This window comes from Cervus canadensis, chromosome 32 (genome assembly GCF_019320065.1).
Source record: "Cervus canadensis isolate Bull #8, Minnesota chromosome 32, ASM1932006v1, whole genome shotgun sequence".
In the NCBI taxonomy this organism is placed as follows: domain Eukaryota; kingdom Metazoa; phylum Chordata; class Mammalia; order Artiodactyla; family Cervidae; genus Cervus; species Cervus canadensis.
Window position 1 is genome coordinate 7,402,598 of NC_057417.1, and position 72,089 is coordinate 7,474,686.

At 42.7% G+C, this 72,089-nt stretch overlaps 1 long non-coding RNA gene across 1 annotated transcript; it reads left to right on the plus strand.

Annotated features, from left to right (window-relative positions):
- The first annotated feature begins 8,681 nt into the window (after positions 1-8,681).
- Positions 8,682-32,389, plus strand: LOC122432855. Its single transcript, XR_006266978.1, has 3 exons — positions 8,682-8,838; positions 29,659-29,919; positions 32,197-32,389. It is a non-coding gene; the product is annotated as an uncharacterized LOC122432855 (long non-coding RNA).
- Positions 32,390-72,089: the final 39,700 nt, after the last annotated feature.

Sequence of the window (72,089 nt, forward strand, 5' to 3'; positions counted from 1 at the left end):
AAAAAGCAGAAACATCACTTTGCCAACAAGGGTTCACATAGTCAAAGCCATGGTTTTTCTAGTGAGAGTTAGACCATTGGACCATCAACCTGAAGAATTGATGCTTTCAAACTGTGGTGCTGGAGAAGACTCTTGAGAGTCTCTTGGACAGCAAGGAGATCAAACCAGTCAATCAGAAAGGAAATCAACCCTGAATATTCACTGGAAGGACTGATGTTGAAGCTGGAGCTTCAATACTTTGGCCATCTGATAGGAAGAGCAGACTCATTGGAAAAGACCCTGATGCTGGGAAAGACTGACGGCCGGAGGAGAAGAGGGTGACAGAGGAGGAGATAGTTGGATGGCATCACCGACTCAATCGAGATGAGTTTGAGAAAACTCCAGGAGATGGAGTTTGCCTGGCGGGCTAAGTTCCTAGGGTCACAAAGAGTTGGGCATGACTAAAGCAACTTAGCACATATGCATGCAAAGTGCTTCCTCAATCAACTTCTTTAAACAAGTTTTCCTCTACCCTTGAACTAGAATTATATTTTGGCTAGATTGTAAACTATTTTAATCATTGTCCTTTTTTGTCTTGTTTGGAGTCTGTTTTTTTCCATCAGAAATGTGAAAAAATTATTTTTGTCTTTACGATGTGGATATTTCACTACTATTGATGAGAAGTCTATAAATCTGGGTATCCTATCTGAGATGATGTCAGTCCTTTTGCTCTGACAGTTCATGGTTTTCTTTGGTTCCCTTAGCTTTCTTCTTGTATTTATGATTTGTTTCTCCTTGGTCTGAGGTGTTTTTTCTTTTTTTTTAATTCTTTAATCCAAATGTTAGCACATTAAGACTTTTGGATCTGTCTCCAAGTCTCTTAATTTTTAAATTTAAATTTAAAGCCAGCTAGCCAAGTAAGTGCAGCTATTATGAGTGTAAAGTTAAGATCAAGAAACAGAATATACCCAATACCCAAAAGCAAGCTTCATTCTCCCTGTCACTAACTCCCATTCTTTTTCCTACCACCAGCACGATGGCCAATATTTTGATTTCTAATGGCATAGGTTAGTTTTGTCTATGTTTGTGTTTTACGTAAATAAAAAGAATGGGTGTCCTATTTTATGTCTGGCTTCTTCCATTCACATTATTTATACAGTTGCTGATCACTTTTTCTCATTGTTGTTTATTATTCCATTGCATGAATATGCTACAATTTATTTACTCACCTACTTTGATAAGCATGTGGATAATTTCTCATTTTATCTTAGAATTCTGAAGACTGCTTCATTTTCTTCTGGTCTGCATTGAGGTGGATTATACATTTGGTTTCTCCATATAGTACTACTTGGACATAGCTCCCTTTTCTTTGTAGGGATTTAACATTTTTCTCTGAATATCTGCTATTTTGATTTTTCACTATAGTGTCTCAGTATGTATTTACTTGCATTGATCCTATTCACTCAGACACTTTTATCAATAACCATGGATGTTATTGACATCATCTGCTCTTCCTTACAGGTAATCATGCTTCATAATTACCTCATTTACTTCTCACAGCATTCCTGCAAGGAAGGGATCGTTGTACACAATTTACAGGTGAGCAGACTCTAGCTCAAAATACAAAACACCTCTGCCCCAATTTGGAAAGAATCCCAATTCCAATAACTGCCATATCCTAATCATGATTTAATGCATTCTAGAGACAATACATTCTTATAGGCTACCTGCTTCTACATGTTAATATGGCATTCTGATTGTGTAGTGTACCATAAAGACCAGTAAAAAGCTAAACATGCAACACCAATACAAGCAAAAAATATAAATAAAACCAAGAGTTTCCTAACAAAATACTTTAAGGAAATATTAGACTAAACAAAGTTTACTTATTTTAACTACAAGACTTAAAGCCTTTAATATGTTTCTGAGCTCTAAGTGCCCCCAAGGGAAAATGTGAGGAATAAACAGCATTCAGCATTTCCTAAATACAGAACCCTTTTTAAGATTACAACCAGTTTATTTTTACCCAACATTTTATCATGAAAATTTGCAAAAAAATGGAAAAGTTGAAACAATTGTATAGTGAATACCCATGTGCTCATCTCTCAGCTTCAACAGTTAAGACTTTGATGTATTTATTTTATTATTTATCCATCCATCTACTTATCCATCCATTTGTCCCTTAATCCACTCATTTATCTATCTATCTGTCTATCTATTGATCCATCCATCCATCCATCCATCCATCCATCCATCTATCCATTCATTCATCTATCCATCTATTTATTCTTTTATCCATTCATCAACCCATCTTATATTTGGAGGAATTTCAAAGTAAATTGCAGCACATCAGTACTCTACAAATACTTCAGTGTGCATATTATTAACTAGCCTTCAATATATTTTATGACTATTTGTTACTCTAGTAGAAGTTAGATAAGGCAAAAGAAGACATTTCAAGACTTGTTAAATTTAGAATTTAAATTAAAATTTTTAACATGAATTTTTAAAGAATTTTGACAAATGCAAAGATCTGTATGACCCAAGTTCATTACCCCAGAAAGTTTCCGGACTCCCCTTTCCAGTAATCCCTACTCCCACCCACTCAAACAGAGGAAATGATTTTTCTGGTGTTTTCCCACTACCGTCCCAGCAACAGTCACTATTTGCTTATTTGCTCACCACACATCAGTTTTGCTGTTGGAAAACAAATCTGCAGTTTCTCCCATTCTGTTGCTTTGAGATTCATCTATGTCATTACATGTACCTATAGTTAGCATAGAAGCTTTTTCCTTTTTTTCTGTAGCATCTTGCTGAAGGAATACGGTACGAAAAACACTTTAGGGGATACTGGGCTACACAATTTGTGGAAGAGCAGAGAATGGATCTGAACTGAACTGAACTCAGAGAACTGATCTGATAAGAATATGTGGTCTTCTCTACAGTACAAACAAACAATAAGGCATTCTTAAGTTCAGATTTTTAAAAATATATCTTGCCTCTATTAAAACGTCTAAGATATACAATGTTTGATAACTGGGCTAGGCATGAAAAAGATGTCTATGTTTTTAACTTATGACCTTGATTTAGTTTTAAGGCAATCACTTTAATAATCTTTCTCCAAATTAATGAGTGTAACTTCTCTTAACAGAACACCCAAAAGCTTGCCTTCATCTGAAGGTTGTATAAAAATATAACTAAACAAAGCAAGACAAAATACTCTACAAATGTAAGTACTCTAAATCTTGTCACTATCATTCATGACAATGATTTAAATACTCCTTTTCCCTCCTTTTGGACTCCTAGGAACTTCAAGTTGTAAGAAAATGTAAAGATTCGAGCTCCTCTTCATCAATCACTTCCATTTCTGCGTGAAGAGTGAAGACATTACAGGAAAAACAATGACTAACCAGCAGATAGAGGCAAATATGGGATAAAAATCCCGTTCACTCCAAATGTCATCATTTTATATCCCTGCTGGTCAGTTATATCTTTCTTGAATGAAAGTTAGATTGAAACCTGTGTTGAAAATTCCCCTTAAACATAACTTGGGTTTTTAATCCAAGGGACCTGGAAAAAACTTTCATCTGTATCTGGGACTTCCCAGGTGGCTCAGTGGTAAAGAATCCACCTGCCAAGCAGGAGATGGGATTCAATCCCTGGGTTGGGATGATCCCCTGCAGGAGAAAATGGCAACCCACACCAGTATTCTTACCTGGGAAATCCCACAGAGAAGCCTGGCGGGCTACAGTCTATGGGGTCCCAAAAGAGCTGGATATGACTTACCAGGTAACCAAAAACAACAACAAATTCGGGTAAACAGCCATTCCAATTTGCCTAGGACTGTCTTAATTTCATCACTAAAATGCTATCTATCCTAGGAAACACTTCAGACCTAGAAAATTGTACATCTGGTCATCCCGAATCTTCTCAGGAGTCAGAGCTTCATAGAAGAATCCCTATATTTACATTTCAATCACTCTTTGCAAGGGACCATCAGAAAACCTGTTAAATCTGTTTCCTACTTTTCTACTGGAAGCAGGATTCACACAAGGAAGTCTTCCTACTAAACTAGAGTTACCTTTGGATCCAGCAATCCAATTCCTGGGCATATATTTGGAGAAAACCATCATTCAAAAGGATGCATGCACCCCAGTGTTCATTGCAGCACCCCAAAGTTCACCGTAGCCAGGACATGGAAGCAACCTAAAAGTTCATCAATGACGGAATAAAGAAGATATAGAACAAATATATAATGGAATACTAGCCACAAAAATGAACAAAAGAATGCAGTTCGCAGCAACATGGAGGGACCCCAAGATTGTCATACTGAGTGAATAAGTCAGACACAAATAGACAAACATCATATGGCATCACTTGTAAGTGGAATCCAAAGAAATGGTGCAAATGAACCTATTTACAACACAAAAGCTGAGTCACAGATGTAGAAAACAGACCTGTGGCTACCAGAGAGAAAAGTGTAGGGAAGGATAAATTGGGAGATTGGGATTGGCGTATACACACTACTATTGATAGACTATATAACTAATAAGACCCTACTGAATAGCACAGAGAACTTTATTCAATACTCTGTAATGACTTACAAGGGAATAGAATCTAAACAAGAATGGATATATGTGTCTGTATAACTGACTCACTTTGCTGTAAGCAGAAACTAACACAACATATTCTCCAATGAAAAACTAATTTAAAAAAAAAGTCTCCCTGTACCACTTGACAATTAAACTGCCCTTATTGGGGAGGGGGTGGATTTGATGCAATGATTATAAGTGAAACATTTAGAGTAAAAGCCCTGGATTTAATACTCAGATCGCCTCCCTGCGAGTTACGTGACCTTGAGCAAGTCACTTTACCCCTTACAGCTTCAAATGTCTTGCCTTATAAATGGTGGCGAATAACTACCTATCTTGCAAGTTATTGTGTGGATAAAATGAGATCACACGTGTCAAGGGCTTGGCAGGGTGCCTGGCGGCTGGCTAGTGCCCTGTAAGAAGTAATTCCTTTTATGATTTAATATGCAAGCCCTACAAGAAAGCTTAAAGACCAAGCTGGGAACAGCTTCCACAGGGACTTTATCCATGAACCTGCCTGTGGTTTGATGCACTCAGAAGGTTCACTTCCATTGAATGAAAAGCAGAAGAAACAGCTGAACAGCAGGCATTCACCTCAGCTCTAAGGGTTAAACAAAGAGGCAACTGCTTTTACATCGGAATGTTTTTGTCACCCTCTTTTAATGTGAAACCTTTTCATCTGCGCTAAAGCTTCAGAAGTCAGATTCACCGAACTCACTTTGAGACTTTTGCTAGCGATGGGACTTTAATTACCTTTCAGACACAGGGATGGCTCTTGTCTTGAAAAACAGAAAGAAAGAACTCTTTTTTTCCCCCTCCTCTTTGCTCATTCTTTTTTTTTTTCAGATTGAAATCTTTTGTTCCTGGCACTTTCCATATGCCACACTTTAATATTTAATCAGCCCCCACCTCATCAGAAGACTGCTGGCCTCATTAGATAATTAATGGTTGCTGGCACTGCATTTGCTCCAGTTAATACATCTGCAGCCAGCAATTAGCGCCTGAGTTTATTAGTTGCACTGGCTTCATTGACTGGGGAAGCAATTCGCCTTTGATTGAAGCCGCTGGGATGGGCATATGTGGACACCTTGCCCCCTGTTCTTTGGGATTCTTTTGTTTACAATTTTTTTTTTTGGCTACCGTTTTGCAACACGGCGCATCCTGGCCCTGACACCAACAGTTGGTGGGGAAGATTTCCTTTTTGTAATTTAGAAGATAATTGGGTAATTCTGTGCAGGAGAGAGGCGGCTGCAGGGTGGGGCAAAAGCTGGGAGGGAAATGGCTAAGTAATTTGTTCTTTTGGAAATGTCTATTTTTTAAAACGGCGTAGAGTCAAGGCTGAGGAATTCAGGGGGAATCCAGGCTGAGAGATGCAATCCTACAGGATGGGCTGCTGCCTGGAGTTAATATGTTGCTTCTTAGAGCCCAGGAGGTACAGAGATGGGTCTTCTGCCATCTTTCATTCCTAAACTTGACTTCCTTGCTTTGGCCCAGTTCCTGCCTCCATTTTTGTTACTAAGTGAAATTGCGTCATTTTCATGTACTTTTCAGGCGTGCTTCCCTGATGACTCTGATCACTGCCAGTTTCTTCCTGGTGATTAAAATCTTGGCCTCTCACCAGGATTATCCCCTTGTCAAATCCCGCTTTCATTCCCGTTGCTAGAAACTCGGGGAGATGATCATTAAGAACACCATCATGATGTGAAATATGAAGGAAATGAGGGTGACGGTGTCTAGGTATATCAGAGAAAAGAAGGAAACAAAGAAAATATAGCTCAACCAACTGGGGGAGAAGGGAAGGAAAAAGCAGAAAAGACCAGAAGCAATAAGAGTTTCCAATTTTTGTCTGTCTTTTAGGCCCAAATTCCTAACTCAAGACCCATCTTAAATACATATGCCATAAATGGAAGAAAGTGACGATGATGATGGGAATACTGATGAAGATAACAAATCTTTACTGAGCATTTTTCAAGTATCAGGCATCCTGCTAAAAAGTGTTTTGTCACATAATACTAAGGCATCTCTACCATCTTTCTTCCCATTTTAAGGATGAGAAAAAGGACCTCCACCGATTTTCAACGTTTTCCCCAGATTACACAATTTGTAGCATCTGAGCTGACATTCAATGAGCCTCTAGCCTGCATCAGTCAATTCACATGCATTAATTTATTTCACATAAACAGTGAAAAGTTCAGCAGTTATTTACCTAGGATCATGCAACAAGTACAGAGGCTGTTTAATTCCCAAGCCTCTTTCCACTACTATAAAGACTAATACCATCTAGGGTCCTTAACATTCAAGTTGAAGGAACAGTCTATAAGGACTCCAGTCTACTCAAGACTATGTGCTAAATTTTGGATTGCTCTATCATGATACTCAGGGATTCCCAGGTAGCTCAGTGGTAAAGAATTCACCTGCCAATCCAGGAGATATGGGTTCTATCCCTGGGTTGGGAAGATGCCCCTGGAGGAGGAAATGGTAACCCCTCCAGTATTCTTGCCTGGGAAATCCCGTGGACAGAGGAGCCTGGTGGGCTACAGTCCATGGGGTCACCAAGAGTTGGACACAAATGAGCAGCAGAAGAACCGTGACACTTCAGGCTTTTGGATGATATCCAGGTCAAACATGCCTCTTCAGGTCTAAATTGTAAGACTGATATATTGATTTACCTTTTAACTGTTTTTTGTTCAGGGTCAGTTCAGTTTTCAACCTCAGGTAGAAAGCTGTATCAGATAAACTACATCCCTAGTAAAAATGCACAAGGTAGACACCTGCCCTTATGGTGAAGTACTTCTCAAAATGCTCACACAAATAACATGGAGAGAATGTTACTGGGCAGATCTTGATTAAGAACAATAAAGGAAGCCTGGGATTCTAAATTTCTAACAAGATCCTGGGTTGTATCAGTGCTGGCAAAGCAGTGGTTCTCAAACCAAGAAGCACCTTAGAGTCACCTGGGGTGCTTGTATTTTTCAACACCAATTTCTAGGCACCATTCCATCAATAAAACTAGTGTCTCTGGGGAGGGGGCTGGTGCTTACGATTCCGTATTGTTTAAAAGCATCCCAAGTGTTTCTAATACACAATCAGAACCACTGGCTTAAAAAGAAACATCTCAGTGGGACAAATCAGCTGAGGGTTGCATGATCCACACAAACCGAGAGCAGAGGGACTCAGAGAGAAGACATACCCTTTGACAAGACAAGAATGAAGACCTTCCTGGATGGTACACCATCTGATTCTCCGACGGCTCCTCAGTGATTTACGCAACACTGTTGGAAGAAAGAACGACTTACCATCTCAGGTCCATCTCAAGTTTTCAGGGCGAAACAGACAAGCTGGTAAAGGTCCAAGGTCTGAGTGTCCTCATATACGAAACGGAGCAAATGCGTTACTTGCTGAAGAAACAGGTCATCAACAGGAGGAGTCTGCTGGCTGGCCCACGGAGTGGACCCCGGCAGTCAGCAATCACAGGGTCGTCACCCTTTCCTCTGTCCTTGGAGGATACTTCCTGTCCACTGTTTCTGCAGCAGGAGCGGCTCCAAGGATGTAGCCTTGAGAAAGCGAGGTGTTCCGATCACCCAGACCGGATATGAGCCTAAACCAAGTGCCGGGTCCGTATAAACCAAGATTCCAGCGGGCAGGTGCCGAGATCTCTCTGTCTTATGGCCTCTCAAGACCAGCCTCATAATTCAGTTGCTTCACTTACTAAAATCGCCACCTGCCGGTCCGGAGGGCTTTACCTCACTCTGGGATCTCTCGGGCTCTGTGCTCCGGCGGTTTGCAAAGCAAGGTGTGGCGAGCCATCCTGGAGACCGAAGTAATGGCTCTTAGGAAAGAGACGTTCGCAGAAGGGGAATCCCGGGCTGGCCATCGACCCCTATGTGGGGAGGGGGATCCTGAATGTCAGATGCCTGCAGACCGCAGCTGGCGCACAGGACGCCCCCAACAGGCTGGCTGGTCCGATGTGCGTGTTTGCAGAGCAGCTCAGAGGGCGCTGCAGGCGGAGAAGCATGTCACGGAAGCACCGCCGGCTGACTTCCTCTTGGGGCGGGACTGCTGGCCACTGATGCCCAATTGATGGTGGAAGTTCAAGTTAGAAAGTGGGAAGAACTGGGGTCAGAGGAAGACTGCAGAGTCCCCTGTTCTGTTCACCCCGGGGCCGGCAGACAATCTGGAGGAACTGGACGGTCAACTGGAGACCTCGGAGAGCCCTTTTGCAAAGCGAGGAGGGTGCGAATTGCCCAAGATTAGACTCCAAGAGCTGGTGAGGAAGCCTGATTAAGATGCTAAGGGGTGGGATCCCTAGGAAAGTGATGAGGAGGTCTTGGAGAGGATGAGACCTCCGTCTGACCCCTCGAGCTGAACCGCGGCAGGCCCCAGGCAATTTGAAGTTCCTCTGTCCTTGAAATGTACATTCTGCCCACTGTTTTCATATTGGAAGCTTTGCCCTGATGTATCTTTGAGAGAGTGAAGTGTTGAGCCTGTCTGGACAGGGTATCTGTTAAAACTAAGATTCTGGCAGAGAGATGCCTAGATCTATTCATCTTACAGCTGCCCAAGACAAATTTGTAGGTAAGTTCTTTTTTTTTTTTTTTTTAATGAGTAAAAGATGCTAAGACTTTTAAAAAAGAGAAAGAGATAAACTTTGTAAATTCCCTTGTTTATTAAACCTGCCACCTACTAGTCTGGAGTGGCTGCCTCTTTCTTGGATCTCATCTTGTCCCCCATGTACGGGGTCAGTTTGCAAGCCAACACCTGCCTGAGGGTGAAGGAAAGTGACCCATATGTGGGTTCTCTGGGAAGCCTATAGTGAGCTGCAGCAAAGTAGGGCACAGTTGTTAATAACCCTGTACCCCCGCAGCAGTGCAGGCTTTTCCAAGCTGGAGAAGACTCCAGGGCAATTACTGTAATTATAATTCAGTTCTAAATACCTGTAAGTATGCAGTTTTGCTGAAAGCAAAAACCGTGTTCATCAGATTTTTTTTTAAGTATCATAAATTGTGTGTTTTTTGGTTTTTGTGTTTTTTTTTTTTTTTTTGGCTGCACCAGGTCTTCCACGGGCTTCCCAGGTGGCACAGTGGTAAAGAATCCTCCGGCTAAGACAGGAGAGGAAGAGACATAGGTTCAATCCCTGGGTTGGGAAGATCCCCTGGAATAGGAAATGGCAACCCACTTCGGTATTATTGCCTGGAAAATTCCATGGACAGAGGAGCCTGGCGGGTGACAGTCCATGGGGTTGCGAAGAGTCGGACACGATTAAGCACACCATCCCCATGGGCTTAGTTGCCCCATGGCATATGGGAACTTCCCAGATCAGGCATCAAACCTGGGTCTTTCACACTGGCAGGCTGATTCTTTACCACTGGACTACCAGGGAAGTCCTCAGCATATTTTTGCTTTTCCTACACATTGGGAGAATAAAAAGAGACCTAAGAATATCTTTGAATGTAGTGTTTATCATGTTGTGCCATGTGCTCTTGGTAAATAGGATGATTTTGGGTGGCCCGTGGATACACTTAAAAACGTGCCAATGTAAATACACATGAGAAAAATAGTGGATTTTTGGCGGTGATACAAAATTATGCTTTTGAATGCATTTATTAAAATGAAAAGAGTTATACAGCCTTAAGATCTTGTTACACATTCTTTGTACTGTAACAAGTAATAAGTACAAGTGAAGCGATACATTGATGAGGAAGGAATGTGATCAACTGAACTTGGAAGAACCTCTTTCTGATCCCTCATCACAGAGGGATCCAACCACTCCCATTCTTCTCCGCCTTACTTGCCTGATGTTGATGACAAATGCCCATATTGTCTTTATCAGTTTTATCCTTAAAATTAGCAAGTTCAAGTTCAGGAATTTCCCTGAAGGAAATAACTATGCAAGTTTGCACATCCAAGCACAAAAATGAACATCACCATTGTTCTTACAGGACCTTTTATTAGCTTGGGGCAGGAGCAAATATGTTATTAGATTGACTCATGTGAAACTTTCACATTAGTGGGTCAAAAATGGGTGAATATTAGCAACCAGATATCTGGCAATAATGAAGCGTATTTGGGCATATTCTGTGTAATAATATATTCCTCAGTCATCTGCAATAAAGCTGTGGAATACTACTTAATGACAGAGATGTTGTCAAAATATTGACTGTGTGAACAAAACAAACGAAATAGGTTGACACAGTTATAAATAGTGTTATTTGTTTAGACTGTATTTATGCATAGAAAAAAATAGCACATGGCATAGTTTAAATCAAAGTCTTACAAAAAAAAGTCTTACAAATTTTCTGTTTCTCATTTTCATCCTCTGTGATTGCTTCTAGTTTATTTAGTTAAGATTTTTAAAATTTCATTTTAAATGTGTGACAGGTCATCACGACTAATTCTTAGTTCTCTCTCTCATTTCTGGGTATGAAGTAATACATTGTTCTATTGCTTTCTTTCACTCTATGAAGTTTATTATTCATGTTTCTTTTGTTAAATAGCCTCGTAGTACTTCTCAACACCTAACTCCAGGCAGCCATTTGAATCCATCGGCGTTGTCATGCAAGCCGATGTTAATTTTCCTTCCCTGGTCTGGAAACCCCAACAGTGAGAGGTTTTCCCTTCATCCACAGCCTCACTTCTGCACAAATAGTTCTGTGTCTTTCTCACTCCCTCGTTCTCTCCTCTGAACCTCACTCAGACTTGAACCACTGATCACTGAATTTCTCTATCTCAGCCACTCCTGGTAATTCAGGGTCACTAGTGTAATCAACAGTTCCCAGTTGTTGGAAATTTTCTGGATTTTAAATGGAAAGTCCCATGTCCTAGGAAATCCCTCAGTCCTAGGAAAATCGAGAGGATTGGTTGATCTAGCCCTGATGTGAGTTAGGAGGGATCACTGTGAACCAGACTGTGCGTGACATACCAAAGCTACTTGTTAATAAGAAAGTCAGATAACTGAGCCAAGGTCAAGAGGGATGGTCTCCAGCTTACAGGTCGTGGAAGAGCTTTAAGAAAATTGGGAGACTTTAAGTAGCATCACAGGGCTTCTAGGAGTCCAGTTATAAGAGATCTATGACAAGGCAGGCTCTGATATCTGCCAAAGCATCTCCTGATTTAACTGGAGGAGCTTGACACATCTAACTTGGTGCAGACAATTCTACCCTGAGTGGCTCAGGGCTTCCCTCACTGGCTCCAATGGTAAACAATCTGCCTGCAGTGTGGGAGACCTGAGTTTGACCCCTGGGTCAGGCTGGAGAAGTAATGGCTACCCATTCCAATATTCTTGCCTGGAGAATTCCATGGACAAAGGAGCCTGGTGGGCTACAGTCCAAGGGGTCACAAAGAGTAGGACACCACTGAGCAACTAACACTTTGGTTCGCTTTCTGGCCAGTTTCCTTGACACGTTCTAGGAAGTCATTTGTAGATGGTCTAGGCTTGAGAATGTGATGGGAAGCTGAACTCCTAGCCTCTGGAATGGATCCTCTTAGCTCTCAATCTCTGCAGGTTGATTTCAGCTCTCAGCCAATATCAAGTCACTGGTTCCTTCCATGAATTCAAGGCACCATATTTTCCACAGCCCTAAAAGTGAAAGAAAATTAGTCACTCAGTCATGTCCAACTCTGCAACCCCTAGAATTATAGCCCACCAGGCTCCTCTGTCCATGGGATTCTCCAGGCAAGAAGACTGGAGTGGGCTGTCATTCCTTTCTTCAGGGGACTTCCCGACCCAGGGATTGAACCCAGGTCTCCTGCATCACAGGCGGATTCTTTACCATCTGAGCCACCAGGGAAGCCCTAAATAGGCACCTAAGTGAGTGATGATCATGATCTAAGTTAACGATGCTTCCCTCATATTCCAAATGCAAAAAGTGAAAACTCTCCAATTTCTTCTTCTGAGAGGCCATTAATAGAAATCTTTAAAAAGACAGTTTCCTAGCACTGGAAATATTAAGCTGTTATTATGGCAAATGAGCTTATTTTTACTTTCAAATGAAAATATAAATAAGTAATAAGTAAATATCAGCAATTTTGGTTCCATAATGAATAAGGACAGAATTGGGAGCTGAAAGAGTGTGTGCCCATTAGAGAGAGTGGGAAATTAACATTTGTTGACATTCTCCTGCTTTTAGTTTTAATGTAAACTAGAGGCAATTAAGTTATGTTCAACATTTTTCCCTGTAAATATTTTCTATTTCTCTATATGGTAACCAAGATGTCTTACAACAGGGCCATATTAGCAAGCCCCAAACTAGAGGGGCGGTCTTACCTGTCATCTGCAAATGTAAAAATAGAAAGCCCAAGTCCTTGAATAATTCAGTGTTTCTCGTCTATTTCTTATCCACGTCATGACCGTGCCATTCACCATTCAGGATGCCAACTGTTTTTCTGTTTTCTGGTAGGTTTTTTTTTTCCCCACACTCACAATCTCTAGGTAAATCTATAAATCCCCACTCAGAAGAACATGAATTATCTAATGCTTGAATGAAATGAAGACAAAAACAAGCTTGAATATTTAAACTTACAGCAAGTATCTTCCATGATAGATCCTTTCAGACTCCCACTCATTTTTTTCTTTGATATCTACTACTGCTATAAAGTCCCAGTTTATCATATAGCATTACAATTTATGGTATAACCAGCTTGTGTACTGACTATAAACCCTTCATCAATGCCACTGTAAAGGGTTTATAGTCCATAAATAGAAGAGCAAGCCTATCTCGCTTGCTTGTTTTGCCCGCAACACAGCCCTTCAGACATGTCAGCCTGGTTATTTGTTTTACATGCTGGATGAGTTACTGGAAAATAAGTGGATACATTGTTTTGTCTCTCCAACATCCAGAGACAATTCAGGATCACGGGGGATGAACAATGGGATGTTGGCTAGAAAGATGTAAGAGAGTAAGCCTGTCCTTATCATTAATCTGTAGGTGAGCATTTTTTAAAAATTTTTATTTCAGAGTATAGTTGGTTAGCAACGTCATGTTAGTTACAGGTGTACGGCGATGTGACCCGCTTATACATATATATGTATCTATTCTTCAATTTCTTTTCTCATTTAAGTCTTTAGAGAGTGTTGAGCAGAGCTCCCTGTACTATATAGTAGGTCCTTGAGTGTGTGCATGCTAAGTTGCTTCAGTAGTATCTGACTCTTCACAACCTCATGGACTGTAGCCTGCCAGGTTCCTCTGTCCATAGGATTCTCCAGGCAAGAATACCGGAGTGGGCTGCCATACTCTCCTCCAGGGGATCCTCCTAATTCAGGGATTGAACCTGTGTCCCCTGCGACTCCTGCATTGCAGGTAGATACTTTTCCACTGAGCCACCGGGGAAGCCACTCTAGTAGGTTGGTTATCTATTTTAAATATAGCAGTGTGTGCATGGAAATTTCTTTTTAATCTCAAAATTCAAATAATTAGGAATTAGGAATTCCAGTCTTTGGAAACCAGCCAACCATATAATTTCACATGCATGCATGCTAAGTCGCTTCAGTGGTGTCTGACTTTTTGCGACCCTATGGATTGTAGCCTGCCAGGCTCCTCTGTCCATGGGATTCTCCAGGCAACAATATTGGATGGGTTGCCATGTTTTCCTCCAGGGGATCTTCCTGACCCAGGGATCAAACCCACGTCTCTTAAGTCTCCTGCATTGGTAGGCGGGTTCTTTACCACAAGTGCTACCTGGAAAGTCCATATGATGTCACATCTTAAATTAACAGAAATGTATAATCTGATTGTATATCCTGTTGTCCACCTGTTTCTTAGATTCTTTGCTCTGTATCAACGCACTTTTTGGAAAGAGGGTTGGATTTTAATATATGTAAGAACTGGGTTCAAATGCTAGTGCCAATCCTGAATAATTGTGGTCTTGAGCAAGACAAAGTGGAGATGATAATAATGCCAGTGTAATTTTAATGTCCTCAGTCCTCATTATTCTGCAAGTATTAATACTGATGATGTGGTGATGGTAACGATTGTGATGACTGTGATGAAGGTAATAAGGATGATGGTGATGCTGCTGCTGGTGATGCTGCTGATGGTGATGATGGTGATGGTGATGCTGCTGATGGTGATGACTGATGGTGATGATGTTGCTGACGATGCTGATGGTGATGATGGTGATGGTGATGATGGTGATGATACTGATGGTGATGGTGATGGTGCTGATGCTCGTGATGCTGATGGTGATGCTGATAGTGATACTGATGGTGATGCTGCTGGTGATGCTGCTGCTGGTGATGACTGATGGTGATGATGCTGCTGACAATGCTGATGCTGCTGATGGTGATGCTGCTGATGGTGATGATGGTGATGATACTGATGGTGCTGATACTGATGGTGATGGCGCTGATGGTGATGCTGATGGTGATGCTGATGGTGATGACTGATGGTGATGACTGATGGTGATGCTGATGGTGATGATGCTGACAGTGATGCTGATGGTGATGATGCTGATAGTGATGCTAATGGTGATGATGCTGATAGTGATGACTGATGGTGATGACTGATGGTGATGCTGATGGTGCTGCTGATGGTGCTGCTGATGGTGATGACTGATGGTGACGACTGATGGTGACGACTGATGGTGACGACTGATGGTGACGACTGATGGTGATGCTGATGGTGATGACTGATGGTGATGACTGATGGTGATGCTGATGGTGATGCTGATGGTGACGACTGATGGTGACGACTGATGGTGACGACTGATGGTGACGACTGATGGTGATGACTGATAGTGATGCTGATGGTGATGCTGATGGTGATGCTGATGGTGACGACTGATGGTGACGACTGATGGTGATGCTGATGGTGATGACTGATGGTGATGACTGATGGTGATGCTGATGGTGATGCTGATGGTGACGACTGATGGTGATGACTGATGGTGCTGCTGATGGTGCTGCTGATGGTGCTGCTGATGGTGATGACTGATGGTGATGACTGATAGTGATGCTGATGGTGACGACTGATGGTGATGCTGATGGTGACGACTGATGGTGATGCTGATGGTGATGCTGATGGTGATGACTGATGGTGCTGCTGATGGTGATGACTGATGGTGAAGATGGTAACATCACTGAGGTCATGATGATGATGGGGATTATAATGATGATAATGGATGACTATTTGGTTTCTTTATGGCCAGGTACAGTTATAAATGCATTGCGCATGTTATCTCACTTAATCACAACCACCTCATTTTACATGTGAGAATAATGAGACTTATTTATGGTGGTTAACTAGCTTGCTCATCATCATATAACTTGAGCATTAAGGTAGGTTTTGAACCTAGCACTCTGATTCCGTATCCCTCAGTCTTAATCACACCATCATATCACCTTCCTTTAATGGTGGTTCAGATTAATGGTAATGATTCTTGTTCTGTTTACTCTTCCATGATCCACATAATGAAACTGTCAATCTCTCCAAACTCTTTTTTTCCCCTCTTTTTTTTTTTTAACTGAAGTGGCTCAGGTGGTAAGGAATCCACCTGCAATACAGGAGACCCAGGCTCAGTCACTGGGTTGGAAAGATCTCCTAGAGAAGGAAATGGCAGCCCACTCCAGTATTCTTGCCTGGAAAATTCCATGGACAGAGGAGTCTGGCAAGCTACAGTCCACAGGGTCGCACAGAGTCAGACACGACTGAAGCAATTTGGCATGCATGTGCCCTTCAAGGTAATTCTATTTTTCTCTGTTTTGGTCACAAGGAAGAGGGGGCTTCAGTTCATGGGGTCCCAAAGAGTCACACACGGCTGAGCAACTACCACTTTCACTTTCATAGTTGATTTACAATGTATTCATTTTAGGTGTACAGCAAAATGATTCAGTTATATATATATAAAAGAAGTCATGATGGGAGCCCCAGTCTATGTTCCCTGAATCACACAGAAAATTCCCATTGGCTATCCTATTTTCCATATAGTAAAAGATGTTTCCATGTTACTCTCTCCATACCACCCACCCTCTCCATTTGACATGGTCTCCTAGACCCCAGACCAATTCTGCTTCTGAGTCCCAATCTCCAGTTCCTGTGGCAGCAGTTTCACACTGGAGCCCTTCTCTCCCTGGGCTATAGACACATCCATGGTGACCTCAAGGCCAAGGCTGGCTTTCCATCATGCCCCAAGTTCTCCACCTTCACAGTGGGGAGCAGCAAGGGCAGTGGAGACTGGAGATGCCCAATTCCATCTCCGGCAGGAATTTACAGTGGTGGGGGGTGGGGAGCTTTTAGTAATATTCCAGAAGTAACTGGAAGTAAAGGGGGAAAAAACCCTTCTGGTAAATGGAAAGACCCAGCAGAAAGTGTCCTGCCTACATGGGATGTCAGAGGAGAGAAGGTCCCCACCTTAATTAGGGGTACATTTGAATATCTTCATTCTGAGCAGACACAAAGAGGCTCAGGTGAGCCCAGAGGGATTTGCAGCCAAAAGCTGGCTAATCTCCAGTTAAACAGGCCCATTATCTCTCACTCCCCGGGAGAAAGTCAGGCAGAACTGATTTGATTAACAGTAGATTAACCTCTCTAACACAGCCATCCTGGGTTTTACACCTGTCACTTTAGTATGACAATTTATATTTATTCAAAAAGCCATGAGACAGTAAATTAAACATTGCCCTAATTAGAAAAGTGTCATATGTTACAGCGGGGAAGCCACCTGATCTAATTTTCCAACAGGCCTTGTGCAAAGGATGTGTTGGTGTGGCCTGAGCAGAAGCCCTACAAACACCAACACGCTGGGGAGGAGAAAATTCTGGACTGCGGATGCTATAGTTTAGCTTCTGAGAGGAGAGATGCAGGATTCAATCCTAGGAGCTTCGCTTATGGTCCTCCAAGCTGCCTGGCAGTGCATTCTACGCTGGCACTCAGCTGGGAACCGGAGTGGGACCTCTGCCCGTAGTGACTTCAGAATCCAGGAGGAGAGATGGCCTAGAACTCAGGCAATTTCAATTTATGTTTGGATTAAGAGTGAAATACGTGATGCTGTGAAGGCTCAGAGAAACCCACCTGGTTGATGCAGTCTTGGTGGAAAGGGGACCAACAGATTATCCTGGAAAGGAATGACATCTAAATGGTATCTGAAGATTGTAGACAGTTTTCCAGGCTTTAAGGAGTGAGAAGGAAATAGGATTTGCAAACTCTGGATAGTGAAGCAATATTATGTTTATCAAATTATATTCATTATAATATTTTATATTATATTTATTATATTATATTCAGGGATCCTTTGGTTAGTAGTAATAAGTAGCAAAATATGCATAGGGAAATATGAGCATCCAAGGAGGTAAGAGACAGGTCATGAAAAGCTGTGATGCAACATTAAAAAAAATAAAAAGGACACAAAAAAATTGAGTTGCAACCTACATCTGGCAAAGCATATACATCTAACCATAGAGCTTGAAGAGTTTGGACAGATGGGTACATGGATGTGTTCATGGAAATAACACTCTAATCGACACATGAAAATGTTTCAGTTCTTGATTCTAGCCTCATCCCCATCAATATCTCCCTAAGGTTACCTCTGTGTTCTCTATCACTGAATATTCTGTTTACCTGTCTTTGAATTTCGTATACCTGGGATCATGTGACATACATTTTGGATCGACTTCTTTTATTCAATATTCTTTCAGTGCTTGCGTGCTCAGTCATTCAGTTGTGTCTGACTCTTTGTGACACCTTAGACTGTAGCCCTCTTTGTCCGTGGAATTTTCCAGGCAAGAACACTGGATTGGCCTGCCATTTCCTACTTAATGATGTCTTATTATTGTGTGTGTGTGTTTATTTATTTGGTTGTGCCAGGCCTTAGTTGCAGCACACGGGATCTTTGATCTTTGTTGTGGCATGCAGGATCTTTAGTTGTGGCATTTGAACTTGGAGTTGCTGCTTGTGGGATCTAACTCCCTGACCAGGGATCGAGCCCAGGCCTCTATATTGAGAGTGCAGAGTCTTAGCTGCTGAACCACCACAGAGGTCCCTCTTATTGTGTTTAGTTATATCCTTATTTTTGTGTATCAGCCATGTTTTGAATGCATCACAATGCATGGACCCCTTTCTACTGAGGATGAACATTACAGTTATTAATAGTCTCATATGTTATACATAATGCTGTGATAAACATTCTTGCACATAGTGTCTTTTGGAGGACACTAGTGTTCATTTCTGTTGGATGTTTACCCAGGAGTGAAGTTGTTGTGTTGGTGGTGTGGATTAAGGCTACTATGAAACATCATATGCATTATCTCATTCACTCAACATTTCTAGGATACCTGCAGTGTGCTGGGGGGTACAGCAGCCAACAGCAAGGCACCCTACCCCTCTTGACACTTGCTTTTGGGTATAACCTCAATAGACTGTGTGTATGTGTGTGTGTTAGTAGCTCAGTCGTGTCTGACTCTTTGCGATCCCATGGACTATAGCCCACCAGGCTCCTCTGTCGGTGGAATTCTCCAGGCAGGAATACTGGAGTGGGTTGCCATTTCATACTCCAGGGCATCTTTCCAACTCAGGGATTGAACCAGGGTCTCCTGCATTGCAGGCAGATTCTTTACTGTCGAGCCACCAAGGGAGGCACCAATGAATTCCAGAAGCCCCAAATCATGACTGAAGTAACCCTGCCATCACAGTGCCTCCAAGAGTGGAGAATGATGCTGGAGAGACTGACGTTTACCCTATCAGTCTGCCTGAACTCTTTTTTAAGGAAGGCTGAGATGTGGAAAACTAGTGATCTTTGACTCAGCAACAGCAGAGAAGGATTTTAGGGGGAAAAAATCCTATGGAAATACATTGCCTACCACACTGCCTCTGGGTATGATGTGTGATGACCTTGTTTAGACTCCAGGGAGAGTGTGACATACACAGTCCATGATGGGAGGGACCCAGAGTGATTGGGATGTGACTCTGAATGAGACGTAAGTCCTGGAAACTGGAAGGGAAACCAGAGCATGCAGCAAGGTGTGAGCAAGCCATCTGGTCTTCCCATGATGGTCATGCCCTCAACTTGGGTGCATCAGCTTCTTGTAGCTTTTAGACTTGTTTCCAAGCTGAAATCCTCTTGAGGATGCAGGATGCTGGACCGAGCTTGGTCCTTCTTCCCTGAGGAAGAAGCTGACTTATCCACTTTACCTAGGTCCTCAGCTACATTTTCCTGTATGTTATGTGCATGCTTGCTCAGTCATGTCTGACTCTTTGCAACCCCATGAACTGTAGCGCACCAGTCTCCTCTGTCTATGGAATTCTCCAGGCAAGAATACTGGAGTGGATAGCCATTCACTGCTCCAGGGCATCTTCCTGACTCAGGAATCTAACTCCAACTCTTTTGTCTCCTGTATTGGCAGGCGGACTCTTTACCTCTGTGCCCCCTGGGAAGCCCCCACGTTTTCCTATGAGCACCCACAACAAAACCAAAACAAAGAGCTTTGAACTCTTTGACCAGATTTTGAAGACTATTTCTAGAACTAGGAACTTATCAAAGGACAAAGAAACAAAGAAGGAATAATATTCTTCCCCTTTTAAATGGGAAAACAAACAAAACAGTTGATTTTGCATGATAAAGCAAGCAAGAACTTCCAAGTGGAGTGGTGGGGGGGCAGCATTCACATAAATACCAGGGATTAAGAGAAATTTAAGAAAATGCTACAGTCTGGTTAGTATCTCAGGAAAAGTCTGAGTTATAATCACCAGCCTGAACCTCTATCCATCAGAAAAATGAGGACCAAATAAAACGTATCCTCTGAAAAGACCAGTGATGCATTGTGAGACTCCTACTCTTTCAATCCAATATTCTGCTTTTAGGATATACAAACATATAGGATATTCACTCTAGTATCATTTATGATAGAAATAAATCACTGGGGAAGCATGTATTCAAAATAGGTGAATGGTTAAATTATCATGTCTTCATATGATAGACTATCACAGACTGTGAAAATTATTTTAGGAAAAATTGCTTAGTACATGCAGATGATATAAATTTAATTGATGAAAAGGCAATATGCATACCTTTACATATTCAGCATGGTAAATCAATTTCATCCTTCATCTCATCACCAATTGGTTGCTAACACAATTGCTTGGAACTCTGCATTGGAAAAGATTCTGCGGTCCTTTGGGCACCCAGCAGTAATGATTAGCAAGGACTGTGTGAGCAGAAGAAAGGAGGGCATCTCACCTGTGCCAGCAATTTGCCATGCCAGGCTTATTCAGAATAATTTAAACTATGACACATGCAATACGTATTCACACATGAGTATGTTCGTGCAGATGAGAGGGGAGAAAACTGAGCCAAAAAGAAGTAAACTCTGTTGATCAGCAGAAAACCATGACATTGTTTACTTATGTGATAAGATGTGTAAGGATTTCTGAAGCTTCCATCTTACTGATTCTTTGGATTAAGTGAAATTGTTAGTTGCTCAGTCATGTCCAACTCTTTGCGACCCCATGGACAGTAATCTGCCAGGCTCTTCTGTCCATAGGATGCTCCTGGCAAGCATACTGGAGTGGGTAGCCTTTCCTTTCTCCAGGGGATCTTCCTGACCCAGGGATCGAACACAGGTCTCTCACACTGTGAGCAGATTCTTTACCATCTGAGCCACCAAGAAAGCCCTGGATTAAGTAAAGTCACATGGAATTACAAGTAGTTTTCATGCTCGTGAGACCATTCAAAGCCAAACAAAACAAACTTGTGGAGGTGGAGACATGGGGACCCTTATATGTTGTTGGTGCGGATGTAAAGCGATATACAGCTCCTTTGCAAAATGGTTTGGCCATTTCAGAAAATGTTCACCATAAATTTATCAGGTGACTCAGCAGCTTCATGCCTAGAGAAATGAAAGCATGTAACTGGCACACAAACGTTCTTTAGGAGCATAATGTGTGATAACCCTAAGTTGGAAACAGCTGGGAAGAAAATGGAGATTAATTATAAAAGAGCATGAAGGATCTTATCAGATGACGAAAATACTCTGAAACTGGGTTATTGTGATGGTCACACAACTCAATAAATTTACTAAAATGCACTGTTCAATTCAGTCACTCAGTCATGTCCAACTCTTTGCGACCCATGAACCGCAGCACGCCAGGCCTCCCTGTCCATCACCAACTCCCGGAGTCTACCCAAACTCACGTCCATCGAATCAGTGATGCCATCCAACCATCTCATCCTCTGTCATCCCTTTCTCCTCCTGCCCTCAATCTTTCCCAGCATTAGGGTCTTTTCTTATGAGTCAGGTCTTCGCATCAGGTGGCTAAAGTATTGGAGTTCCAGCTTCAACATCACTCCTTCCAATGAACACTTAGGACTGATCTCCTTTAGAATGGACTGGCTGGATCTCCTTGCAGTCCAAGGGACTCTCAAGAGTCTTCTCCAACACCACAGTTCAAAAGCATCAATTCTTCTGTGCTCAGCTTTCTTTATAGTCCAACTCTCACATCCATACAACTGGAAAAACCATAGCCTTGACTAGACGGACCTTTGTTGGCAAAGTAACAACTCTGCTTTTTAATATGCTGTCTAGGTTGATCATAACTTTCCTTGCAAGAAGTAAGCATCTTTTAATTTCATGGCTGCAGTCACCATCTGCAGTGATTTTGGAGCCCAAAAAAATAAAGTCTGCCACTGTTTCCCCATCTATTTGCCATGAAGTGATGGGACAAGATGCCATGATCTTAGTTTTCTGAATGTTGAGCTTTAGGCCAACTTTTTCACTCTCTTCTTTCACTTTCAAGAGGCTCTTTAGTTCTTCTTCACTTTCTGCCATTAGGGTGGTGTTATCTGCATATCTGAGGATACTGATATTTCTCCTAGCAATCTTGATTCCAGCTTGTGCTTCATCCAGTCCAGTGTTTCTCATGATGAACTCTGCATATAAGTTAAATAAGCAGGGTGACAGTATATAGCCTTGACATACTCCTTCCTGATTTGGAACCAGTCTGTTGTTCCATGTCCAATTCTAACTGTTGCTTCCTGACCTACATACAGATTTCTCAAGAGGCAGGTAAGGTGGTCTGGTATTCCCATCTCTTTCAGAATTTTCCACAGTTTATTGTGCTCTACACAGTCAAAGGCTTTGGCATAGTCAATAAAGCAGAAATAGATGTGTTCTCTGGAATTCTGTTGAACTATTTATTAAATTTGTTTACTTATTTTTTATTTTAAAATTATAACTTTATTTAATTGTATTTTTTAGTTGGAGGAAAATTGCTTTACAATGTTGTGTATGTTTCTGCCATACAACAACACAAATCAGTCATATTTATATATATATATCCCCTCCCTCCTGAGTCTCCCTCCCCCCTCCACCCCCATCCCACCCATCCAGGTCATCACAGAGGACTAAGCTGAGCTCCCTGTGCTATATAGCAGCTCCCCACTAGCTATTTTACACGTGGTAGTATGTAGACATCAATGTTACTTTCTCAATTCGTTTCACCCTCTCCTTCCTCCACTGGGTTCACACGTTTGTTCTCTACATCTTTGTCTCCATTCGTTCCCTACAAATAGCTTCATCAGTACCATTTTTCTAGATTCCTGCTTTTGAACTGTGGTGTTGAAGACTCTTGAGAGTCCCTTGGACTGCAAGGAGATCCAACCAGCCCATCCTAAAGGAAATCAGTCCTGAATATTCATTGGAAGGACTGATGCTGAAGCTGAAACTCCAAAACTTTGGCCACCTGATGAAAAGAACTGACTCACTGGAAAAGACCCTGATGCTGGGAAAGATTAAAGGTGGGAGGAGAAGGGGAAGACAGAGGATGAGATGGCTGGGTGGCATCACCGACTCAATGGACATGAGTTTGAGTAAACCCCAGGAGTCGGTGATGGACAGAGAGGCCTGGCATGCTGCAGTCCATGGGGTCGCAGAGTCAGACATGACTGAGTGACTGAACTGAACGCAATATTTTTTTTCTCTTTCTGACGTACTTCACTCTGTATAACAGCTCTAGGTTCATCTACCTCACTGAAAACTGACTGAAAGTCATTCTTTTTACGGCTGAGTGATATTCCATTGTGTATATGTACCAGATATTTATCCATTCACCAGGTTGATGGACATCTAGGTTGCTTCTGTGTCCTGGCTATTGTAAACAGTGCTTCTGTGAACCCTAGGGCACATGCGTCTTGTAGAGTTGTGGTTTTCTCGGGGTGTATGCTCAGTACTGAGATTGCTGGATCATATGGTAGATGTATTCCTAGTTTGTCAAAGAATCTCCATACCGGCCGCATCAGTTTACATTCCCATGAACAGTGTGAATTGTGCAAGTTATTTTAAATAGGGGATAGTTTTGATGTATAAGCATGCCCCAGTAATGTTTAGAGAGAGAAAAATGGAAGGAGACAGAGACTGTGCTAACAATAACGTGCTATCAATGATCACTTCTTGCTAGCTTGGTAGAATATTATTTTCTTATTCAGGTCTCTCTATTTTTTTCCTTGTTTTCATCTGAATATGCCTTTTTGTTAAAAAAAAAAAACAAACAGGGGAAAAACTACCATCCCCTACACCCCCCCCCAAACCCCTTTCAGAATCAACAGATCCTAATGGTGGCGCTCTCCTACCCTCATCTCCATTCCCACTGGTGATGCAATTAGACTAGCATGCAAGGGCACCTTTGTGAAGGCACTAAACATATCCACGTGGATGTTGAAGGCCCTACTCTTAGCAAACACATTCTTCTCCTCCTCTAATACCTAGATGAAACATTTTCACCTTTGGAATGCTTATTTTCCAGCTTCCAATTTCCCGGGGCCATGGCCTCCAGCGCTTATATGAGGTGTGCCGTCATGCTTCAGGCTGGAGAAAAATCATGCCTTCGCGGTGTAAGGTCAAGACTGTGCACCTGTTTGAATCCTCGAGAGCCCCAAGAGAAATAGCCCTGCCAAGGTTTTCCAGACATCACAGATTTCTTGTGTTAGAATTGCTGGCAGTGTCTGGCACAATATTTTAAAGCCGTTCTGTAGGTGAAGGCCCTTTCTCAGAAGGAGACTATTTTTCTACCTGCGTCGGGAAAATGTCACACAATACACTAGATCCTCACCCTATTACATTACAGAGAGGAGTTACACATCAGTGATATGGGTCAGACACAGCCCACTGTATAGTAGCAAATAACAACAAGTATTAGCATGGAGCTCTTAAACTGGGTGCCAGGGATTGTGTGGAAGTTTTTTTTTTAAACTTTTTATTTTGTATGGGAGTACAACTGATTAACAATGTTGTCATACTTTCAGGTGAAAAGCAGAGAGACTCAGCCATACATACACATGTATCTGTTCTCCCTGCAAATGCTCCTCCCATCCAGGCTGCCACATTGAGCAGAGTTCCCTGTGCTACACAGTTAGGTCCTTGCTGGTTATCTAATTTAAACATAGCATGTCCATCCCCAATGAAGCATTGTATATATATATCATTTCATTGAACCCTCACTAAAGCTCTGTTAATTATTATCTATAATTTCCTATAGAGGAAATGGGGGTCAAAGAGAAGAAATGAGGCAGTTAGTGAGGTGCAGAGTCAAGGTTAGGACTCAGTTCTGTCTTATTTTGAATTTGGGACAGACAAGACACAAAGCGACCTGGAGCCGGGGGACCAGAAGGAAAATATTCGCTTGGCCAATAAATTTGCTCAGGTTTTCTATAGCATCTTAGGGAAGAATCCGAATGAACCTTTTGGCCAACCCAATATACGCTACTTAGACATTTGCAACTTGGGGTGGACACATACCACAGGCACAAGTAGGAGATGTGTACAGCTGGCCCCAGTCACAGCAAACTCCCTCCCAGCAGATTCTAGTGTGGATCAACAATGATGAACAAGCCACCGCAGTCTCCTCCACCCAAGTGATGTTAAAAATCTCCTCTGCAAGGCACATACAACACTTCTGAAAATATATAGGAGCGACTCCCCAGCTGTCTGAAAAACACTGATTTAACTCATGTTACCTTAAATTGATTCAGGCTCAGTTTGTGTCATCAGGCTATTTGGGGATGTTTGATAAAAATTCATACCTGTTGTTCAATACCAAGAATTAATACATTTCCTGCAAATGAATTCATCTCCACTGACATGATTTAATTGCTACCCCAGTGAGATGATTTCCTTGCTGATTAAAGACCATCCTTGGGTGAGCTTGCAGACAGTATGACCAAATGCATGGAGCTTCTCAGAGGAAAGCGGGTCTGAAAAGTGTCCTGTTGAAAGGAGGTTTTGGGACATGAGTGAGAATGAAGGCTCAATTTTGAGTGGTGGATATCCTGAGAGCTCTCCCCCATCCGTCCATATATCCTGGGAAGGGGAGGGGGGCAGGCGCCTGCCCTCTCCCACATTTTTTGTCATCTCTCTACCTCTGCAGGAAGCAGACAAATGGACCGTGGTGGTGTGTTAGACGTTAGGAGGATTTTTCTCTTTGGATTTCTGCTTCTCACTCTTGTGTACCGGAAGGATAAATAATGTCGGAACATAATAAAAATGCTTTCAGTCCCCTGAAGCTAGGAAAGCATTTTAATGTAGTGAGTGATGTTGCAAAACCTTCTTTATCAAGGAACATGAAGGAAAAGCTTTTCAAATACCAGCTGCATACAAACAGGCCTGCTATGTTCAAGACACCTCCCCAGAGATGGTCAGGAAGGGGCTTGCTTAGACAACAGTGCCCTCATCCCATCCTGTAGGTGAGGATTCAGGTTGATGGGGCATCAAGCTTTTCAAGAACTGGCTCTCACCCCCTCTTCAACCTCTTGATGCCAATTTTACCGTCTAAGCAGGCTGATGAAATTTCTGGTCCCCAAACACGCTCTGCGGCTTTCTGTTGGTGAGCCTTGTGTTCATGGGGTTCTCCCTGCCTCATGTTCTTTTGTCCTCTTCTGATTTATACTCATGTTTCGAGACCCATTTCCCGTGTCCTCCCCTGAAGAAATTCATTCTATAAGTCCTCAGCCACAGAGTGGTGTCCCCTTTATATGCACCCGTAATCTCCTTGCATTTTCTTCTGACAAATGCTTTATATCAATATGTCGGTATATCTACGGCTGTCTTTGTATCTGAATCTAATCTAAACTTCTCTCCCTCTCCATGAGTGGGGTGTGTGTGTGTGTGAGAGAGAGAGAGAGAGAGACTCAGTCACATCCAACTCTTTGCGACCCCATGGACTGTAGTCTACTCGGGTTCTCTGTCCATGGAATTCTCCAGACAAGAATACCGGAGTGGGCAGCCATTCCCTTCTCCAGTGGATCCTGGTCCAGGGATCGAACTCAGGTCTCCTGCATTGCAGACAGATTCTTTACCATCTGAACCACCAGGGAAGCCCTTCCTTACGTGGGGACAAGGCCAATTCATATATGTAAGAAAAGATGGGATTTTAACCTAAAGTTATACCTTATACTTTCCCAAGAGAAAAACCACTCCAGTCAAGAAAGTTGCAAAAAAAAAAAAAATTGAAATTGATTGGTAGTAGAATGATGGCATCTGACAGGCATCAGGGGCTGGAGGAAATATGGAGGTAATGGTCAAAGGATGCAACCTCTCAGTTATAAGATGAACATGTTCTGGAGACCTAAGGTACTGCATGGCGCCCATATTTAATAATGATGTATTGGATACTTGAAATTTGATAAGGGAGTAGCTCTCAAGCATTCGCCCTCCCACTCCCCGACAAACACACACAAAACAGTAACTTTGTGGGGTGATGGACAGCTTAGTTAGCTTGATCATTTCACGATGTATACTTATATCATGTCACTATGTTGTATACTTTACATAAGTACAATTTTTATTTGTCAGACATCCCTCAATAAAGCTGGAAAAATTGTGTGAAAATTTTAATTGAAGTTGATTTTAACCCCAACTGCTGAGTTCAGAGGCCTAGAGCAGCAGCATTTCTGAAATCAGGAAGCCATGTTAGAAATCTAGATATCAGATACCTTTGCCTATCCTGATGACAGGAGCAACAGGGCCCGCCAACTCCCCCATTGATCTGGGGTCTCATCCTTCTGTCCTTTAATGTTTAAATAAAATCATATCCAACTCCCCATCCTATATAAGTGAGGGAACTCAGTCTTCAGCCTTCTCTATTTCAAGGAACTCAGAGATGGAGTATTATGCTTTTTTTTTTTTTCATTTATTTTTATTAGTCGGAGGCTAATTACTTTACAATATTGTAGTGGTTTTTGTCATACATTGACATGAATCAGCCATGGACTTACATGTATTCCCCATCCCGATCCCCCCTCCCACCTCCCTCTCCACCCGATTCCTCTGGGTCTTCCCAGTGCACCAGGCCCGAGCACTTGTCTCATGCATCCAGCCTGGGCTGGTGATGTGTTTCACCCTAGATAATACACATGTTTCGATGCTGTTCTCTCGAAACATCCCACCCTCGCCTTCTCCCACAGAGTCCAAAAGTCTGTTCTGTACATCTGTGTCTCTTTTTCTGTTTTGCCTATAAGGTTATCGTTACCATCTTTCTAAATTCTATATATGCGTTAGTATACTGTATTGGTCTTTATCTTTCTGGCTTACTTCACTCTGTATAATGGGCTCCAGTTTCATCCATCTCATTAGAACTGATTCAAGGAGTATTATGCTTTTAAAAATTACTCTTGAAAATTTCTCCTCTAAGCCACACGTGCATGCGTCTAAGTGGCTTCAGTCATGCCCGACTCTTTGCGACCCTATAGACTGTAGCCTGCCAGGTTCCTCTATCCATGGCATTCTCCAGGCATGAATGCTGGAGTGGGTTGCCATTTCCTCTTCCAGGGGATCTTCCCAACCCAGGGATTTGGAGCTGAGTCTCATGTCTCCTGCATTGGCAGGAGGGTTCTTTACCACTAGTGCCTCTTGGGAAGCCCGTCTAATCCACATGTTTCCCACTAAATATGAATTCCTCCCTCTTTAAATTATCCCACCATGGCTGTTTTTAGTGGATGAAATGGTAAAATGGGAAGAGAACGGGTTTTGAGGTCAACATATTGACTGCAAGAGAAAGCAATTAGATGAGGTGCAGGTTCGTGAAACTGAGCTAGAAGTCAAGCAACAATGGAAAATGGCGCTAATGATGGTCTAATTGTCCCTCCCCTATAATGTGGTTACAAAGATTAAATGAATCAATATATGTGAAATGTTTAGAGCAGGCTCTGGGCATAGCAGGCACTGAATGCATATTATCTATTGTTGTTATAAGTCAGGGCCAAGGGTGTGTTGGGTGTGGGAGAACTCAAGATGGAAGAACAGTATTAGAAAACAGAAGATAATGGAGTTATATTTACTATTTCAGTGTTTAAAGCTTAGCCTAAAGTGCTATTGATGAAGTGACTCCTGTATAATGAGAATAATAAATACTAAAAAAGATAATGAGCTTAGAACATCCCTCAAAAAAAAAAAAGCCAATTGTTTATTCAATTATGGTAAATTGCTTATGTAGTTCCCACAGATTGTGAATTAAGTCTCCTTTTTCAAGCAAAACACCACATAGGTATGTGTGCTTGTATTTTTCTTTCAATTGTTGAAGATAATGATAGGGATATAAAACTTCTTGAATTAAAACTGTATTTCTGGACTAAGTGAAGAATACTTATGCAAAGTCCTACCTCATGGCTTGAAACACAATAGGAGCTTGATACAGTCAGTCCCCTCCATTCGAACCTTCCAGTGGCAAAGTTTGAAACAATACGAACATGTGTTCCATTAGCATCAGGTACATGTGAGATTCCAGCTTGTCCTCCGTCTCCTATTGCTGATGACCCTTCAGCTCTACCATCTCCCACCCCCCCTACCTCCTCCAGGCAGTAATTCTTCTTGCCTGTGCAGTCCATGCCAGCCCCTGAATGCCAACTGTTGGACTGAATTACTGTACTTTCTAAGGTACTATACTGTAAGATTAAAAATGTTTTATTTTTTGTGTTTGCTTTTTGTGTATTATTTTGTCTGAAAATATCATAAATCTATCCCAGAATAGTAACATATAGCCCCGTGTGTTAGTTGAATACCAAGCTAACTTTGTTAATTACAAACAATTAGAACTTGCTTTCTCAGAATGGAACTGGTTCATATGTAGGGGACTTACCATACCTTTTTTTTTTTTCTTTTCATGTGTTTCAACAGTGAATCTTCTACACTTTGACTTTCCTCGCAGTGCACCAGCTGATGGTCTTGGGGTAGACAAGATTTCTTAGGATACAAAAAGTATGAAATGAACCAGAAGTGAAAAACAATCTGTGTTTTCTCCAATCCTCCTGGTGACTCCAGTGAACACTCCAATGAAAGCCTGTATTCTGGGAAGGTGATACTGGAAATCATCTATTATGGAGCCGAAGAAGGAATCATCACCGGAAACAACGGAAATGGGAGGGGCTTTTAACATTGGTAAGTTTCATCAGTGACTACTGTCATGCAAGTCCTAAACTGGGTATAACCAGGAAGGGAAAGGAAGGTACCAACCATGAGGTGTTCTGACACAGACATGTTTATGAAGCTAATTCTGTTGTTATTCCAACTTACGAAACCAACACCACTCATTGTAAAAAGAACATAAAAGTATATATTCAAACGCATTTCACATTTATTCCTTTATTTTGTAACTTGCCTTTTCATTCTCTTGTATGTTTAGTCACTCAGTTGTGTCTGACTTTTTGCGACCCCATGGACTGCAGCCCACCAGGTTCCTCTGTCCATGGGATTTTCCAGGCAAAAATACTGGAGAGGGTTGCCATTTCCTCCTCCAGGGGATCTTTCCGACCCAGGGACCAAACCTGCATCTCTTGTGTCTCCTGCATTGGCAGGTGGGCTCTTTACCACTGAGCCACCACCTGGGCAGCCCTTCATTCATTCTCCTAAGTATCAGTTAAAGAGCAGAAGATTTGAACTTTTATAAAGCCCAATTTCTCATTGTTTTTCACTTAAGGTTCAGCTTTTGGGCCCTAAGAAATCTTGTCTACCCCAAGACCATAAAAAATAATCCTATTTTCTAGAAAGTTCAAAATGCTAGCTTTTAGCTTCTGATGTATGATCCACTTTTAGTTAATTTCTATACAGTGTGAAATTGGTCTCTTTTCATATAAATATCCAGTTGTTCCAGTAACATTTATTGAAAATATTATCCATTCTCACACTGAATTACCTCAGCACAATCGTTGAAAATCAATTGATATGCACTATATTTATGGATGCTCTATTGGGTTCCATTGACCTATATAGTCATCTTCATACCAGTTTCTATTCTATTTTTATTTCTATTCAATTCCTTGATTATTGTAGCTTACTCTGGTCTTCATTTTCTAAATTATTTAGGTTATTCTAGTTTCTTTGAATTTCCACATATATTTTAGAATCAACTTGTCAATTTCTATGGAAAAAAAACCCATGGGAGCTCAATCTATAGATTCAAATCCCTTTAAATTTGTTGAGACTTATTTTGTGATCTAACCTTTCTGGGGCAAGTATTGGAGAACCTTAGTTTAACTTAGCTTTATTCCTAAATCATGGTCTTTCTGAGTCTTCATGGAATGCCTCAGATAATCAACAAGGATCCTCCATTTTTTCTGATTAAAACTTGACCATCTCCCAATACTGTCTGATCTCTGGTAATTGTTCTGCTTACAATTTCCTTGTTCTTTGAACAGTCTTTCATAATGTCCCTATGTTCGTATGTTGCCTCATGCTAAGCAAAGGGATCCTTATGTAGACCTGAGGCATTCGTTTTCAGCACAAATCACTTCTTTTTCCTTTTCTTTTTTTAAGAGGATGAAAAGGTTTTACTGTATACTTCCAGCAATTTAATTTGGGGGAAAAATCAGCTTTAGAATAGACTTCTTCTAATATCAAATATATTTATGTTTTTTTATTTTTATAAATTTGTATTATTTAAGATATACAATATGTTGTTTTGATGTACATGTACATTATAAGATAATTATATTATCATTATTACTAGGGATATATATATATGATCTTTGTCCCTGGCACAGAACTCCAAAAACCCTTTGAATTTCCTCAGTGATAAGAGTTCATGACAAACCCCTTTCAACCACACCTGAGTTTATGTTATTGAAGAGATAGTCAGGGCTTCCCTGGTGGCTCAGCTGGTAAAGAACCCGCCTGGCAATGCAGGAGATGCAGGAGACGTGGTTTTGATCCCTGGGTTGGGAAGATCCCCTGGAGAAGGGAATGGCAACCCACTCCAGTATTCTTGCCTGGGAAATCCCATGGACAGAGGAGCCTGGCGGGCTACAGTCCCTGGGGTCGCAGAGTCTGACACACGCATCATGGTGGGGGCGGAAACCCCACACTTTGGAATTGAGTACAGAATCCTTACAAGGACATACCCTCAATATTTCAATTCTGCTTAATCTATAAAAATGACAGTGAAAATGCCTTAAGGACTTTAGAAGAGGCTGCTCTTAATTTCTGAGAAAAGCCTAGAAAAAGAGGCGTGGCTTTCCAAACTTTACCCCGCCCTCCTTACAGCAGCAGCCCAGAAGCCAAGGCTCTTGCTCCATCTTTTTTGTTCTGTCTGAGTGGAGTTTTGGCAGAAGTGCCTCCAATTTGTTTGTTTTTTAGATTTGCTGTCTTGCCTGAGTAAGCATTAAACAGAAGGAAACCTCTCTCTCAAGGTGAAAAATTACTTTTAAATTTTCCACTTAGGAAACCGCGTCTTGGCGCCTTCGTTGGAGAGGAACATGAAGGCTGACCTCAGGGGATCTGCAGGAAGCCCAGAAAGATACAGGCAGGGGCTGTCTGAAGACACACCGTCTCTCTCGTGTTTCCACCCGCCTCTCCAACTTACCCTGTTTTTGTCTTTTTTTTTTCTTTTCCTTGAAGGTCTAAATGCCTTTGAAAGCCTCTGGATAAACATATATCCACCGCTATACCAATTTGCACGGTTCTTTTCTATTGATTTAGCTTGTAATTTATTTCTTTATTTCTGACACATTTCACTTACATTCCCAGGTAAGGGCGAAGTGCTGAAGCTAGAAAACTGTAATTAAATAATCGGGCGCCTGGCAGGCTAGGAGAGGCTCTGAAGTTGCTCTTTGTGGGTCATCCAAAAGAAGGCAGAGACAGGAATGGCAAGTGATGGGAAAGCCATGTGCTTGTAGGCATGGGTAGGCTTTATTTTTGTAAATAAGAATCAAAGCGGGTTTTCATGCTGAATTACGGCAGTTCCTTCAAAGTGCCATGAAATGGTATATTATTACCCGTCGCATGCCTGATTCCCTCCGCCAGGAGCTGGGGAGGGAAAGGGCCCACTGTGTTATCCACTGCCAGCTCTTTAATGAGATGATGAGATGTGCAAACTGCATAGTGTGCAATATTTTTCTTCCCGACTCAATCTATAATAAGTCGATAGCCCGCTGAAACCCAGGGTTTGGTGCATTTTTCCAATTTAGTTGCTGTCGATGACTCTGAAAGTGCTGATCCCATCAAACCGCCCCTCTCCCACACAGATTTCAATAACTTGGGAAAGAGAAATTCCATTAGCCGGCGATGGCGCTTTAAACAAACAGCGTGGTTTCCCTCTTCATCCACTTTACCTCCGATCGGCTTGTCTTCTCATCAGGAATTATAACAGTGTGTGAAGCCACCTTCCCCAGGAATGCTGTGAAAGCGCATTTATTTACTCATGAAACAGTGGGTGGAATAATAGATGACGGTGGCTATTTATGAAGCACAGGAGCCATGCTATTAAAAAAAAAAAAGCAAACACAGAACACGGTAGACGAATGGATTACTTCAGATGCTCCAAGTCAAGGAGGGGGCCAACTTTTCCCATAAAAGGCCAGATAGTAAATATTCCATGTTTTACAGGGCCACAAATATGTTTATTGCATAGTCTCTCTTTTTTTTTTTTTTGCTCTTATTGTTGGTGGTTTTGCTCTTTTCACGATCTTTTAAACATGAGGGGAAAAAAATATTCTTAAGCTCAAGGGCTTTGAAAAGAGCCCTGCTCCAAATGATGTTTGTTTTGAAGGTGAGTCCCCAAATTAGTTTTCAGGATGGTGTAAAAAGCACTTGAGTGTCATTGAGAAATCTCACAGTTTGGGAACAGTCAGCTCTGAGTTTCCCCTCTGCTGTGACTGCTCCTAGTTGGGTCTTCTTGGACTAGTGCTTGATTTCTCTGAGCCACAATTTTTCTCATCTGAAAAAAGGGAATAATACTTACCTTATAAAGCCAGAGGGCTTCCCGGATGGTAAATAATCCACCCACCAATTGAAGAGATGCAAGAGACACAGATCTGACCCCTGGGTTGGGAAGAGCCCCTGGAGGAGGGCATGGCAACCCACTCCAGTATTCTTGCCTGGGACATCCCATGGACAGAGGAGCCTGGTGGGCTGCAGTCCATGGGATTGCAAGAGTCGAACATGATTTGAGTGACTAAGCACAGCACAGCGTGTATATGTACATGTACCATATGTATATATGCTTGAATACTTATATGTAAGTATATGAGGCCATATATTTCCCTCTGGATATCATTTGAACTCCATCCTTCACCTTCTGATATCCCTTATTTTAATTATAATTTAGTTCCAAATATTTTGAAAACATCCAATATGCTTCTGTGAATCATGCGTTATCTAGAAGCAATTTTAAAATTTTCTTTATATATTAGTCATCTTTGGTAACACTTTTCTAACTTAATTGTCTTATAGTCCAAAAAATGTGATCCAAATAATAACAATTATGTGGAACTTGGTGATGCTTGCTTTATTAATCTGCCCATGGAACTCAGCTAGCCTCTGCAGCTGAAGGTGCATGCTATCCTCTACAGGCGGGCTAACGTGTTTTTCTTCCCATAAGATATCCAGTTTTACCCCATTTGAAGCACAAGTGCATAGTTCTTTTGTCCTAAATGTTTCATGCGCCAGGAAAGAGTACTTACTGTCCAGGTGCTTTATGTATTAATATATCCATTAGATCAAAAACCTGTTAGGAATCTAAGACTCATGACTCTTACTGTCTTAGACCTTCATCTTAGATTAACACAAAGCTGGCCTCTCTGGGGCTCAGTGGTAAAGAAACTGCCTGTCATTGCAGGAGATGCAGGTTTGATCCCTGGGTCAGGAGAACGAAATGGCAACCAACTCCAACATTCTTGCCTGGGAAATCCCAGGGAAAGACAAGCCTGGTGGGCTACAGTCCATGGTGTTACAAAGAGTCGGACTCTGCTGAACGCACACACACAAACACACCCTCCCCCCCTTATATTCCTTGTTTTGTATCGATGGTTCATAACAGACTGAAGGGTGAAAAGCAGGTGCTTAACAAGTATTTGCCCTGATCCTTTCTCATGTGTTATTTTGATGGATCGATTTCTTTTGGCCTTCTCTATTAGAGGGTGGATGTTTTGAGGTCAGGAGTGTCAGTACCTCTGTGTCGTCACGGATGCAACAGATGCTTAGTCGATGTTGATGAAAATAAAGGAGGGTGACAGAGGCTGTCATTTTTTTTCCTGATAAGAAAAAAAAATTGATTTAGGAAAAAACAGAGAGATTGAAACTTCAGATGACTTTGTAGACACGTTATGTTAGAATGGTCCTAAAAATCCCCTTTTACTGAATTTCTTTACATAAAGAAATCAATGAGCCATTCTCGGGTTTGATTTATGTGAGAACTGCCAGGTGGTACAGGGGTGAGGAGGGGGCTTCTGGGAAGATCCCATACCCTTTGGCATGCCTCTCAGATATGCCAGTATCTGGTGGCCTGGCAAAGAAATATTTTAGTCCTCAAAAAAAATGGAATAAAGCATTTTACCCCCTGTTGAAACGTAACCATCTTAAAATAATGATCAATAAATCTGATTAAACAAGATTAGAGGACTTCAAATACTGAAAATCCCATGACTCACAAGGAGCTCTCTCTGTCCATCCAGCTGTTGTCACAGTGAAGGATTCATCCAGCGTTAAGCTTCATCCTTTCATAATTCAAGCTATTTTTTTTCAACTTTTTATTTTAAATTGTAGTATAGCCAGTTAACAATGTTGTGATAGTTTTAGGTGAACACTGAAGGGACTCAGCCAGGCGTATACATGTATCCATGTTCCCCCAAACCCACCTCTCATCCAGGCTGCCACATAACTTTGAGTAGAGTTCCCTGCACTGTATAGTAGGTCCTTGTTGGTTACCCATTTTAAATATAGGAATGTGCACATGTCCATCCCAAACTCCCTAACTATCCCTTCCCTTCATCCTTCTGCCCAGCAACCATAAGCACAATTCAGAGTTGTCTTACTGGGAATGATAAAGGGCAGAAGGAAACCCATGGGTTTTGCATGTATCTGCACCTTAGTGAGATGAAATGATAGAGGATTGGGGGATGAGATCACCCAGAATTTATCATGTTTCTCATTTGAATTTTTAATATTTGTTTCTTTGGCTATGCTGGGTCTTAGTTGCAATACTCAGGATCTTTTAGATATAACACATGGATCTAGTTCCCAGACCAGGGATCCAACCCAGGTCCCCTGCACTGGGAATGCAGCATCTTAGATACTAGGCCACAGAGGATGTCCCCCTCTTTTGAATTGTTTAAAATAATAATGATAATATATGTATATAACTTAATTTAATCTAAATATCTTTATGTGGTAGTTATTGTCATTAGCCCTAGTTGGTAAATGAAAAAAACCAAATCCAGGTGTTAAGTGACTTGCCAATGGATATGTTGTTGTTGTTATTCAATCGCTAAGTTGTGTCTGACTCTTTGCAACCCCATGGACCGCAGCACACCAGACTTCTCTGTCCTTCACTCTCTCCCAGAGTTAGCTCAGATTCATGTGCATTGAGTTGGTGATGCCATCCCACCATCTCATCCTGTCACCCCCTTCTCCTTTTGCCCTCAATCTTTCCCAGCATCAGAGTCTTTTTCAGTGAGTAGGCTCTTGGCATCAGATGGCCAAAGTATTGAAGCTTCAGCTTCAGGATCAGTCCTTCCAATGAATATTCAGGGCTGATTTCCTTTAGGATTGACTGGTTTGATCTCCAAGGGACTCTCAAAAGTCTTCTCCAGCACCACAGTTTGAAAGCATCAATTTTTCAGCACTCAGCCTTCTTTACGGTCCAACTCTCACATCCTTACATGACTACTGGAAAAACCAAAGCTTTGGCTAGATGGGACAATGGATACAGTAGCTAATAAACAGTACTGTTATCCCTATAAGTTTAGTCACTCTGATGCAACATTCTGGCTAAAGAAGCATCTCTCAGCTCTCGAGTGAAGGGAAGAGGGGTGTGCTCTTTCCTGGAAAAGAAGGTAGGTTCTGTAGCTGAAGATACTGTTCTAAGTAGCATAGCTAATGTGTTTCTTCTCCCCATGAAATTTTGGGTTTTGCTGCACTTGGAACACAACACATTTTGTGTCGGACTGAGCTACTTCTCTTCATTTTATTGGTTGATTGGGATAGTGTGCTGGGATCTGGGATGTCTCCTCTCTTCTTACAGAACAATGTACCCACGGACTTGTAGACTGGCAGGGCATTTGGGGATCATCAAGCACACAGGTCTCAAGTCGTGGCTCCCCAGTGCCTTATTCATAAATGCAGAGTAAGAGTCAGTCCATTGTTGGAGAACACGCGGATCAATCCAGGTGAAAATTGTGAATCTACTCCACACAAATCCCATTTTAAATATGTGTTCAGGGCGATCCAGAGTGCAAGGAGTTATTTTCTCAAGGTCATCTTGTTTCTTCTGGCTAATACCAGAATCAGGACTGACACTCCTCCAAGTCTGAATGTATGCTTCAAGTATACATTCTCAATTCAGCATCCTCTGTCAATGGGGCATCCCAATAAAAACTGAATTTTTAAACTCCTAAAGATAAAAGCACAGTAAAAGTAGTTGCTACTAACTTTGCTTCTGGATTTGTCTCTGTGATGTGAAGGTTTGTTTTTCAGTGCTTAGAAGTAGGAGGGGGAAGAAGAAAGTTTGAGGTTTTCCTGAGAGGTTTAAGCCTCTTTGTAAGAGGTTTTCTAAAAGAACCTTGACTATTGGGTGAGAAAAAGGAGTTAGAGAAAGCAAGATTCAAGGTGGAAAAGTAGGTGGCTCAGACCAATCTAAGGCCTGAGATTCTTTTCACACTTTGTTATAAACTAAGAGGTGGATAAGTGTGTGTGCGTGCATGCGTGCGTGTGCACATGCATATGTGCACACATGTGCCACTGATTAGATAACAACAACAACCACAAAATCACAGAACAAAGCTGTTTGGCCAAGAGAAGCACATTTCTATGTTGACTTTTCAAAGTGCAAAGTGAGACATGGAAATGGCATTTAGAACAGAACCATCTTGGGCTAGACAGAGAACTATGGAAAGAAGTCAGCACCAACACCCAGCTAAGCATCACCACGGGAGAGAGGATGGATGGGGGCAGCTCACCCCTCTTCTCTCCCCCAGTCCAAGGTAGGAGCGTGTTTACTAAATGACAAGTAATTTGACAACAAGGAAGTTTAGTTGCCAAGACATTTAACAGGTACTGAAATGTCATATTGATTTGAACCTTGCTCTAAATGGCACATTATGTTGTTAGAGGAGAAAATTAAAAATCAAAACATGGGCAAGATATTTAATTAAGAGCAATCGTTTGCATAAAAATGCTGCAATGAGTGGATTGCAGGCCGTGGTACCTGTTTCTTCACTAACCCCCTGGAAGCCTGTTGCCGAGCTACAGCCATGTTCAGTGGAAGCCTCTTGCCTAGTTTAAAGTTACAGGTCTAACTGCTTAAATGTCAGGTGGGGTGGGGGCTTCCAGATACAATTCAAATCCATAAAAGAAGTTACCGGAGGGTCACAGAGCAATGATTAAAAGGGACTCAGGAGTCAGAGAGAACTGGCTTGATCTCTTAAGTCTAAATCTAGTCAAGTTCTTAACCTTCTCTTGGCTGTAAAATAAAACCAATATTAGCTTCCTTTTTAAAAATGTTTTTAAAAATTTTATTAGAGTATAGTTGCTTTACAATGCCGTGTTAATTTCTGCTGTTCAGCAAAGTGAACCAATCATATGTGTCCATGTGTCCCCTCTTCCTTGGATTTCCTTCCATTTAGGTCACCACAGAGCTTGAGTAGAGGCTTCTGTGCTTTATAGTAGGTTTTCATTAGGTATCTATTTTATCCATAGTAGTGTATCTACATCAATCCCAATCTCCCAATTCATCCCACCACTCCCTTTCCTCTTTGGTATCCATAAACCTGTTCTCTACATCTGTATCTCTATTTCTGCCTTCCAAATAAGCCCATCTATACTACTTTTCTACTACATTCCTTGAAGAAGCCTCCAATTAAAATAAATAAATTTTTTAAAATTTAAAAAAAATTGCTTGAATGAATGTCATTTTAAACTGTTTTCAATGGTAAACCCAATCACTGGTAACGGTTAGTCCTGTCAATAGTAGTAGCGAAAGTAGCTCAGTTGTGTCCGACTCTTTGCGACCCCATGGACTATACAGTCCATAGTATTTTCCAGACAAGAATGCCGGAGTGGGTTGCCTTTCTGTTCTCCAAGGGATCTCCCAACCCAGGGATCAAACCTTGGTCTCCTGCATTGCAGGCGGATTCTTCACCAGCTGAGCCACAAGGGAAGCCCGAGTAGTAGTAATAGTCAAAGCAAACAACATTTAAAAATAGCATTTTCTGTAGAGTCTTGTATTGCTTATTTTGTAATCTATTTTGTGATACAACTTAACAGCTATAAACTCATGTATCAAATTCCTTCACCAATGTTGGTCCAATGTTGGATGCTTTGAATCTCTTTGAATCTCTGTCTTGGCTGCTCCTTACCGAGAGTCCTCTGTGTTGGCAAACAGACTGACTCATCCTTCTTTTCTTTGGAGTCTAACCTCAGCTGGATACACCAGAGCCTGCCGTGTGTGATGTTCTTGGAGGTTATGTTCCGTATCCCTGTTAATAAACACATTTGGGAGATTAAGTAACTGGACCCTTGGAAAAGACTAAGAGAAAGCTTGAAGTTGAGATTGTACCCGATGTAACAAGAAAGACCCTTGAGCGACAAGCTTGGGCTCAGGGACTCAGTCTTGAGAGCAGGGTCTTTATTTTGACTTCTCCCAGGAAGCGCTCTCTTGCTCTATGTATTTATACAGCAGATCCATGTGTTTGAGAATAAATATACTAGATAGGAGGCTGAACAGAACTGCGAAATCTCTACATTTTTTCCACTCCTAAAATCCCTTGGTTCCTGACCAGTGAAAAATCCTGGAGAGGAGATCCATGCCATTTGGGAGTGATGTTACAAAAAGATACAATGAACCAGCCCCTCCCCATCATCCGTCCCTTGCTCTGGTTTTCTTATTTTCTATACATTTTCCATAACAGCCTTGGCAATTGGCTTTCTTTGGTGGACTCTTTCTAATGAAGAAGGCAGGCCCGTAATCCGAGATAAACAGTGATAAGCAAAGCCATGGGGAGACCGGAAGCCCAGTCAAAGAGTTTCACTCACTGGCTACATGAGTCACTTTCCCCTCCCACAGTCCAGGTTCTTTAAATCTCAGCAAAAGGGCAAATGACTGCATAGACATGCTGGACACATGGAAGAATCTGGTAAGTTACTTCGTGAATGAAGTGAATTCTGCACAGGGCAGAAAATCGGGGCTGTTTTGGCAATCAATCTATCGTAGGCACCAGTCCAGCTCTGAGTAACTTGAAAGCTGTTGGACACCTTTCCCTCATTGTAGGTTCTACTGCAGATTTGGATTACTGGTGACCAACCTGGTCTGCTTATCTGAATCAGAATTCCCCATCTGGTTTAGTTCTAAGTGCTGAGCTAGTGCATACTTGGAGCAAGATAGCACAGGTTTGCTGCTGTGACTTGCCAGAGGATAGCACTACACCCTAGGAAGACAGGAGACCGGCTGCATTGGGAGAGAAGAGCTTTAGCAAAAAGCCCCAGTTTCCAGGTAATGAGAGATTCTTGACAAGTAGCTAGAGCCATGCAGCCACAATCGAATCTCAATGAGATAAATTCCACTTTCTGCCCAAGTTTAGCCACTCAGGGGAGAAACAATTACCTTGTGAAAATGCAGCACTCTCCCTATATCATCCGTTCATTAAAATATTCAAATGAAGGTAACAACACTGTTATAAGCTCATTTATAAAGAAAAATAACATTAATGGGTTTAACGCTAATGCATTTACCTTAGAGCACTTCCCAGAGATGGTAAAATGTGAAGTTTATAAAATGTTCAGTGATGTTGAACTTGAATTGCAACCTAATGCTTGAATTGCTACATTTAACATTAAAAGCATGTTATTAATCTTCAATTTAGGGGAGAATAATTTTCACTCACTCTGCAGGAAAAAAAAAAGCAGTTATGATGGGATTTCATTCAGATCAAATTTGCTTTAATTGCAATTCTATTAAATTAGAAATAGACATTTTATCCTGATATGGTTCTTTGATGTCTTTAGTTTTAATGCTAATAAAAGCATTATCACCACAGGTGTGAGTTGCATTATGTACAATAATTAGGACTTAAATTAAAGATGTGTCAAGCTACCCAAAAGTAATTTGGAAAATGAATGCAAAATAAATAAATCAGGTGAAACTTTGGGGGCAGTTTAGTTCTCTACACTTTTGCCAACATCAGTTTCTCATTATTGTAGTTTTTTAAAAAAGAACAGCAGTAATACCGTTAAGAATAATACCTTCAAGACATGGTTAAACAAAGTACTGTAGAGCAATTGAGTGGAACATTTTACCAACAAAGAAGGCAGTGTAGAAGAATATTTAATAAAATGATGAAATGCAAACAATGCATAGTAAGTGATGAAAAGCCGTGAATTAGTATGTATTGTATACCATGTTTATAAGATATGCATAGAAAAGTCTGGGAGAAAATACAACCAAATGTTAATTTAGTTATTATTAATTTTTAAGTGGGGGATTACAGGAGATTCTTTTTTAAATGTTTTGATTAGTGTTTTATATATTTTTTTATAATTAGCAAATATTATTTTGCATTATGGGAGAATCATAAAAGAACAAAATTTATTCAATGTGATGAGCTTGCCATAATCAAATATTGTGTTGTATTCCTTTGTCAGATCTAAACACTGAGATGATTTCAGGAAGACAGCACCTGCTAGGGAGATAAATGTGTAAATGAATGAATGAAGATATGAATTAATGAGAAGTTGGAATTTATTATGTGGCTTATAAGAAGGTAGCCAGAAGTTATGGTTTTGTGTTTTTTTTTTTTTCCCCTTTGAAGAACTCTTTTCAGAACCTAAATCTCCTCATTGTACTGAAATATATCGAAGGAGGGATGGTCAACATGACCTGATTACCCTCCTCTTCTGGATAAAATTTGGGGACAGAGTCAGAAGTTATGGACCTAGCCTCAGTGCCTCTGTTAAGAGATGGCAGTGTCTTTCTGTTCATACAGAAGTAAATTGACCCTGGAGGTCCTGTGGTTAAGAATCCGCCTGCCGATGCAGGGGACACGGGTTGAGTCCCCGCTCCGGGAAGAGCCCACAGGCCGTGGAGCAGCTAAGCCCATGCACCACAGCTCCTGACCTCATGTACCCTAGAGCTCATGCTCCGCAACAAGAGAAGCCACTCAACAAGAAGCCTACACACCGCAAATGCAGAAAGCCCACAGGCAGCAACAGAGACCCAGAACCACCAACAAGAAAGAAATAGCTTGTAAAGTGAAAACAAAGAAAGAAGATATTAAAGAAGAAGTACATTGACCTAGTTACGGCAATGTAACATTGGACTTCTGGATTTCTTTTTTTGGTAAGCTTTGTTAAATATTTTATTACTGTTTGCACCCTCTGTATGTTAGGGAATGGACCATATGCTGTTGGGAAGGCAAAGATAAATGAAGACAAGTTTCCTGCCCTCAGGGTGGCGTGGAATAGGGAGAAAAGGGAACAGGCTTTGAAATCCAACATTCCTCAGGTCCACTCCAAGTGCCCCCGGCCACTGGCTGAGTAGCAAGTAGCTTACCATCCCTTGGCTCCCATATCTTCATCTCTAAAATCAGAAAAATAATAACACTCTGCTGGGTTTTGTAAAAAATTAAGCCAGATACTTAAAAAATCAGCTGGCACATAGTAAGCACTCGTATAAAAGGCAGCCATCCTCATGAAAGATAAAGATACACAATAAAATACAGCAGAATACAAGGTAAAGCCCTCCCTGGTGGTCCAGTGGTTAAGAATCCACCTGCTAATGCAAGGGACACAGGTTTGAACCCTGATCTGGGAAGATCCCACATGCCACAGGGCAGCTAAGCCTGTCAGTTCAGTTCAGTTGCTCAGACTTTGCGACCCCATGCACTGCAGCACACCAGGCTTCCCTGTCCATCACCAACTCCTGGAGCTTGCTCAGACTCATGTCCATCGAGTCGGTGATGCCATCCAACCAATCTCATCCTCTGTCGTCCCCTCCTCATGCCTTCAATCTTTCCCAGCATCAGGGTCTTTTCCAATGAGTCAGTTCTTTGCATCAGCCAAAGTATTGGAGCTTCAGGTTCAGCATTGGTCCTCCCAATGAATATTCAGGACTGATCTCCTTTAGGACTAACTGGTTTGATCTCCTTGCAGTCCAAGGGACTCTCAAGAGTCTTCTCCAACACCACAGTTCAAAAGCATCAATTCTTCAGTGCTCAGCTTTCTTTATGGTCCAACTCTCACATTCATACATTATTACTGGAAAAACCATAGCTTTGTCTAGATGGACCTTTGTCGGCAAAGTAACAACTCTGCTTTTTAATATGCTGTCTAGGTTGGTCATAGCTTTTCTTCCAAGAAGCAAGCATCTTTTAATTTCATGACTGCAGTCACCATCTGCAGTGATTTTGGAGCCCCCCCAAAATGAAGTCTCTCACTGTTTCCATTGTTTCCCCATCTATTTGCCATTAAGTGATGGGACTGGATGCCATGATCTTAGTTTTTTGAAAGTTGAGTTTCAAGCCAGCTTTTTCAATCTCCTCTTTCACCTTCATCAAGAGGCTTTTTAGTTCCTCTTCACTTTCTGCCATAGGGATGGTGTCATCTGCATATCTGAGGTTATTGATATTTCTCCTGGCAATCTTGATTTCAGCTTGTGCTTCATCCAGCCCAGCATTGCACATGATGTACTCTGCATATAAGTTAAATAAGCAGGATGACAATATACAACCTTGACATACTCCTTTCCCAATTTGGAACCAGTCTGTTGTTCCATGTCCAGTTCTAACTGTTGCTTCCTGACCTGCATACAGGTTTCTCAGGAGGCAGGTCAGGTGGTCTGGTATTCCCACCTCTTGAAGAATTTTCCATAGTTTGTTGTGCTCCACATAGTCAAAGGTTTTGGTGTAGTCAACAAAGCAGAGTAGATGTTTTCCTGGAATTCTCTTGCCTTTTCTATGATCCAACAGATGTTGGCAATTTGATCTCTGGTTCCTCTGCCTTTTCTAAATCCACCTTGAGCATCTGGAAGTTCTCGGTTCACATACTGTTGGAGCCTGGCTTGGAGAATTTTGAGCGATACTTTGCTAGCGTGGGAGATGAATACAACCAAGCCCGTGGGCCATGACTATGGGGCCCGAGCTGCAGGGCCCATGAGCCACAACTACAGAGCCCACGTGCAGCAACACTGAAGCCTGTGTGCCCTAGAGCCTGTGCTCTTCAACGAAAGCCACCACAATGGGAAACCCAGGCACTGCAGCTAGAGAGCAACCCGCCACTCGCTGCAACTAGAGAAACCCCATGAGCAGCAATGAAGACTCAGTGCAGCTCCCCACACCCAGTAAAATGCAAATTAAATACATCACCTTGAACTGCACCTGATTAGGTTGTCTTTAAGTGACTTTCACATCCAACTGGTTTTGTCTTCTGAGGACAAAGAGAATCTTCCGTATTTTTAGGAATTTAATTATATCCAGTGTGTGTGCTAAGTCGCTTCAGTCGTGTCCGACTCTGTGACCCCATGCACTGAAGCCCACCAGGCTCCTCTGTCCATGGGATTCTCCAGGCAAGAAGACTGGAATGGATTGCCGTGCCCTCCTTCAAGGGATCTTCCTGACCCAGGGGTCGAACCCACATCTCTAATGTCTCCTGAATTGGCAGGCAGGTTCTTTACCACTCTTGCCGCCTGGGAAGCCAGAGCAGTCACATTACTTGCAATGATGTTTGGTTGCTACTGAGACTCACATATTTCTCATTACTGCCCTGCCCCTTACCCCTTCTCCTCCCTGAATCTTCAAGATAAGTCTCTAATGATGGGGAAAGCGGTATTTGTTATCTATTGCTGTCTAACCAATTATTCCAAAACTCAAAGGCTGAAAACAACACACAGCTACTGTCTCACCATTTCTGTGGGTCAGGATTTAGGGTGTAGCTGAGCTGGGCACTTGATTCAGTTTCTGCAAACAGTAAGCAGAAAGCTGGCCAAGGGCTGGTTAGTCTCATCTTAAGGTTTGCCTGGGCTAGCATCTATCTCCAATGTCACTTACATGCCATGAGTCTTGGGATTCCCATTCTTGTGGCTGGTGTTTGGAGGTCACCTTGATTTCTTGACTCATGGGCACTCCGTGAGGCAGCTCACAGGGTAACATTTTATATATCAGAGAGTGAGAGAGAGAGAGAGAGAGAGACAGAGACCAAGAGGGGACTCTCTTTGTTAACTAATCTTGCAAATGATATTCCATCACTGTATTCATATTCTGCTCAATAGAAGCCAGTGTTTCAGTCTAGCCCAAACACAGGGGACGGAGGGATGGAGAGAGGGGATTATGCAAGGATGTGAATTCTAGGAGGTGAGTACGGCTGTGGTCATCCTAGAGAACTGCCGTACCCAGGGAGGACTCAGAGAACCACTCCAGTAATATCTGAGCCTGTGCCTTAAAAGTCTTAGTTTTCATAGCCCAGGAAAGGCTGGGATCTAAAGATCTAGAAGTCTAAATGGTGACTCCTACACTCTTCCCTGTGATTCGAAGTCTGGAGGCCAACATACCCAGATAAACTGAAAAAGAGGACAGAGAAGGAGCTGGGTTATCAAGGATGACCTTGACAAGTCAGCCCACTGGCTGCAAGTTCGAGAAAGTGTGGAAAAGTGTGAAGGGCTGATCTTGGCTTGGTGTTCACAGATCTCCAGAACACACACACACACGCTATGTGTCAGTCTCTGATCTATGTGCTTTGCAACAACTATGTGACATCATTACTCTTATTATTGCCAGAGTCTTAGCCACTGGGCCACCACGGAAATCCCCCAAAGCTCGCTCTTGATTGCTCTGGTATAAAATTTCCCTAAGGCCCCATAATTCAACTCAGTGTCCAATGAAAGTGCTGGACTCTGATTCATAAAAATTAACTTGGAAGTAAAAAGTGTTAAATAGTGGCTTGGGGCAAAGGCAGAAGAAACAGCTGGGGAGCTGAAGGGGGACACCATCTGCGTCTCCAAGCACCACCACTTCTGCAATCCTTAAATGTTTAAGGAGCTCGCCGTGGTTCCTTTTCTCACCTTGAAATGCCTCGCATGGCCCCTTGGATAAGGAAAGCTCATTATATGACAGTTCTGTGGTTACGCTTTTTCCACCCACGTTGGCCTGAAGCTTCGGCTGGGCACATCTCAGCAGAGTCCTGATCAGCAAGCCTCAACTTTGGCACCTGACACCTCAGTTCAAATTCTGGAGTTCCTCCCTAGTGTGTGTGACTTGATCTTCCTTCTCAGTTCCTGAGTTTCCCGGGGCTGGAATGGAATGACAGTGTCTTCTCGTGGGATTGTCACAAGGATGCCATCAAACTGTGTCAAGTGCCTAGCGTGGAGTCTGGCACTCCAGGTTTTATTCTTATCATCATCTAGGTTTAAAACAAGGGACTTTGCTTCTACTTTACTTTCTGAATTACCAGTATGATTTTCTTCCTCAAAAAAATTTATTGAAGTATAGTTAATTTACAATGTTGTGTTAGTTTCAGGTAGACAGCAAAGTGATTCAGTTATACACACACACACACGCACACACACGCACACACACACACACATATACATGTATACCCCCTGGAGGAGGGCATGGCAACCCACTCCAGTATTCTTACCTGGAGAACCCCCATGGACAGAGGAGCCTGGCGGGCTATAGAATATTCTGTCCTTAGCTGCTCAGTCATGTCTGATTCTTTGTGACCCTATGGACTGTAGTCTGACACGCTCCTCTGTCCATGGGGTTCACCAGGCAAGAATACTGGAGTGGGTTGCCGTTTCCTCCTCCAGGGGATCTTCCCAACCCAGGGATCAAACCTGTGTCTCCTGCACTGGGGGCAGATTCTTTCCCGTTTCAATGCTATAGATAGTCTAGGCTGTGTTATCATTTGCTTACTCATTCCTTTATCATCGGGCAAACATGTAAGGTCTTTCTCATCCTCCTGCCCAAAATGTTACAGCTTCATCCTGTCAACATGGATAAGGGCAAAGTGCCTGCCACCATTGTGGGTGCAGTTACAGGCCAGATTCCCAAATCAGCCAATGTAACTATCATGCCTCCTTGAGCAAAGGAATATCACAGTCCCAGAGGCCAGCCTGACGGTTCTTACCCTGGGTTCATTGCCTCTGAATTAGAAGAGGAGAGTTAGAGAGTGCCTGAGTCAAATTAGACTTGACTTGGATTATATTTTCTTCCATAGAAGCAAACCGTCTCTATTAGAATGTTCAGTGGCCAGTGTCAGGGGGGAACAGCCGTGGTTTCAAACGATTGCCTGGCTAAAAAAAAAAATTAGAGGACTGTCATGCCGATCAGCAAAAACTCGCCCCCTTCAGCGGTGTTGCACGCACCGTAACTGCAGTCCTTGATGGCATGGGATTGCAGAGAGAGTGCAAATAAAATGCAGATTTGTTTCCATTTTATTCCATTCCAACAGCCGTTATTCATAACAGCTTAATGTGCAGCTGCTGCATTTCCCAAATGCAATGTGCTGAGGGTTTTGCTCAGTTAAAATTGGTTTTATAGGCAAGGGAAATGCCACCAGCTCTGCAAAATTGCTGCTACCCTTTCACTCTCCTGGATTTCACTCTGTCGGATGAGTATTCACCTCCTGGAATAGTTGTTGCCTCCGTAAAGCAAACATCCAAACTACCAGAGTCAGGATTATGCTGGGAAATTCACACACACACACATACACACACAGGAAGAGCAGCTTATATAACCCTATAAATTAAATATGAAGCCTCTTTGTGCTTTCAGAAAAAATCAGAGAGAATCAAAGGCTTGTACAAATTCTTCTCATTCTGCTTGGAGACATGGTTGCCCTTGTGAGCCTCTCTATTCTGGGTCCCGATGTGACTCACGTTGCTTCATGATGCTGTGCCAGTTTCTGCATGTGAAGGGTTAATCACAAGCACACATGGCTTTTAATTCTGCCTTGTGGCTCTTGAAGAAAGACCTGTCCAGGGACTTCCCTGGTAGCGCAGTGGTTACGAATCCACCTGTCAATGCAGAGGATACAGGTTTGATCCCTGGTCCAGGAAGATCACACATGCTGCAGGGCACCTGAGTCCCCTTGCCACAATTACTGAATCCCATGTGCCTAGAGCCCTTGTGCTGCAACAGATGAGGCCATCGCAATGAGCAGCCCTGGAATAGCAGCAAAGAGTAGCCCCCACTTGCTGCAAATAGAGAAACCTGGTGCACAGCTACGAAGGCCCAGCACCGCCAAAAATAAAAGGTAAAACAACAGGAAGACCTGTCCAGCAAAATTTTAAAAACATGGCAAGTATTGGCAAAAGAATGAGTAGAGGCAAGATGACATCTTTATACAGGAAGAAGACACGTCTACACGCTCTTCTTCATCTATAAAGATTATGTTCTGACCCATAGAGTTTAGCACTGGTTTTCCAGGGTTGTACCTGGATTTGGTCTGATCCATTTTTACCAATCTCTACTCTTTTCCCAGGTGCCTTAGCAGTAAAGAATCTGCCTGCCAATGCAGGAGACGTGGCTTCAGTCTCTGGGTCAAGAAGATCTGCTGGAGAAGGAAATGGCAACCCACTCCACTGTTCTTGCCTGAGAAATCCCATGAACAGAGGAGCCTAGTGGGCCACAGTCTGTGGGGTCACAAAGGGTCGGACACAACTGAGCGACTGAACGGCAACAGCAGCTCTTTTCAGATCCGTGGCCCCTGTTTACCTTCCGTGGCTTTCGGAGTTTAGTTTTTAGACTCTGGGACGTGTATGTGTATTCCTGACATGGCCTCTACAATCAGAAACCACTTCAGAATTCAATACTCTTTTGAACTAAAGTTTCCTGATGAAAGTTCTACACAAGATTGTTTGATGAGCACGGAGCATGGCCAAGGACGCCGACCTGGTGACATGACATGCGTTTCTTTCGCATCCACATTGGGGAATGTCGGTTAGGCTGGAGACAGACAAAGCTCAGCATCCCTGAAGTTGCCACAAAGCCGGTTTTGCTGAAAGCAGCTCAGACGATTGTGACAGCCTTCCCATCATTCTCTGAGTGAGGCATTAAAGTGAGACATGCATCATCAAGTCATTTTGATTCCTTTTTTGGGAAGCAATGGCATTTAGCAAAATCCAGTAAATTGTCCCTTTCAGCACTAATAACATGTTCTCAGCTTTCCCCACTAGATGCTGTGTAATGGTAATATAATAGGATTGCTATGGCAATTAAGTGATTGCATATTTTTGGGCAATGGAGGGCATCCACCAGGGCACAAACCATTAGTAAAATGGAAGTGTTGTCCCCGGATTGGATGGGATCTAGCTCAGGCATTGAGGACACATGCCACCAGCCACTTTATTTTTTCAAGAAATTCAGGGGTGGGATTAGAATATCTTTGGGCTCCACTGTTCACATTGGGATTGTACTGGGGAGGGTCCAAGGGAGTCTCTACCTAGTAAGTGATGGTCAACATCGTTCAAGTGTATAACCAACATTTATCTGCACAGATGCTAACCAAAGTGGATTATGGGATATGTTTTTCTGATGGCTGAAGGGCAGTCTGAAGGAGGGCATTTAATATCTTGTACATGTCAGTGATTTCTTTGTTATCAGAATATTTTATGGTTTCCATGCAGGCAAGCTTCCTGGGATTTCCTTGTCCATCTTAATCCCCGTCCCCCAACATTCATACCAACTACCGTGTGAGATTAATAAATAAGAAGGCATTATCCTTGTTTCAGGCTTCCCTGGTGGCTCAGAGGGAGAAGAATCCACCTGCAATGCAGGAGACCGTGGTTCGATCCCTGGGTCAGGAAGATCCCTGGAGAAGCAAATGACAACCCAGTCCAGTATTCTTGCCTGGAGAATTCCATGGACAGAGGAGCCTGGTGGGCTACAGTCTGTGGGGTCTCAAAGAGTTGGACATGACTGAGCAACTAATGCTTTCATTTCTTTCATCCCCATTTCACAGAGAAGGATGCTGACTTCTGATGATCAGTCCCAGTTCAACTTAAGCGCACAGATCTGTGCACTGCTGAAGTGATGACACTTGGGGATGGACGATATGGACTATCAGGTCCTCCTCTCCAATCTGAGAACCTGGCATAAGTGAGTCCGTTTGTTCATTTGTTATTTTGGTCTTTCAACTGGCAGTACAAACATTTATTAAGGCTGGATGTTAGTATGTGCATGATCACTGTACATTGTTCTGTGCTCTTTGCTATGTTTGAGAATATTCCATGATGATCAATGACCAAAATCAAATGAATTGGTTGCCTAAAGTGGGGATAACCACCTCAAAGTATCTCTTGGGGTACTGACTTCAGAACACAAATACTATATATCTTGGCATTTAAGAAGTGTGCATTTCTGTATTCCCATTTTTGTTCTTGTTGCTGGTACTATAATCTTTGGCAGAGTGGCAGTAAGGCAGGGGCCCCAGGGTCTTCCCAGCCTGCCTCTGAAGCTAAATCCAGCCTCAGTGCCCCTGTGCTGAATTAAATCTCAGAGACAGAGTTTTGGGTGAAGTAGAAAAGAATAGCTTCATTGCTTTGCCAGGCAAAGGGTACCACATTGGGCTACTGCCCTCAAAATTGTGTGTCCTGATCTGGAACACAGGACTGGATGAGGAGTGTTACAGTAATGGTTCAGAGAGGACAGCGTGACCTGCGCGTGAACATTCTTCTGATTGGTTGGCGGTGAGGTCAGTAGGCATGAGCATCCTCAACCTTGCCGTTCCAACCCTTCTGGGCTCTGCCCGCTGCTGGGCAGCTTACAGTTAACTTCTCCCACCTGGTGGCGTTTCAGTGTTTGCAGAACAGATCTAACCTATTGTCAAGTGTAGCGCTTCAGGGGGAACCAGGACCCTGCCCCAAGGCTGTACTATTGTTTCTTGACTGTGCCTCCCTCCTCTCTGCCTCCCCTCTCTTTCCTGATTGCAACTGTTGGAACCTACCCTTTGGAACTCAGGAAAGTCCTAGAGGCAGAATGAAGCCTACTTCCTGTAATGAAGAATTGCGGGACACAGAAAGGCTTTTGTGTCCAGGATTCCTGAGGGTCCTTCTGGGTCCTGCTGGTTTACTGCTAAGGTGTAGAGCCGTCAAGAAGGCTTGAGCCTCCTGGGTAGGATCAAAGCAGCAAGCTCAGAGCTGTAATGCATGCAGGGCATGGAGTGGGGTCTTGACACAAGCCGTACCTCCTGCACACAGCTCTCTTTTTCCACCATCATAGTCTCCATCCTCCCCTCCCCCTCCCGCCATACACCAGGCTAATGTGGGTCTCCTTCTAACGCTCTTGGTGAAATAGACTTCTCGATTTTTATTGTGGTAAAATACACATAAAGAGCCTCTTGATGAAAGTGAAAGAGGACAGTGAAAAACTTGACTTAAAGCTCAACATGCAGAAAACAAAGATCATGGCATCCAGTCCCATCACTTCATGGTAAATAGATGGAGAAACAGTGGAAACAGTGGCAGACTTTATTTTTTTGGGCTCCAAAATCACTGCAGATGGTGATTGCAGCCATGAAATTAAAAGACACTTACTCCTTGGAAGGAAAGTTATGACCAACCTAGACAGCATATTAAAAAGCAGAGACATTACTTCGCCAACAAAGGTCCATCTAGTCAAGGCTATGGTTTTTCCAGTGGTCATGTATGGATGTGAGAGTTGGACTATAAAGAAAGCTGAGCACAGAAGAATTGATGCTTTTGAACTGTGGTGCTGGAGAAGACTCTTGAGAGTCCCTTGGACAGCAAGGAGATCCAACCAGTCCATCCTAAAGGAGATCAGTCCTGAGTGTTCATTGGAAGGACTGATGCTGAAGCTGAGACTCCAATACTTTGGCCACCTGATGCGAAGAGCTGACTCATTGGAAAAGACCCTGATGTTGGGAGGGATTGGGGGCAGGAGGAGAAGGGAACGACAGAGGATGAGATGGCTGGATGGCATCACCAACTCGATGGACATGAATTTGAGTGAACTCCGGGAGTTGGTGATGGACAGGGAGGCCTGGTGTGCTGCGATTCATGGGGTCACAAAGAGTCGGACATGACTGAGCGACTGAACTGAACTGAACTGAGCCATCCTAAAGAGACCAAGGCAATGGCATTTAGTGCACTTGCAATGCTGTACCACTATCACCACTCCCTAGTTCCCGAATGTTTTGATGCCAAAAGGACACCTCATATTCTTTATGCAGTTTCTCCCCACTTCTCCCTCCTCATCCTCTAGTAACCACTCACGTGAGTTCTCTCTCTAGAAATCTGCCTATTCTGCATATCTCCATGTACGTGAAATCATGTAATATAATTTTACGTCTGACTGTTGTCTCTTAGATTACTTATTTATTTATGTTTTATTTATTTATTATGGCTGCATAGCATATGGGATCCTAGTTCCCCAGGGATACAACCTTTACCCGCTTCATTGGAAGCACAGAGCCTTAACCACTGAACCACCAGGAAAATCACTGGCTCCTTTCACTTGGAATACAGTGTTCAGGGTTTTCCCGTGTTATAGTAGGGATCCATACTTCATTCCTTTTCCAAGGACACTATCGAGAGAATAAGAAGACAGTCCCATAGAATTGAAGAAAATATTTGCAAATCACATATCTGATAAGGATCAAGTGTCCGGAATATGGGAAAAACCCTTATGACTCAAGAACAACAAAAGCTAACAATCCCATTTAAAAACAAAAACAAAAAAACTTATCATACTTTTAGAATTAAAAATAAATGGATAGATATCTCTTCAGAGAAGACATACCAATCGCCAACAAGCACATCAAAAGATGTACAATATCATGAGTTGTCAGGGAAATGTGAGTCAAGTTGTTTTTTTTTGAGTCAAGTTTTTTTTATGATTTTTTTCTAATAATTCCTCACACCTTGTATTTGGGCTTCCCTAGTGACTCCAATGGGAAAGAATCTGCCTGCAATGCAGGAGACCCAGGTTCAATCCGTGGGTCAGGAAAATCCCCTGGAGCAGGGAAGAGGACCCACTCCAGCATTCTTGCCTGGGAAGTCCCATGGACAGAGGAGCGTGGTGGGCTACAGGCCATGGGGTCCTAAAGAGTCAGACATGACTTAGTGACTAAACAACCACAACAGATATTTCTCTTTACTGTTGTAATCCCAGCTCAGTGCTTGACACATGGTAAGCCTTCAGTAAATATTTGTCCAGTAAACAAAGGGATAGACAAGGAGAAACAAAGAGGTTTAGGAGATCAAAAAAGAGAATCCTGTCAACTCTTTCAAATTTGGGGAATACTACCTATAGCTGGTGGATGCCACCTTTTGTGTACAAGGAAACAGCATTTTTTTCTCTGACCTCCTTGCCTGGATCTCCAGATTATAAGGCTGCAATGTTTGGTATTTTGTTGCTGTTGGTAAAGGTATTGAACTACCCTGTGTTTATTGAATACTTCGAGTAAGGCATTGCCCTAGATGCCAAGGATATGACCAGGAATTAATACAGTCATGGCTTAAGCTTTACATAAGCCCTTTCACCCAGATCTCAGTCTCCTAGCTTGATTATGAAGGAACAAGGCTCAGAAAATCCTTTAAAGTGATTCAAGGACACTCAGACCAGAACCAAGAAGCCGTACATGCCATCCATCTTACTTCATTCCTCTACGCTCCTGGATCATTTCTCCATGACCTCTGCATTCCTCGTATCAAACACAGGGCCAGAGGAATGGAAGATGTCAAAAGTTATTTAATAATGAACAGTTGATGGTTATGAAGGAAGGGAGGGTAGAAGGGAAGAAACAAAAAATGATTTAAGTTTGGACCCATATTGTTTTTTAAGATGAATAGAGTGATACCGATAGCTAATATGTATTGAGTCCTTACTGAAATAGGAGGAAAGAGGGCAAGGTACAACCTTTAAAAGAATGACAGCCCCAGGACACAACATAAACTGTTTAGAACAAAATAGGTCCCAGATGACAGATGAGTCGACTTCCACTAGACCTGAGCCTCAGTATACACTCATTGAAACACATCATTTCTTAGGCTACCTGATGTGAAGAGCTGACGCATTGGAAAAATCCCTGATGCTGGGGAAGACTGAAGGCAGGAGAAGGGGGCGACAGAGGATGAGATGGTTAGATAGCATCACTGACTCAATGAACATGAATGTGAGCAAACTCCAGGGGACAGTGGAGGCTAGAGGAGCCTGGTGTGCTACAGTCCATGGGGGTTGCAAAGAGTTGGACACAAATTAGTGTCCAAATTTGCTGAACTGGAGGAGCAAAGACCAGTGCTTGACATATGCTGAGAGAAGTGAGGAAGGGAGGGAGGAAGAACTTTAATGATCCTTCTTTAGTTGGAGGAACCTGTTATGGCACAGAGAGGTTGCCTAGCATGCCCAAAGGCACACAGCAGGTGAAGGAGAGTCAGGGTTTAAACTCACGTGTGTTTGACTCTACAGCCTCTGCCTCTTCCTATGATCTCTCACGTCCTTGCTGGTTAGCATGCTTACCTGGATGAAATAATATTTTTACTTTCTGCACTAAATGTAAGCCAACCTCTCCTCTGTCTTCTGCGCTCCTCTAGATATTTCCTTTGTTATATCAACTTGAGCGTTGTTGCCCTTGGCTTTTTCTACAGTGCTTGAAACTTACAGAAGAGAGACATCTCTTGTTCCAACCCACCCCCTATCCCATGTTTTTCCAAAAGCAGTCTTTGAGAAAAGGATGGGTATCTTGGGTTCTCAGGCTTTCCGGGTGGCTCGGTGGTAAAGAATCCTCCTGCCAATGCCGGAGACACAAGAGATGGGGGTTCAATCCCTGGGTCGGGAGGACCCCCTGGAGAAGGAAATGGCAACCCACTCCAGTCTTCTTGCCTGGAGAATCCCATGGTCAGAGGAGCCTGGAGGGCTGCAGTCCATGGGGTCGCAAAGCGTTGGACACAACTTAGCGACTCAACAGCAATCTCAGGCTCTCACTCTGCACACCACCGCTTTCTCTGTTTGTTTAGCAACAGCACATTCATATTTTTAGGATGAATACTTAAGGAGGAAAACTAAGGCATTTGAAGAAATTTACCATCTAGACAGTCTGTCTCTCCATTGGATGAGATTTTGCTTTATTCTAGACACCCAAAACACTCAAGTAAGGAAAGCATCCCACCTTTGATCATTTTAAAATACACACTAAAAAGAAAGAAAAAACTTAATTGAAGAAGAAATGCAAAGCCCTCTTGATCTCTATGAAAACATAGCCAATTATCAAGACAATTTCCAAATAACCCCAAAGCTTGTATAAACGTCTTTCAGCACTGGGAGAGTAAAACTAAATATTTACTACATGCCAAACAAAATTAAGATTTGTCTGGCACCAAAGGAAAAAGGAGAAAAGAGAGAAAGCTCCTTCTGCAGGCTGAAATCCCACTGCTACAAAGAGAAGCAGGGCCTTTTGAAAGGAAAACGTTTTAACCATGTTTACAAGGGTCATTTCCATGTTTTTGAAACCCTGTTATTAAATAATGCATGTTTCTCAAGTGAAAAAATAAAGCAGCTAAGTACTGTCTTCCTGAAGAAAGCCTCGATGCCCAGGTGAAAGGGAAGACTGAACCCACTGGGGAGGTCTGATCGCTTCCTTCCCAAGAGGGGGTGCTGAGGGGCAGAGCAGAGGCATCAGGGTCTTGTACAAGATCTGAAGCTTTAAAGAAAAAAAAACCACACTTTATTTATTTATTTTTGGCCGCGCTCGGTCTTTGTTGCTACAGGAGGGCTTTCTCTAGTTGCAGCAAGCAGGGGCTACACTTTAGTCATGGGGTGAGCGCTTCTCGTTGTATTGTCTTCTCTTGTTGCAGACCCCTGGCTCCAGAGTGTGTGGGCTTCAGCAGTTGTGGCACACAGCCTCAGTAGTTGCAGCTCGAAGGCTCTAGAGTGTGGGCATCAGTAGTTGTGGCATATAGGCTTTATTGCCCCTTGGCATGTGGGATCTTCCCTCATCAGGGATAGAACCTGTGACCACTGTATTGGCAATTGGATTCTCAACCACTGGACCACCAGGGAAATCCCATCTGCAGCTATTTTTTTTTTGTCTCATCAGGTAATTGGGCTGCCAGCAGGTAGGGATAGGCATTGGTGAACAGAGAGAGTGCTGGCTGAGGAATCAGACACTGTGAGACCCATGCCCTGCTCACTTATTTTCTTACAGGCACATCCCTTAACTTTAGTTGCCAGGTAAATAGGGAGAGTTGCTTAGTTCTGAGAGTCTTTGGGGAAGATTACATTAAACAGCCTGTGGAAAGCACAGTGCCTTGGGCATAGCATGCACTCCATAAAGATGAACTATTTCATTAGTAGTAGTCATAGCAACCATGTAATATTGGCAGAGACAGCTAGTGGTCATCAAGCATCCCTGGTGCTCCTCTGTGTCTCCCAGCATCCTTTGCAGGGAGGTCTGGGCCATGTGACCTGTTCTAGCCAATGGGCTACCAGTAGGGGCAGTGAAGAGTGGGTGTAGGCTTCAAAGCCTTTCCTGGTAGGAGAGCCATGTTGATATGGTAGCGTCATGAGACGGTAGACTCTCCATGAGTCTGGTTTCCGAGGGATTCTATAGAGAAAAGTCTCCCCACAGGCCTGTGGGACACAGAACATGAGAGGGAAATAGATCTTTGTTGTTAGACTACTGGGATTCTGGGTTAGTTGATCATTGTAGCAGTTAGCCAGTGTCTTATTTGATTTATTATTATTTCTCTTATCATTTCTTTTTTTTTTTTAAGTTTTTTAAAGCCTTTATTGAATTTGTTACAACTCTATTTCTATTTTATGTTTTGGTTTTCTGGCCCCGAGGCATGTGGGATCTTAACTCCCTAACTAGGTATTGAACCCTCACCCCTTGCATCGGAAAGTGAAGTCTTCTTAACCACTGGACTACCAGGGAAGTCCCCTCTTCATTTATTGCTTGATCAAAGTAGTTCAAGGGGACCAGAAACCCTCAGGGAGTTATAGGGAGGAAGGCATTCTGAAGTGAGTTTTCATAGAGACACATTTTTATCGACTGATATTTTCTGTCACATGTATATGTATTCTATATATCTTCCTTATTCTATATATCTACATAATATCTATATTATCTATAGATATCATGTATACTTTTACCCAACTCTGAATTCCTACTGGCTTCTGGATTTTACCATGAGGATATGAACAACCTTAAAATTTTTCTGAAATTAGGAAGGAATATATATTATACCCTTACAATGCTTTCTTCTAACTGCTGTTTTCTTGTATTTCTAAAACACTGTTCTGCCTCCCAAACTCATTGCTCCCATTTCTGTGAAGATAAAATACAGTCTGTTCACCTGATGATGAAGGCTCTCTGGGACCTGGCCCCTTCATTCGCATCCCTTTCTAAACACTCCACTACGATCAGGCGATCAGGCCACACTTGACATTCCTCCCCCATCTCTGCAGGATTCAGAAACTCTGAGTGTCAGAATCTTTGCTTTTATCTTTTAAAAACAGTAAAACAAACAAACAAACCCAGAAAACACCAGTAAAAACCTTGTGTCTCTTTTCCTTGAAGGAGGGAACCCAAATGAGGAAACCAATACTTAACTGTTTTTTTTTAAATCACCCCAAAGATTCCATGGACTTTGTCTTTGCCTTTTTTAATAAAGAAAATAAAAAAGGGATCTTTATTGAGATAGGTTTGGGATGCTAAACACTTGATCTATTTAAATCATAAACTTAAATGTTTTGATATAATTATACAAAATATCAATACCACAATAAATTTTGGAACATTTTCATCACTGCCCCCTTTCTAAAAATACCCATACCTATTAGCAAGTCACTCCATTTTTTTCCCCAGCCCGTACAAACCACTCATCTGCTTTCTGTCTCTAAATTTTCCTATTCTGGACATTGCATATAAATGGAGTTACAGTAAGTGGTCTTTTGTGAATGATTTAGATCATTTAGCCTAATGTTTTCAAGGGTCATCTGTATTGTAACATGCATCAGTACTTCATTCTCGTTTAAAGCCAAATAATATCCCATTGCATAAATATACTACATTTTATTTATCCATTTGTCATTTGATGGGCATATGGGTTTGATTTGTTTTCCTTTTTTTTACTATCTTGAAAAATATTGATATACTGGCTTCCCCAGTGGCCCAGCGGGTAAAGAATCTGCTTGCAGTGCAGAAGACACTGGGTTCGATCCCTGAGTTGAGAAGAATCCTGGAGGAGGGCATGGCCACCCACTCCAACATTCTTGCTTGGAGAATTCCATGGACAGAGGAGCTTGGCAGGCTACAGTCCATGGGATTGCAAAGAGTCACAGATGATTGAGCAACTTCGCAGGCAGGCAGCAGTTTGAAAGAACGTGCTCAGGGACTTTCCTGGTGGTCCAACGGTTAAGACTCCATCCTTCCACTGCAGGGGGCAAGGGTTCAATCCCCAGTCTGGGAACTAACATCCTGCATGCCGCAGGATGAGGCAAATAAAGAGGACATACTTGGAGTCACCCCAGTGGCATGGGAACAGGAGTCTCCTGGTTGTGGAGCAAGGCTGCACCTTGCCATGAGCTCCTACAAGAGCCAGGTGGAAGCTCCAAACACAACTGTCAATGGAATCAGCGTTCCATGTACCTCCCAGAGCTAGGTGAGTGCCGCATCTGTCCCTAAATAGAGCTCATTTGTTAAGTCTGTGAAGGTGACAACAGTTACAGCTAAGAGAATTGTTTATACATATGTTAAAGCACATCAATTATTTTTCAATTTATCAAAAGGATGTGACCAAAATCACAAGTCACCGCTTTGCAATCGATGATTGGAAGCATAAAAAAACAGAAATTAAGCATTTTAAATTAAGTTTATTTTTCGATTCTCTGTAGTATCTTTTAGATCATAAAAAATATATATATCTGCTCACTAGAGAATAGGGATGTCAAGAAGAATGAAGGGAATTTGGGAAAACCACAGAATTAAAGCCAAAATATCACCCATCGCCCTACTATCCAGAAACAACCACTGTTCCCATCTCTCCCTATGTGTTTTAAATTCATTGAAAGTGAAACTGGGGCTATTGGATGGGGATGAAAGGTCCCAGTTTTGGAATCAGACAGGCCTGAACTTAATTCACAGCACCATCACCGCCTGCTGACTGTTTGACCTTGGGCCAATTAATTAACCCTCTGAAAATTCAGGGAAGTCGCACCTACCTTCCCGGTTGTGAATTAAATGTTGTGATGCATCGACAGCATGGAACAGAGTGTCTGGCTCGTGGCAAGGATTCGGTCACTGGTGGCAATTATGTTTAACGACAGTGCTCTTCATTTTTATTTCACTGTGACCCTTTCTCCCCCAGATGATTCCATAGTTTTTAAGTACATGACTTTATTTTAGTTGTCTTGTCTCTCTTATTCATATACCATGATTTATTTAGCCAGTTTCCTAATTAGGTCGTGGGTACTTTTGATCTCCAGTAAATTAAATAGTGCTATAATTTTGTCTTATCCTTTTTTCTTCAATTGAAATATAGTTGATTTATATGTTGTGTTCATTTCTGCGGTACAGCTACATGACTCAGCTATACATATATATATTCTTTTTTTTAATATTCTTTTCTGCCTTACTCTTTTTTTGGCTGTTTAAAAAAATGTATTTATTTTAATTGGAGCAAAATTGCTTTACAATATTGTGATGGTTTTGGCCATACATCAATATGAATCTTTACTACTATCGAAAATAGTATGGGGATTCCTTAAAAAGCTAGAAATAAAACTACCATACTCTTTTTTTGTTTTGTCTTGGTTTCAGTTTAACTGCATTGGGTCTTAGTTATGGCCCGTGAGATCGTCACTTCTTAGTTATGGCCCATGAGACCGTCCACTTCATGGACTTCTCTCTATTTGTGGCGAGGGCTCCAATGCGTGCAGGCTCAAGTCTGTGCAACACGTGAACTTAGTTGCCCTGTGGCATGCAGGATCTCAGTTCCCTGAACAAGAATTGAACCTACGTCCCTGCACTGGGAGGCGGATTCTTAACTGCTGGACCACTAGGGAAGTCCCTCCATCTTACACTTAAGACAGTTGTCAATGCCAGGGTCCTCTCACTCCCATCAGGGGCCATGTCTGGGATATCCCCGTGCAGTGTGGTCCATCCTGGAGGGGAAAGACAAGCTGCTTAAGCCCTAGACACAAACCCCCCAGTGAAAATAAAATCAGCCAATTTCCCCCTAAGCAACAGCCTCAGTGTTTGCTCACTTGGCTGTCTTTCGGGAGCATGGGGGTAATTTGTAGCCTGAACAATTGAGACAAACACTTGGCATGAGATGGGGAGATGTAGGATGAGTCTGTAATTGGAATATTTTGTCTCATTTATTCTTGATGATGTGCCATATTCCACTCCATCAGCCAGAGGGGATTGTTCACAGAATGCCTCACACCTGGAATCGGTGCTTCTAGGAACCAGATGTGGGGCGTTGTTAGATGCAGTTTGAAATCTAGGGTGAGCCAGCTTCCTCTAACCACCCTCCTGCCCTTTCACATTCTGCTATGTTTTCCCTAAGATTTTCTGTCCTTTCTGGTGTTCTAGTTACATTTATCTGGAGTCCAGGGCAGCTGGCCCATTTTTTTTTTCCAATTCTCCAGATCATCTACTTGAATGCCCTGCAGGCAGTGATGGGAAGCTGGTGTGCTGGGGAGAGGGCAAGGGAGTCTAGCAGCATCAGAAAGGATGGCACACTCAGTCTGGTACCCACGCTGATTCAAGCATCTCTTTCTCGTGTGGCGAGAGCAGGCGCTAATCTGTCGCGTGGAGTTCAAGTTCAAATTCAGGAATCTGCTTCTGTTTTTGTTGTTTTACAGAGTGACACGTGTTATGTTTAAGAACCTTTGCTCTCTTGGGTCTCTGCAGGTTACAGAAATCTGGAAGGGACTGCATGGGCTGGGTTCTTCAGGGAACTTTGTCAAGATGCAATCTGGTAACTTAGATATGGATAGGAACCAACAACTGAGGAGCTTGTAAAACACACAGTCCTATTCCCAGCCCCAAATACATAGACTCAGAATTTTCAGGGGAACGGGCTGGACACCTGCATTTTTCACAAGACTCCCGATGACTCTAATAGGGTCAAATTGGAAAACCCTGATAGGGAGTGATATAGCTCAAGCTTCATGTGCCTCACCCAGGGGACCTTGATTAAATGCACATACTGATCCTACAAGTCGAGGTGGTGGAAAGAGAGGGGCCTGAGACTCCGCTTTTTTCGGGTGCTGATGCCACTGACCCGCGGCCTACAGGATACAGAGCAGAGATTAGCTAGCGCCCGCCTGTCTGCTTTTGTCTGCCCATGGTTTAAGAATGATTACAAAAATCAAATAAAAAGAAGAATAGTATTTCATTATACGGGAGCATTTTATGAAATGTAAATGTCAGTGTTCATAAGTGAAGTTTTCTTGGAACATAGCTGTTACCTGAGACCTGGGTTCACCTCTAGGTGTGTGTCAATAGACACGAACAAGCCAAGATCAAGAGAAGTAAGGATTTATTATTCTTGGCAGCAAGTGAGGAGAACACCGGACTGTTTCCCAAAGCAGTGTCATCACCTTGAACAGCAAAATTGGGGAAGTTTTAAGCTAAGGGTACGTGCCTCTTCCCAGGTGGCGCTAGTGGTAAAGAATCTGCTTGCCAATGCAGGAGACTGGGGTTCGATCCGTGGGTTGGGAAGATTTCCTGAAGGAGGGCACAGCAACCCACTCCAGTGTTCTTGCCTGGAGAATCCCATGGATGGAGGAGCCTGGTGGGCTATAGTCCATGGGGTCAGGAAGAGTCAGACATGACTGAAGTGACTTAGTGCACACATGGGCGTGCGCGTGCATACACACACACATATGCCTATTCAGGAGGGCACTTGGACAGCGTGTGTGTATTCAGGAGGGGATTTGAGCAGAGGAGAATTCAGCATGGAATTGGGGCAAGGTCAACAGTGTCCAAGGTTTAATTGATTGAAGTCAAGGGGGTCAACACCATCATCGCATCTCCAATGGGAGGGGGCCTTCAGTTCAGTCAGTTCAGTCGTTCAGTTGTGTTCGATTCTGCAACCCCATGGACTGCAGCACGCCAGGCTTCCCTGTCCATCACCAACTCCCGGACACAAACTCATGTCCATATAGCTGGTGATGCCATCCAACCATCTCATCCTCTGTCGTCCCCTTCTCCTCCCACCTTCAGTCTTTTCCAGCATCAGGGTCTTTAGTTGCTGCAGAACTCAAAGATGTGTTATTATGTATATTCCTTGAGGAGCCAGGACCCTGCCCTGTTTTTGGACTACTCCTCTCTGGTTTCTGTGGGCTTCTCTGATAGCTCAGTTGGTAAAGAATCCACCTGCAATTCAGGAGACCCTGGTTCGATCCCTGGGTTGGGAAGATCCACTGGAGAAGGGATAGGCTACCCACTCCAGTATTCTTGAGCTTCCCTTGTGGCTCAGCTAGTAAAGAATCCGCCTGCAATGTGGGAGACCTGGGTTGGATTCCTGGGTTGGGAAGATCCCCTGGAGAAAGGAAAAGCTACCCACTCCAGTATTCTGGCCTGGAGAATTCCATGGACTGTACAGCACTGGACACGACTGAGTGACTTTCACTTCACTTCACTCTTGTTTCTGTATCCCCTCCCTTAAGATCATTAAGTATGGAGAACTGTTTGAGGGCAATCATTGTGGCCTGGCTCAGATCACAAATGGACTTTTTAGGCCAAAATAAGTTCTATTATGTCAAGAAAGCTATTCCTGGTTCTCTTTCTCCAAGGACCATCTACTCTATCTGTTTACACAGCCACACCCAGTGGGTGTGATTGAGATCATGTGTGTGCACTAAGTTGCTTTAACTCTTTGCCACCCCATGGACTGTAGCCTGCCAGCCTCCTCTGTTCATTGTATTCTCCAGGCAAGAATACTGGAGTGGATTGCCCTTTTCTCCTCCAGAGGATCTTTCCAAACCAGAGATCCAACCTGGGTCTCTTATGTCTCCTGCCTTGGCAGGCAGGCTCTTTACCACTAGCACTACCATGACCCCCAAACTTAAAATATTTAGTAACTGAGTCTTTACAGAAATATTTGCCAGTCCCTGATCTAGATCCAGAAGCAAAATGCAGGGATGTCCTGTACGGAAATTTCTTACTTAGTGCAGCTGGGATGTGGGCAATAAGAGAAACAGTTCAGGATGTGGTGTTTGAATATCTGTAATGATTCAGAAAATGAACATTACAGTAAAACAAGAGGTGAACTCTGACAATAAAAAAAATGCTCCAAACCTTTATTCTTCCCACTCCTCACCTCCAGACCTCAATTTCTGACTTTAGATGGCATGTATTTGCATAATGGTTTTCTTTGCTTCTTTTTCTTGCCGACTAATTGAATTAGAATGGCTTAAAAAACATACCTTCAGGCTCCAACCCATTTCCAGATGCCTGCCAATAAGGGTATAGGTAAGCCCAAGGGAAGCAATTTTGCTTCTATTTTGCATTTGTGGTTCAGATGGTAAAGAATCTGCCTGCAGTGTAGGAGTCTTGGGTTTGATCCCTGGGTTGGGAAGATCCCTGGAGAAGGGCATGGCAACCCACTCCAGTGTTCTTGCCTGGAGAATCCCATGGACAGAGGAGCCTGGCGGGCTACAGTCCAGGGGGTCGCAAAGAGTCGGACACACTGAGCGATTAACACTTTGCTTTTTATCTTTAGTCTGTGGACATTAAAGAAATCAGTGATAGGACGTCAATGGGCCAGTCTTATCTGAGACTGGAGTAAAAATTCAGCTTAAACCTGCTTTTCCTGGAGAGACTCTTTCCATCTCTCTTCAATCTATAGCTATAGAATCCAGTTAGTCAGGGCCTAGAATGGGTGGAGGAGATTCAGGAAATTTTGAAAACCTGCATGAAGGTATGAAGACTTCTCATTGAGAGGATATAGAGTAGGGTTTTCTGCCTGGGTTCAATTCCTGGGTTGGGAAGATCCCCTGGAGAAGGGAAAGGCTACCCACTCCAGTATTCTGGCCTGGAGAATACCACGGACTGTATGGTCCATGGGGTCGCAAAGAGTCGTACATGACTGAGTGAATTTCATTTTCTGTTTCTGCCAGTAGACTGATTCCTTCTTCTTTATGTTGTCCTAGGAACCCAGTACCAGAGTTTGAAGACGCAGTGAAGTTGCAAGCTTTAGTTTTTCCCGAAAACAAAAAGGAAATGAATCTGCCTACAATAGAAGAGACCTGGGTTCAATCCCTGGGTCAGGAAGATTCCCTGGAGAAGGAAATGGCAACCCACTCCAGTATTCTTGCCTGGAACATCCCATGGACAGAGGAGCGTAGTGGACTGCAGTCCATGGGGTTCAAGAGTCAGACACGACTTAGCAACTAAGCCACCACCAACAACATGGTCGGTGTTGTTGACCATGCAGTAAATGTGTGAGTGTGTGCTCAGTCATGTCCAACTCTTTGCAACCCTGTGGACTGTAGCCTGCCAGGCTCCTCTGTTCATAGGATTCTCCAGGCAAGAAGACTGGAGTGGGTTGTCATTTCCTCCTCCAGGGCATCTTCCTGACTCAGGAATTGAACCACGTCTTCTGTGTCTCCTGCATTGCAGGCAGATCCTTTACCCACAGAGCACTGATTACAATGATTAGAATCCCCTTCCAGTTGTAGCTCTTGCCTTCCAGACCATCAAAGCATGCTTGGAAAGTATTTGGGCACTTTAAAATTTATTTGCCTTCCTATAGAACAAGAGTATTCTTCCGTGTAAGATCTTTAGTCATTTCTTCAGCACACTGGGTTGTATTTGCTTAACTCTACTCATATTTGATTTCATACCAGAGTTCAAAACTCTTCAAAGCTGAGGCAAACACTGACCCTGTCTTCATCCTTACCCTAAGCTCTCCTCCTTTCTCCAAGACAGGGATGTCACTCCTTGCTCTTTCCCGTTGCTCCCCTAAAAGACAAAAAACAAAGATGAAAACAATCAGGAAAAAGAAAAATGAGAGGCAAACTCTCCATGAGTTTTTTCCTTTATAATCATGACACTGAGCCTTTTTGTGTTGTCCATTACAAGTTGGCACTTGCCATCTACTTCTACAAGGATTAAATCATGTGCTACTGACTTTCAACATCTCCAAAAGGAGTTCAGGGTGGAGAGCAGAAATGAGGCACTCTATGCTCTGGGAAAAACTGGCAGCACAGGTCTTCAGATAGTTAGATATACTCAGGACCTGATTTTATGAGCCCAGTTCTTATGTCTGCTCATACCTAGAAAAGCACTAAAATCCTTCATGGTGATGACTGCTTCTTGGCACTAGTAGAAAGCTTCTGCAAAAAATATTTACTTGATTGCATGCATTCCCCTTTCACCAAAATTAGGTATATACTGACCTTCGCCTCTTCCTCTTTGGAGCAGTTTCTCAGAGCTACCTGAGGTGCTGTCTCCTGGGCTATAGTCCTTACTTTGCCCCCAAATAAGACTTAACTCACAACCCTCACAGCGTGTATTTTTTTTTTTAAGTTGACAGTGTCTTGTCTCTGAAGTTGGATGAGATGATCACCAAAGCTTCTTTCCATCTCTTCTCCCAAGACTCCTCTTACCGCCCTTCACTTTGCCAGACTTAAGCCATGTCTGCCACTTCCCGCAAAGAGCTGACAGCCTGTGTCCCTTGTGTTGTTGAACCCAAGTTCACGTGCCTGACACACAGTGAGGTCAAGCAAACCAGAAGATCAGAGTTTGGAGCAGAAGATGGTTTACTACTGGACCAAGCAAGGAGAACGTGTGGCTTCTGTTCAAATGAATCCTCGGTTTTCAGGGGAGAGTTTATAAAGGCAAAATATTGGATGAGGGTTGCAGGGTTGTGACTTTCTTCTGATTGGCTGGTGGCGTCGTCACAGGGCGGTGCTCCAGGACTCTTGCACTTGGCATTACAATCCTCCACCTCCAAGGGGGACTTGGTTCCTGCAGAAGGACTCAAAGATATATTGTTACATAGATCCCTTGAGGAGGAACTGGGACTCTGCTTTATGGCTACACTATTGTTTATTGAGTGCTTTTCCTTTGTTTATACATTCCCTCACTTCCCAAATCAGTAACTGTTTGTATCTGCCCCTTAGAACTCAAGGATGGCCTGGGAGCCTGAAAGCTGTTTCCTACAAACAAGAAATAGGGGACACAGAAAGATCTGGTACCCAGGAGGTTCCTGCAGGGGCCTGGCTCAGTCGCACTTGCTCAGGCTACATAAGAGGCTCCAGCTAGCTATGAAGAAATACGAGGCAAGAGGCCTCTTATCTCAGAACTGAGTCTTTCAAAAAAAGGTGACACGGATGGACTCTCTGCATTTCTCGATGTTCCTGACATCACGAACTGCACAGTATTGCTGAAAATCATATTGCCTATCTCTTTCTCTCTCTCTGAGTCTCTCTCACCATCTCAGTCACTCTCTGTTCTAGGAACAAAGAAAACTTAAAAGAGAGAGAGAGAAAGATCAAAAAGGTTCTTAATTTTTTTACGTGTCTATGGATCCCAGAACTCTGATAACGCTAAGGTGAGGGGTGGGGGCTGGGGATGGCTGGAGTAGGAAAGAGTGCCTGTGAGCAGCTGACATCGGATAAGATAGTAGCCCTTTTAGGAGGAAAAAAAAGAAAAAGACCTGTCACCTCTAATTACATTTCATGACTCTTGCTGAATGCTACCCCAAAAATGGAATACTTTGATGTGAAGAAATAACAACTTCACCTTTCCCATTTCCACCAATGCAATCACTAGGGAAGGAGGCTGTCAAATTTGAACTTGAATCATTTCATCAGTCCTCTAAGAAATTACGTGAAGACTTACTTGTTCTTTATCTATTACCTGTGGCTGGGGAGGGGACAATTTACCCCCTCCCTCTTCTTGAGTTCTTTTGGCGGCTCTAATAATTAAGTTGATACAAAACAGATTGATAGGAGAAAAAAATAATTTGTGAGCATGGAGATCTCCCAAAAAGGGACCCAAAAGAAGGGGTCCAAGTAGGCAGCTTTTGTACTTTTTTAGATGTAGAAACAATAAGTTCGTGAGATGTTGACAAGGTAAAGAAACTCTGGCTTGGGTGTGATACCGTGCAGGACCCTATGGGGCTCCTGGACACAAGACCTTTGTGTCCCCCATTTCTTTGATTACAGGGAACAGCCTTCATTCAGCCTCTATGACTTTCCCTGAGTTCCAAAGGGGAGACCCACGCAGGGAAGGGTGACTGCAGCCTTGAAATTAAAAAACACTTGCTCCTCGGAAGAAAAGCAATGACAAACCTAGACAGTGCATTAAAAAGCAGACATTATTTTGCCTCCAAAGGTCCATAGAGTCAAAGCTATGGTTTTTCTAGTAGTCACGTACAGATGTGAGAGCTGGACAATAAACAAGGCTGAACGCCGAAGAATTGATGCCTTTGAATTCTGGTGCTGGAGAAGACTCTTAAGAGTCCCTTGGACTACAAGGAGATCAAACCAGTCAATCCTAAAGGAAATCAACCTTGAATATTCATTGGGAGGACCGATGCTGAAGCTCCAATTCTTTGGCCACCTGATGAGAAGGGCCGACTGGTTAGAAAAGACCCTGATGCTGGAAAAGGCTGAAGGCAGGAGGAGAAGGGGATGACAGAGGATGAGATGATTGGATGGCTTCACTGACTTAATGGACATGAATTTGAGCAAATTCCAGGAGATAGGGAAGGACAGGGAAGCCTGGCATGCTGTGTTCCATAAGGCTGCAAAAAGTCAGACACAACTTAGCGACTGAACCACAGCAACATCATAGTTAATTTACAATGTTGTTTTAGTTTCAAGTATGCAACAAAGTAATTCAGTTGTACATAAGACATGTATTTTTTCAGGTTCCTTTTTCCATTATAGGTTATTACAAGTTATTGAATATTAGTTCTCTGTTGCTATATAGCATGTTCTTGATGTTTATCTATATAGTAGTGTTTGTATGTTAATCCCAAACTCCTAATTTATCTCCCCCACACCCCTAGCTGATTATTTTTAAGGTTCAAAAGACGTAAGAAATAACTTTGTCCTTCCCCTAACTCCCTGAAGGAATGTAGATGGAGGGCCTGTTCCTTGAAGGGAGCATCCCCAGAGATCACTGTAGTGAAGCAGGTGTGTGGACAGAGAAACCTAGAAAAGTCTATTTGCTAAAATTCCTCTCTGGGTCCCACTGTCTCCGTTGGCCCAGCAAATATTTGTTTACCAAACAATTGCTCTTCCTATTCCATATCAATTACCTTTCTCCCCTTTGAAGTCTCAACCACCCCACCCCCTGCCACCCCCAGCTTTCTCTTTAGTCTCTTGCTGAAGATGATATTCCAGGTGAGAGTTTCCACCATTTTGGTGAATTATTCAATTTTCCTGGGTCTCTCCCATGTATGGCACAGTACATGTGCGTGCATGCTCGGTCATGTCTGACTCTTTGCGACCCCATGGACTATCGCCCGCCAGGCTCCTCTGTCCATGGGATTCTCCAGACAAGAATACTGGAGTGGCTTGCCATGCCCTCCTCCAGGGGATCTTCCTGACCCAGTGACTGAAGCTGCGTCTCTTCCATCTCCTGCATTGTCAGGCAGGTTCTTTACCACTAGTGCCACCTGGGAAGCCCCCAACCATGTAGGCAATGTTATTAAACTCTCCTGTTAAACTCTGTCTTGTATCAATTTAATTGTTTTTGGGGTTTTTTTCTTGGCCTCACCACTCAGCATGTGGGATCTTAGTTCCCTGATCAGGGTTCGGACCCCTACCCCCTGCAGTGGAAATGCTATCTTAACCACTGGACCACCAGGGAAGTCCCCTCAATTTAAGTCTTAGACCAGCTTGAAGAACCTAAAAGAGTAGAGGCAAATGCTTTCCTCCCTGACACCTAAGTTGCCAAAGACCACAGATAATGAATGTATACATACCAGACTCCTAATATATATCAGACCTACATGAGGTGTGGGGGATATTATGGATATACTGGTGGTATATACTGGGGGATATACTGGTGGTCCAAGTAAACACAGTCACTGGATTCCAAGAGCTTTTAAGAAAAATGTAAGCAAACTATCAAACCTTTGGTTTATAGATGGCAATAAGTGCCTACAGTTACAAACTGGCACTTGCCATGGGCACTTAGGGCTTCTCAGATGGCACCAGTGGTAAAGAATCCGCCAGCCAATGCAAGAGACAGAAGAGGTGCAGGTTCATCCCTGGGTCAGGAAGATCCCCTGGAGAAGGGAATGGCAATCCACTCCAGTATTCTTACCTGGAGAATCTCATGGATGGAGGAGCCTGGCAGGTTACAATCCATGGGACTGCAAAGAGTCAGACATGATTGAGCAACTGAGCTCAAGGCTCATGTCTACCTTGACAAGGATTGAATCATGTGCTGCTATAGCTTCTGACCTTCAACAGCCGCTTGAAAGGTGTTCAAGGAAGAGATCAGGAATGAGGCACTCTGAGATTGGGAAAAACCCAGCAAGACAGGTCTTCAGATAGTTAGATATTCTCAGAAGCTGGTTTTATGAGCCCAGCTCTTGTGTCTGCTCATATCTAGAAGAGTATTAAAATCCTTCATGGTGAAGACTGCATCTTGTGACTAGCAGCAACCTTCACGAGACCGGCAGAATCCTTCTGCAAAAAATATGTGCTTGATTGCATGTATTCCTGCTCCACCAAAATCATATATAAACTGACCTTCCCCATTGCCTGTTTGGAGCAGTTTCTCAGAGCTATCTGAAATGCTGTCTCCTGGGCTATAGTCCTCATTTTGCCCCGAATAAAATGTAACTCAACTGTCATGCTTTTTTTTTTTTTTTTCAGTCTGCTTGCCATAAGGGGAAATAGCCAGGAAATAAGGTTGGAGATTCAAGAAACCTTTGTGAGAAAGTGATATTAGTCTTGGACTCATTCTGTATGAGGGGCTCAGACAGTAAAGAAGAGGCATGCAATGCAGGAAGCCCAGGTTCTATCCCTGGGCTTGGAATATCCCTTGGAGAAGGGAATGGCTACCCACTGTAGTATACTTGCCTGGAGAACTCCATGGAGAGAGGAGCCTGGCGGGCTACAGTCCACGGGATGGCAAAGAGTTAGATACGACTGAGCAATTAAGGCACACAAGAATTAAAAAGAGAGAGTAGAAAGGGAGCAAGTCACTGGCAAAGGCTTAACAAGGACCATTTTCTAAGTTCAAGTTCAGTTGTGTTTTTTCCACTGTTTTCAACCGACCTTTCTCAGCACTCCTCGGTTAGCTCATTCCTCAGTAAATAACCCCCAAAGGGGCAAGAGCCAATATCATCTCTAAGACTTTGGGTTAGTTTTGTTTTCTGCCCTAAAGAGTCTATAAATCAATTTTCCCACAGGTGGTTCCTGAAAATATATGAGTGGGGAAAATCCAAATAAATGCCTTTTGCTTTGTTATTAGAAAAACAGATGAACAATAGCAACAAAAAAACCCCAATATGCCTGGAACATGGCTCAAGGAGTCTCTGCTTTCATTTTCTGAGAACCAATCTCCCCATTTCTATTGACCTCCAGACCCCCGAGTGGGTACCCTAGAGCTCTACCCACTCCTGAATTCATACAATTGTTTACACCCAATGTCAATAGAACACAGTCACATGCTGGTTACTGTCTACTTTTAAATTTTTTTTAATCTCTATTTTTTATTTTTAAAAATGACTGCCTCAGGCATTAAAAAAAAAGAATGAAATAATGCCATTTGCAGCCACATGGTTGGACTACAGATGATGATATTAAGTGCAGTAAGTCAGACAGAGAAAGACAAATATCACATGGTATCTCTTACATGGGGAATCTAAAAAAATCATACAAATGAACTTATTTATAAAACAGAAATAGACTCACAGACATAGAAAAACAAACTTCTGGGGGAAGTGGGGGGAGGGATAAATTTGTTCAGTCGCTCAGTCATCTCCCACTCTTTGCAACCCCATGGATTGCAGCACGCCAGGCTTCCCTGCCCATCACCAACTCCCGGAGCTTGCTCACATTCATGTCCATCAAATCAGTGATGCCATCCAATCATCTCATTCTCATCCAACCATCTCATTCTCATCCAACCTTCTCCTCCTGCCTTTAGTCTTTCCCAGCATCAGGGTCTTTTCCAAGGAGTCAGCTCTTCACATCAGGTGGCCAAAGTATTTGAGCTTCAACTTAGGATCAGTCCTTCCAATGAATGTTCAGGACTGATCTTTAGGGTGGGCTGGTTGGATCTCCTTGCAGTCCAAGGGACTCTCAAGAGTCTTCTCCAACACCACAGTTCAAAAGCATCAATTCTTTGGCGTTCAGTCTTCTTTATGGCCCAGCTCTCACATCCATACATGACCACTGGAAGCACCATAGCTTTGACCATGTGGACCTTTATAGGCAAAATACTGTCTCTGCTTTTTAATACACTGTCTAGGTTTGTCATAGCTTTTCTTCAAGGAGCAAGTGTCTTTTTTAAATTTCATGGCTGCAGTCACCATCTGCAATGATTTTGGAGCCCAAGAAAGTAAAGTCTGTCACTGTTTCCATTGTTTCCCTATCTATTTGGCATGAAGTGATGGGACCAGATGCCATGATCTTAGTTTTTTGAATGTTGAGTTTTAAGCCAGCTTTTTCTGTCTCCTGTTTCACCTTCATCAAGAGGCTCTTTAGTTCCTCTTCACTTTCTGCCATAAGGGTGGTGTCATCTGTTTATCTGAGCTTATTGGTATTTCTCCCAGCATTCTTGGTTCCAGCTTGTGAGTCATCCAGCTTGTCATTTCACATAATGTACTCTGCATATAAGTTAAATAAGCAGGGTGACAATATACAGCCTTGACATACTCCTTTCCCAATTTGGAACCAGTCCATTGTTCCATATCTGGTTCTAAATGTTGCTTATTGACCTGCACACAGGTTTTGCAGGAAGCAGGTTAGGTGGTCTGGTATTCCCATCTCGTTAAGAATTAGGGATAAGTTAGGAGTTTGGAATGAACAGATGCACACTACTGTATATAAAATAAATAACAAAGACATATTCTAGGACTTCCCTGGTGGCACAGTGGGGGTAAGAACCCACCTGCCAATGCAGAAGACACAGGTTCTATTCCTGGTCCCAGAAGATTCCACATGCTGCAGAACAACTAAACCTGG